This window comes from Indicator indicator, chromosome 34, assembly GCF_027791375.1.
Source record: "Indicator indicator isolate 239-I01 chromosome 34, UM_Iind_1.1, whole genome shotgun sequence".
In the NCBI taxonomy this organism is placed as follows: Eukaryota; Metazoa; Chordata; class Aves; order Piciformes; family Indicatoridae; genus Indicator; species Indicator indicator.
The window spans coordinates 4585412-4646875 of NC_072043.1; the positions used below are offsets into that span (position 1 = coordinate 4585412).

At 46.9% G+C, this 61464-nt stretch overlaps 2 protein-coding genes across 4 annotated transcripts; both read left to right on the forward strand.

Annotated features, from left to right (window-relative positions):
- The first annotated feature begins 4732 nt into the window (after nucleotides 1–4732).
- Nucleotides 4733–36629, forward strand: PRDM10 (PR/SET domain 10). Of its 2 annotated transcripts, XM_054395533.1 has the most exons (23): nucleotides 4733–4825; nucleotides 6929–7093; nucleotides 8636–8695; nucleotides 11573–11692; nucleotides 12686–12893; nucleotides 13303–13544; nucleotides 14974–15177; nucleotides 16560–16632; nucleotides 17242–17359; nucleotides 18372–18501; nucleotides 20842–21078; nucleotides 23808–23819; nucleotides 25929–26276; nucleotides 27950–28105; nucleotides 29074–29253; nucleotides 29997–30107; nucleotides 31159–31359; nucleotides 32277–32420; nucleotides 32588–32758; nucleotides 33737–33877; nucleotides 34919–35087; nucleotides 35421–35533; nucleotides 36393–36629. In XM_054395533.1, the coding sequence occupies exons 1-23, from the start codon at nucleotides 4733–4735 to the stop codon at nucleotides 36627–36629; spliced, it is 3633 nt and encodes a 1210-aa protein (XP_054251508.1). The 2 variants fall into 2 exon arrangements, with proteins under 2 accessions (XP_054251508.1, XP_054251507.1); XM_054395532.1 differs by lacking the exon at nucleotides 23808–23819.
- A 5167-nt stretch (nucleotides 36630–41796) lies between these two features.
- NFRKB (nuclear factor related to kappaB binding protein) lies at nucleotides 41797–59927 on the forward strand. 2 transcript variants are annotated; one of them, XM_054395536.1, is made up of 25 exons: nucleotides 41797–41928; nucleotides 42807–43008; nucleotides 43100–43227; nucleotides 44475–44649; nucleotides 44806–44937; nucleotides 45534–45607; nucleotides 45990–46074; nucleotides 46211–46391; nucleotides 46584–46692; nucleotides 47477–47603; nucleotides 48482–48547; nucleotides 48856–48935; nucleotides 49026–49069; nucleotides 49965–50025; nucleotides 50936–51110; nucleotides 51895–52001; nucleotides 52896–53019; nucleotides 53135–53214; nucleotides 54021–54241; nucleotides 54650–54929; nucleotides 55175–55393; nucleotides 56065–56850; nucleotides 57616–57722; nucleotides 58392–58527; nucleotides 58805–59927. In XM_054395536.1, exons 1-25 carry the CDS (start codon nucleotides 41797–41799, stop codon nucleotides 58928–58930), a joined length of 3957 nt encoding a protein of 1318 aa, XP_054251511.1. In that variant the 3' UTR covers nucleotides 58931–59927. The 2 variants fall into 2 exon arrangements, with proteins under 2 accessions (XP_054251511.1, XP_054251512.1); XM_054395537.1 differs by having other exon boundaries at nucleotides 44836–44937.
- Nucleotides 59928–61464: the final 1537 nt, after the last annotated feature.

A 61464-nucleotide genomic window follows, 5' to 3' on the forward strand; every position in this document is an offset into this window, starting at 1 on the left:
TGGTGTTGGGAGCTTGCTCTTAAAGCACTGTTCTCTGCCATTGCAGAGCTGTTAGGGCTCATGGGTGCACCCATGAGGTGACACAGCATGGGTGCTGTGATGGCTGAAGGTGGGGTGTCTTCTGTTGAGGACAACAAGGCTGGTGGGAACATAGCTGTTGAGCCCTGAGCAGTGTGTTCTCATCTTCCAGAGCTGAATGCAGTGACTGGGGGAAGCTGCTGGTTTAATAACACAGCTTTGGAGAAAACAGCATGCTGCAGGAGCAGGAGAGAGGGGTGTAACAGGAGTATCGTGGTGGGCAGCAGGATTTTTGAAGTGAGACTTCAAAAAGGATGAAGAACTGTTTGCAAAGTGACACAGAGGTGCTTTCCAAGCATTGGGAGCTGCAGAGGAGAAGCTTCAGTGTTCATGATTTTTTTTGTTGTTTGTTTGGATGGAAAAAGCAAGAACTGAAGAGCATGGGCAGAGGTCTCAGAAGGTAAATGGGAATGGTGTCACAGTCTCAAGCTGCGCCAGGGGAGGTTTAGGCTGGAGGTGAGGAGAAAGTTCTTCACAGAGAGAGTGGTTGGCCATTGGAATGGGCTGCCCAGGGAGGTGGTGGAGTCACCATCCCTGGAGGTGTTCAAGGGGGGTTTGGACGTGGCACTTGGGGACATGGTTTAGATAGTCATGAGGTGTAGGGTGGCAGGTTGGACTCGATGATCTTTGAGGTCTCTTCCAGCCTTCTTGATTCTATGATTCTATGAAAGCAATCTGTTGTGTCTTGAAGAGGTGGTGGATTTACTTGCACTTACCTGAAGAGGCAGACAGTTGGCTATTATGAGTGGAAGTTGGCTATGTCCAAGGTAACAGCAGTGTTGGGTTTGGATCTGCCTTTCCCTGAAACTAGTTGGGGTTTTGTGGGTCCTTGATTCACATTCTATCCTGATGCACGTTGGACATGACACTGCATCCTGCCACTGACGTGCTGGAGTGGTGCTGGGCTCTGTTTATACCTACTAGCATTTCAGCATGGACCAGATGAGGCATGCCAGCTGTATTGGGGAAGAAAATGCTGTCTTCACAGCTTCTGTAGATGGTTTAGCATCTCACACGTTGGCATTGCTTCCTGCCCATGTGCATGACAGCAGCTTGTCCATGAGCACTGGGGTGGTGACAGAGTTGCAGTTGATATGGTGGGTGACAGGGCTCATAATGTCCCCCTTGGACACTGCAGAACTTGCCAGTATTTTCTCTGCTTATATCTCCCAAACTGGTACTGCTTACAGGCTTAGCCTGGAGGCCTCATGGTGATTCTTCTGCAGCTGATCTGATTAACATATTGTGGCTATGTGCTGAGCTGGACATCTGCTGCTGCTTCTTGCTGGTGCAGTGAGACCTCTCTGCAGAGGGAAGGCCACGGGGAAATCTTTACCACCTCGAGGCACTGTGACTGTCAGTGTCACAGCTCTCATGGATATTGACAGGGGGATTTGAAGAAGAAAATAAGATCGTGGAGGATTTACGAGGGAGAGCATCCTATGGAGGGATAGTGGGCAAAGTTACTTTGGTCTTTTCTGCCTCCAGTGTTAGAAAACTTGCTCAGGTGATTGCTTTTCCTGGTGGTTTTGTGGGCAGTGACTTTGGACCAGATCTTGCTTCTCAGCTGCTGACCTTAACTGCAGGACTTGTTTCACTTTGTTGGCTTTGCTACCAGCTAAATTGCAGTGCTTGCTCCTGCCTCCTGCCCTCTTTATTTGGTACTAATGAGATTGCCTGGCCTTTGGGACCTCTCTGGGGTGTCTGCTGCCTGATTTCTCACTCAGCATATCCAAGTTTCCAGGGAAACCTGCTTCTCTGGGTGTTTTGGTGGTGATAGAAGCAATGAGAATTCCCTGAGATCCATACCAGAGGGGCAGATCCTAGCATGTATTTTTGAAGTGCTGAAGTTGAAAGCATCAGCAAATCCTCCAGCTCCCAATGCTGTCTGATTGTTATTGCTACACAATTGGCTGGGCTGAGCAATATATACTTTTTTTTTTTTTTTCATTTCTGTGAGAAAACTGTACCAATTATAGAAACTGCATCACTGAGCCACTCAATTTGGCTCAACTTCACATTTTTCCCTGAGTTTTCAGCTTACTGCTAACCTTTAGAGCCACAAAATGTTCTTGAGATGACTGTTTTCTGCTTTCTTTCCCAACTTTTTGGTACAGTCCTTTTGCAGATATGAATCTTAATGCCTTGCTTTGCCTATTAAAGACCTGTCTGAACCCCTCAGTCTCCTTTCCACTCAAGATGTAAATTGTTTGTGCCAAAATGAGTCTGCAGGAGTGAGTCAGCATCTTCCTTCAGACCTTCAGTATCTGTTTGTGGGGAAGGTCAGCCAAAAATTCTGCTACTTGTTGTACCATGTGGAATTAGCCAGAACTGTGCCTTTCTCTTAATGCAATTAAATTAACCAGTGATTGAATTATTACTAGCAGGATAATTGTATTTAAAAGAAACCCCCCAGACTCCAAACCTCCAGCATTTATTTGTATTGTTCTGAGCCATTTGCTGTCTGGTAATGGATTCAACTCCTGGATATTGTCAGTGCCATTACTTGAATTGGCTCGTGGTTAATAATGACAGTGAAGGAAAAAAGCTGTTGGTGTTAAATCAGCCAAAGAAAATGGCCAGGATAAGGGTTTGATTTTACACAAAATTTGTTGTTGAAGTTATGTTAGTGGCATAAAAGCTGCTGTGCTTCACACAGGCTGTCCTAGACCACTTGATTATCCTCTGCCTGATAAAATGAGTGGTGAAATTTGGTGGAAGTGGTAGGAGTAGGTATGAGAAAATGTGAATTAATCCTTAATAACGTGGGAAGGAGCTCTGGGGAGACCTTACTTTAGCCTTCCTGTACTTAAAGAGGCCTGACAGAAAGATAAGGACAGACTTTTTAGCTGGACAGAACAAGGTCTAATGGTTTGAAACTAAGGGGACATTTAGACCAGATGGAAAGAAGAAATTTTGGATGCTGAGGATGGTTAGACTCTGGCCCAGGTTGCCCAGAGAGGTGGTAGAAGCCCCATCCCTGGGGTGTGTTTGGGAGCTCTGAGCTCTAGTTGAAGGTGTCCAGGAGGGCTGGGCTGGATGAACTTCAAAGGTTCAAACCATTCTATGAGTCTATGAACTTCCAGTGAGCTGGATGAAAGGCACTAGGTAGGAATTGGGTGATGGATCAGGGCTCGTGTGTGCTGTAATGTGTAAATCAATATTATTTCCTTGTTAGTGGAAATAGGAGTCCTGCTCCTTTGTCCCAGAACTGAGGGCTGTGTGGTTCTAACAGGAAGTGAGAACTGCTCCTCGGTGTCTGCTTGTGTGGGGGACCATGTGTCACACGTGTGTTGCTCTGCATGAGGCAGCTCCAGTCACCAATGGAGGTATCACTTACTGTCTAGCAATGCCCAGAAATAGCTCTCCCACAGTTTTTCTTTGCATGTGTGCAAGTCATATGATTTTTATGACTGCTTTTTTTTTTTTGTTCCCCACCATGCAGTTCATTGGTGTTCTCTACTGAGTTAGACACCCTGGCCAGGACCAGAGGTACACTCAGTGCTGGGGTCTGCAGAGCTGTGTCCTCACTGGCAAAATTAGCAGAAGGTGCCTGCTGCTTTTTATTCCCTTCTTATCTTTTTTTAGTTTGTCAGTGACAAGCCAACTGCTAGCTTTTATGGGAATAAATTATGACTAAAATAATTTGCATTTAAAATGCAAATGCGTGGAAGCATCAGCAAGGAGCCTTCTGCTTTCTTCGCAGAGCAGGGGCTGGTGTTGGATCAGCCCACTGAGACTCTGGGTATAAAATTCAGTTAATTGGACTCGCTGAAAAATGAAATGGGTTCAGCCTCGTGCTAATTCCTGGGCTGGTGATTTAATGTGGCATCGGAGACGAAGGACTGGGAAGGTGATGAACCACTGACTAAACCAGTCACTGGGGCTGTAAATTACACTTCTGAGATTCCCAGTGGCAGATTGAGAGGCCCCAATAAAACTGCAAGAGGTGAATAAAACCTAGCTGGGAAGCAATTTGTCAGGATCTCTAGGCTCGTCTGAATTAGCGTTTAAGTTTCCTTGTTCTTTATTCTCAAAGTTATCTCTTGTAACACCGCTTGAATACCAACAGGGACTGCAGCTTGGCACAAGGTGAAAGCTGCCTGTAGTTGGTTCTCAAGCAAAACCTCTTGCAGATGAACCAAGAAACTGGTGATGTGTCTCTCAATGAAACATTTCCCAGTTGGAAGCTTCAGGTCAATTTTCTGCACCCTTCATTGACTTCTGGGCCTGTCCTAGAAGGACAAAGTGAAGAATATTTTGTGGACTGCCTGTGGCCAAGGAGAGAAGTGCAGGAGGAATTCAGTCTCATCTTTCAGTGCAGAAGGCATCCAATATAATCTTTCAGTGTAATTGGAGCAATGGTTGACTTGTTTCCTTTTTAAATAGGACATGGAAAGCATTATACAGCAGAACTTGAGCATGGAAAATGAGACTGCGCTGTCTGTAAAGCCAACTCTGGCAGTGTGCTCTTGTAGGGCAGTAGCTGATAATACCTCATACCTCCCTTCTGTGTGTCGCAGTTGGTTTGATATCTCCATCTCTTTTGTTTTTTTATAGCCATGTTCAAGATCACCTTGTCTTCTGGAAGCAGACCCACAGTGAACAGATGAATCTATTCAGCCAGACATTCCTCCATTAGATCTCTCTCCTCATGGAGCACCACGGTGGGGAGGAGATGGACTCCAAAGAGGAAAGTCCTCAGGTGTGGACTGACTCTGCTGAGCAGGAACAGAATACTGCTCAGGTGATTAGTGCCTTCCAGAGTGCTTTGTTTCAGGCTGAACTGGGCTTGGTGGGGTGGCTGGGCAAGCAGAATTTCACATGCAACCCTTCCTTAGAGCCCAGAAACTCAACTTCCATTTATGAACACAAACGTGTCTGTGATGGTTTGGGGTTAAAGCTTCAGCAAACCACAGCAGTGAATGCACAGCCACCTGAAAGGAGCTAAGCAAAACCAGCCAGGGGCTATGGGAAGTTTCAGTGTCCAAAAATGTGCATAACCATGTGGGAAAGTGAAAGGGTATTCAGATTAATGAATATTAACCAGATCTGTGCTCTGTGGCAGCCCTTTTTGATGGCATCAATTGTATCAGTTGGAACTGTGGGCGGACCTGGGGGAAAGTAAGATGAATAATTTTTTCCAGTCAGGCATCTGGGTAGTGGGGAAAGGAGAAATGTTAACAGTGAGTGACTAATACAGCCCAGTTCTGATGTGTGCAGCTAGTCCCTGAGATAATGCAGCCAAGGATTTCTAGAAGGCTGTAGATTGTGTATTCTTTTGAAGATGTGATGTGCTGCACATCGTTTGACCCACAAGCTGAGAAATTTGGACTCTCTGGGTAATTTCCAGCTTTGAAATTCACAAAGGCAGGCAGTTTTCAGTGGCCTGGTTACCCACACAAGGGGAGAACCATACTGTTGTTTGCACAAGCCAGTTAGAAGGCTTAACTAGCTGCTGTGAAGTGTTTTCTGAAACCAAAGCACTGCACTCACCCTCACTGGAGTGTTTGCATGAGGATTTCTTGTATGGAATCAGCACTTAGCTTCCCCAAGGTGTCTCCTGAAGCAGAAGCTAAAAGGGGGAAGCAGAGTAAATAAAATATTTAACTGATGTGGCATCATTTTATGTGCATTTGATGTGAATATGGACACTAAAATGAGGTTTTCTGCTAAGTGGCTTATTTTTCCTGTGTGCTGAAAGTGGGTTTTAGTGTGTAAAGGGTGTCAAAAGATAAACATGATCCTGCTGCCACTGGGATTAACTATTCTAGCTTGATCACCATTTATGATCATGATGCTCTGTCAAAATCAGCTGCCCTAGCCATGACTTGTGCCAGTAGTCCTTGGAATCATTGCTTAATGCTTTCACTTCTCTGTTCCTCTGGTTAAATAGTTGAATTTTCTACTGGTGCTGTGTGTACACACTCCAGAGAAGCAATCTAACATACACCGTTGCTTCCCCCTGATAGGTGCAATACTCTTCCTTGGAGCAGTATCAAAGTTAATAGACTCTGTTAGGTGTTCATCAGGCAGGAAAAATTGCCTCCAACTACAGAAGTAGCTGAATGAAGTAATTACCATAAATCCAGACAGCACTATGGGAATGGAGGGAAACAATACACCCATAAATCCCAGAGATACACTAGTTCATATCTTTCCTTCCTGAGCTAGTTGATAAGCTGTCATGAGCTTGCCTTCTGTTATGGATTTTCAAAGGATGATCTAAGAACTAAGTTTTGGAAGGTGCCCTTTGTAGGCAGGTAGGTCTTGAGTTAAACTGCAGAGTAAAACCAGGATGCTGGGGTTTATGTACAGATTCCTGTGTTGCTAGCATAATGCAGAGGAGATTTTAAATGTGTCTTATCACAAGCATTGGTTGGGTAGCTGGGACTCAAGGTGCTCTCTGCTTTCAGAGAATCACAGAAGCATTTTGGTTGGAAAAGGCTTTGAAGGTCATCAAGTCCAACCATTCTTTAACTCCGCCAGGGCTGGTGCTAAATCCTGCCCCTCAGAATCACATCTCTGCCTCTTTGAAACACCTCCAGGGGATGGGGATTCAGCCACCTCCCTGGGGAGCCTGGAACCTCTCAAATACTGGTTCCAGTTTTTGAGAACCTTTCCAGTGAAGAAATTTCTTCTGTTGTCCAACCTAAACTTCCCCTGGTGCAACTCGAGGCTATTTCCTCTCATCCTATCATTTGTTACTGGGGAGAAGAGACCAACCCCCTCTCTCCAACTCCTTTCCATGCAGTTTCCAAGGCATCTCTGCAAGCAGTGAGGTCTGTGGTGTTTCCCACAGGCATACAACAGCAGAAGTTTCACTCCAGGGCCTGTTTTTCTCTTCCAGGTGCACTTTGTGCCCGAGGGGGGCACGGTGGCACAGATCGTGTACAGCGATGAGCAGGACCGGCCCTCGCAGCAGGTGGTCTACACGGCCGATGGCACCTCCTACACCTCTGTGGACACCTCAGAGCACACCCTGGTTTACATCCATCCTGTGGAAGCTACCCAGGCATGTGTGGTTCTGGGCCCACCCCGTTTTGGCACTTAGGAAACAAACAAACCAATCTTGCTTGAGATGAAAGCCAGTCCCCAGCCAAGCGACACAACTGGAAAATAGCAGGCAGTTGCTCTTAGCACTTTTATCTGCCTGTTGCTGAGCAGGGGCTTCATGCTGTTCCTTTGTCTGATGTGCAAATGTGGTAATCAAAGGATGGCAGGGCTATGAATTATGAAATACTGGTTATTTCACTGAAGGTGGACCAGATGATAATTAAATCAAAGTTGTTTTTCAAAACATGGATAATCTCTCCAGAAATTCTGCCTCTGAATTCAGTAAAATGCTGAGAGTGATTGATGTGCCTTCTGGAAGAGTCCTTGTTTTGTGTAGTACTGTTCTTATAATTGATAGTTACAACAAGTCCTGTCTTTCTGCAGAGGATCTTGGTGTATTCAACTGATTTTGTAGTTTTTCTGCAAAGAAGTTGATTTTTATAGACCTAGGTTCTTTTTTCTTCTTCACAATGATATCAAATAGCCTTTACTCTCTGACATGTGTTTACAGGGGGTTAATATAGCCTGCATCTGTATTCCTGTGCAGACAGATAAAACAAGAGGGACAATCACTCTTTGTCAAGAATGTTTTATGAAGTCTTTGCTGACAGGACAGATTAGCAGTTCTACAAAGTGCTTGTACTTGACACCAGCAGCACTGGTGTGGTCTCTCCCTTGTGCAGTTCTTGGCTGTTACATAAAAGCAATTCCTACCTGGTGGAATGTTCTGAGAGGATATTTTGAGGGGAAGTTACTGACCAAATGACTCCCCAACTCTGAATACTGGCATTTTGTCAGCAGAGGTGTAGTGTTAAGGCACTCGAATGCAATTGAGGTGATCAGAGGGCTGGAGCACTTCCCCTGTGGGGACAGGCTGAGGGAGTTGGGGTTGTTCAGCTGGGGAAAGAGAAGGTTCCAGGAAGAGCTTAGAGCAGCCTTCTAGTATCCAAAGGGGGCTACAAGAAAGCTGGAGAGGGACTTTTTACGAAGACTTGTAATTACAGGACAAGGGGCCATGGCTTTGAGCTGGAAAAGGGGAGAGTTAGACTGGAGGTCCCTTCCAACACAAACCATTCTATGAAATTATCAAAGCATTAGTGGAATTTGGATGATGCCATGCTTTATTTTCTTGGAGCCAGACTGCTACAAGCTGAGATATTTCAAGTTTTGGCCAAGTAAGCAAGGCTGACCTCAGTCAATACTTCGTTTTCATCTGAACCTTGCATTTCCTAGGAGGAAGCCCCCCCCTCTTTAAATACATAGATGAAAAATGCCACATACCTATGAAATCCTCTTATTATGGAGCACTCCCTAATTTGAGCCCAATCTCTGTGCATGTAGATTCACATGGGTAAGTGAATGAAGGGAGTGTGGCAATAGCATGCTCCAAGTTAGCAGAAGATCAGCTGTGGCTCACTTGTGGGCAGCAGGGTGATGTTTGTGTGAGCTGGGAGCACACAAGCCCAAGGCCGCTTTGATAAACCTTTTTCACTTTGTCTAGACTCTGTTTACAGATCCGTCCCAAGTGGCTTACGTCCAACAGGATGCCACCACCCAGCAGGTAAGAAGGAGACACTGTTGTCTGTCTTTGGGCTTGAAACTGTTCCTGAAGGTTAAGACACATTGTTGTGGTGCTAGAGTGTAATAAGCTATCCCTGGATTTGTCATCCCAGGGATCAAGGGCAGAAAGCTTACAGGAAGAAGCCACTGCTAGCTTGACCAACTTGTGCATGAATGACAGCAAACCTGCAGAGAGTTTGAGTTTATTGATGAACAAAAATACTAATTTACTGCCCCAGATGTAATGAGAAGTCTTTCATTCTTGTCCCTTTAATCACCAAACGGATGTGGTTGACTCGGTTTTAATAAAGTCATTCTGGAAAGGCTGGGTTTGCAGTTGTCCTTCTACAGATTAGCATCCCAATGCCTTTAAGTCCATAAAAGGCTCTCAAGGGATAGAAAGTTTGGATCAGATTCTAATTCTGCTAGAAACTTTAAAGGGAATTAGTTGTAAAATCTCAAAAAGTTCCATTACTTTCTCTTTTACCTTACCAGGGCATCCCAGGTGTGCTCACCAGTGTGAAGTGGGCCAGCAACAGAATCAAATCCATAAATATTACAAAATTTTGATGCTTTCTCTTTTTTTATCTGTCATGGATGGGGAGAATGTCCCTGCCAATGCCAGGGGGGTTGGAGCTAGATGATTTTTAAGCTCCCTTTCAACCCAAACCGTTCTGTAAATCCATGAAAGCTTTTGTTGTTAACTTTATTTGGTATCTTTGGGGGCTGCAGGGGTGGCAAAGAGGTGTAGGTGCTTTCAGCTCTCAATCTCTAGTTCAAATTCTCTGCTCCTCATGGAGACTTAAAATCATTACTGCTTGGTGAGCCTTTAAAGGCAGCTGTAAGTGGATGTGTGAGATCTGAATAATTTTTAATGCCATTACTAAAATGTGTATTTCTTGACAGGCTTGGGGCAGAGAGAAGGGTTGGGTCTGCACTGAAAAGCAATTTTCTTCTTGCTGAAAGAAACTGTTGAGGGATAGGCAGGAAACAATGACTGGCACAGTAAAGGTGTTACCTGCTTCCTTCCTGTTCTCTCATTGGGAGTGTCACTCTGGAATTTTTTGCCACATCAATTTCCTTGCTTTAAAAAGCCCCCAAAATCCTGTTCAATTATCTCAAAGCTCATTAAACAAATAAATACCTGATGTAATTAAAAGCAGAGCTGATGTGCAGTGCAAATGACACTCTGACAGCAGAGGTTGAGTGCTGTTGAGCAGCAAGGACATGAGCACTTGTCTGTGTGTCCTCAGCTCCATCTGATGGCAGTCCCAGCAGAGGTGTTCCTTAGCTGGTGAAGGGCAGCTCCTGCCTTTGTAGGTGTTTTTACATCAGCAGCTCACGTGGGACATGCCCAAACTGTTCAAGTAGTAACTGAAGCTCCTTGTGTCCTTCAAAAGAAATGGAAAGTTTTTTCTAAATCATGCCTTTATGCCTCACAGTGTCAGGCATGGAAAGGAAAGCAAGGCTATGTTTGAAGTGTGATTAGTAGCAGGAAGTGCTAATAGGAGGTACAAACAGACACAAACTTGCATGAACCTCTCACTGCTGGCAGACCTGGAGGTGTGCCATCCAATAATGATTCCTTTTCTGTTGCCACTTGGCATCAGGGATGTCAATACCAGACAGCCTGCTTCAGCTGTCATCTTGGCAGGTTCCTGCTCCCTGAAGTCTTGTTTTGTTTTGTTTTTTTTTTCTCCCCTGTAGTTTCTAAGCAGTTTCATAATTTGCTCCTAGCACCTCTTTAAGCAAAACAACTGGATTTGAAGGTTTAAGACCCTCTGCTTATACTATGGATTTTTCTGGTCTGCTCCTTCACTCTTGGCACAATTTGCTGTTCTCAGATTTATCTGATATTTATTCAGCATTCTGTAGAGGGGCTTTAATTTAGCATAAAAGCTGCTTAACAGTCAGAGGCACAAACGAGAAGCCACATGATGTCAGCTGTAGAAGAGGGATGAAAAATCACGAGGGATAACAGTGCAAATTCCTGTAGAGATAAGCAGGGAAGGGAAGACAGGAAAGGTGATTTCCTAGGATCTTAATTCTGCTTTATTTTCTTACTGAGTGGATGATGGGAGCATTAATTTTGCATCAGTGCATTCCTTTTCTTGTTAGTACACCAAAAAAAAAATAGTATGAAAACAATCACAAATATAAGTGTGAGCAAATAATGTCAAGAAAATAGAATTATTGGAATCCTTTTATTTGAGGGCTTGATCCTCCAAGGGGATCAAAGAAATGGGTAGATTCAGACTGGTTGTTAGGAGGAAATTCTTCACCCTGAGAGTGGTGAGACACTGGAACAGGTTGCCCAGGTAGGTGGTAGAAGCCTCATCCCTGGAGGTTTTTGCAGCCAGGCTGGATGTGGCTGTGAGCAACCTGATCTGGTGTGAGGTGTCCCTGCCCATGGCAGGGGAGTGGAACTGAATGATCCTTGAGGTCCCTTCCAACCCTGATAATTCTGTGATTCTATGAATTTTGGTTTGCTTGAGGAAAAGATAAAGAAAAAGAGGATATAAATAGATTTTTTTTATTTATTTAATTGTATTGATATATATAAAATGCCTATCACCCTATCAATAAAACATTTTGGAACCACTCTGAGGTTTCCTTCTTTACACTTTCCCTTAAAACCAACTGTAAATTTGGGGATAGAAGAGAAAACAGCCCCCAGATCACTGTTGTGTACCAAGAGCTGAAGTGCTCCAAGTCCATCATTCCTACCTAAAAAGAAAAAAAAAATAACAAGATCATTGAACTGCTGCAGATTTTGACCCAGGGTAGGCCTGGAGGGAGCTTTGCATGCAGGGCACTGCCCATGTGGAAGTGAGTGGTGGAAATGACGCAGTGCTAAAATGAGTGCCTATAATTTTAGGTCACTGTGCTCTTGCCTGCTGCTGCTCAGAGCATGAATCCCACCAACCTCTCCGTGCTCGGCAACGTTGCCGAATCCCCCCAGCAAATGGCTCTGGAGCAGGGTCCACAAGCAGATAGAGTAAGTTGCCAGGCACCCTTTCCTTTTGCTTTCATTGCTCCATTGTCTCGGGTGATGAAACGTGTCTGAGGGATCCAGGAGGAGAGGAGGCAGAGCTGTAGCACAGATTGGTGCTGTCTTTCATAGTCTCACCATGGAATGTGTGGGGTTGGGTGGTTGTTTTTTTTATTTAGGAGACATCGTGTATTTAATGTACAGAGAACCCTGTTGTCCAGATTGTTCTGTCTTGAGCATCCACCTTAAAATCCTCTCCTAGGACTCAAAAAGCAGAGTTAACAGAAGGTGTAACGCTGACTGTCACACAGGAACAACATGCAGAGGGTCTCTGCCAGACAGCTTGACTGTGTGTTGTGTGTCTTGTTGCCCACCTGAGAAACCTGTGTGGGTGAGGGAATGTTCTCTGCAGTGCACCTCAGTTTGTTGGGGTTTTTTGGTGTTTTTTTGCAGGGAAAGGGATAAACTTTAGTGAAAGAATGCAATGCTCTCAACTGTCCTCCGTGTCCCACAGTCTGTGTTTAGTCCTTGTGTTATCTCATTCCTTATTGATCCCCATGTGTGTGCTCTGGGGATTGTTTGTTTGATGGTGTGGTAGGAGAGACAAGATACTGTGCCAAAGTGCAGGATTCTCTCACTTGTACAGGAGTTAAAATACAGCCTCAGGCTCTAGATAGTTTCCACAGAGCCTGGACATTACAGACCTTCTGTGAAGGTCCAGAACTTCTCTGATAGCATTTTCTTCTCTCATCAAGTCAGCCCTTGACAGGGTAGAGGAAGGTAGTGACATAGAGCTGTCCTGAGTGAGGCTGGCAGCAGCAGCAGCTATGCAAAACATCCCTCAGCAATCATTTATCATGTCACTTCACTTTCACTTGTCCTTTTTTTCATTAGCAAAGGAAGTGGGAAGGGTAGGCTAGCAAGAACCTTTGTTGCATGTCTTTCTCAGAGTGTTTTTCTCCATGGTCAATGCTGACTGTTTGTGACTTCTCTCCTCAGGCATCATTACCGGTGCATAACCAGGTGTTACCTCCTATGGAGGCAGTGGATGGCTCTGACCCTTTAGCACCCCTGCAGAATCAAATGGGAAGAATGGAAGCAAAAGAGGAAGATGATGATGATGATGATGAGGATGAAGAAGGGGAAGACACTGACATGGATGAATGGGATCCAGATCCACCTCGACCTTTCGATCCCAATGATTTATGTAAGCATATGAAGAAGCATGTAGTGTATGGACTTGATCTCTAAGATCTCTTCCAACCTTGATAGTTCAGTGATTCTATGATGAGCTGCTTTTTCTTTCCCCTCCACCAGCCCTCTTGTAAAAAGAGCTGGAATCCATTCAGATTGTAGTAGTAATACGTAAACCCCAGGAAAATGGGCTCATATTGAGATGCCTTCCTGGAAAGACAAGGTTCTGGTTTAGGTGGAGTCTCTGAGCTGCTTTGTTCTTCATTTTGCCCTCTCTACAATTTGACAATGCAGACAGACTATTGGGATAAACGTTCCCACAGCTGTGCCAGAGGTGTTTAGAGAGAGAGAAGGCTGTGTGCCCTGAGCTGCTACGGGAGCGCCTGCCTGACAGTCATGTCCTCTCTGACTTTGTCTTGTAGGGTGTGAAGAGTGCAATAATGCCCATCCCTCCGTGTGTCCCAAGCATGGGCCTCTGCATCCCATACCCAATCGGCCTGTGCTGACCAGGGCCAGGGCCAGCCTGCCCTTGGTGCTCTACATAGACAGGTTTTTGGGAGGTGTCTTCTCCAAGAGGCGGATCCCGAAGCGCACACAGTTTGGACCGGTGGAGGGCCCCCTGGTGAGACAGACTGAGCTCAAAGACTGTTACATCCACTTGAAGGTAAGGGGGTGCATGGGAGAGGGGGGATCAGTTTGTGCTTAAGCTTTTCATATTCATGAGGTTGTCACAGGTTGCACTGGGTTGGAAGGGACCCTCAAAGATCATCTTGTCCAACCCCCCTACAGTCAGCAGGGACACCTCCTGCAGGCAGCCCAGGGCCACATCAAGGCTGATCTTGAATGTGTCCACAGCCTCCACCACATCCCTGGGCAACCCGTTCCAGGATTTCATCACTGTCATTGTGAAGACCTTCCTCCTGATGTCCAACCTAAATCTCCCCTGCTCCAGTTTCAAACCATTGCCCCTCATCCTTTCACTCCAAGCCCTTCTAAACAGCCCCTTCTGTAGCCCCCTTCCTGTAGCACCCTTCAGATACTGAAATGCTGCTCTAAGGTCTTCCTAGAGCCTTCTCTTTTCCAGGCTGAACAGCCTAAATTCTTTAAGCCTGACTTTGTGGGAGAGGTTCTCCAGCCCTTTGATCATGTTTGTGCCCTTCCTCTGGGCCTGCTCTAGCAGGTCTGTGCTCCTCTTGTATGAGGGTCCCATAGACACAGTACTGCAGGTGAAGTGTCACCAGAGCAGACTTGAGGGGCAGAGTCACCTCTCCTCATCTGCTGCCATGCTGCTTTTGATGTATCCCAGGATGCCACTGGCATTTGTGGAGATGTTACTTCCATCTCTGAGTCACTCTCACATGGGCTTGAAGCAGCATCTGGACATCAAAATAGCCCCATGTGAGGATGTTTGGCAACTATTGTTTTGTGTAACTTAAGCTAAAAGTATTTTTCTTCCCCTTTACCTCCTCTCCCCCACAAGATGTAGGGTAGAGGAAAGAGATTTCTCCCCTTCCTCATGCCAAGTCAGCATGAGGTGTGTGGATTTGGCTGAACTTACCCATTTATGTACTGGTTTAATTATAGGAATTGGTCCTTTCTTTGCTGGAGATAGGTCCAGTCTTGAGAGTTCTGTTCTCTGATGGCCAGTCTCTGGCAGGGAAGTTGTAACACAGGCAGATTCAGTCACCCAACAGAAGTTCAGCTAAAGAAGTTGCTTCCAGCTTGAGGCTGTGTCATGAATCAGGAAGTGAAAAGAGAAGTGGCTCTGTCAGTTAGAACATCTGATGCTGCATAGCCACAGCTTCTGGTGCCTCACTTAGAGCCACACATCAAGTACCAGCCCTTTCAATGAATGCTTCTTGCCCTTGAAAGCCATGGAAGGGTCCCTAGTTAAATCTCTACCTGTTTTTAAATGCTTTTCCTCAGTGCTGCCTGTTTCTGGATCCCTGTTAGCAAAGAGAGACAGCTGGCTAAGCCTGCATTGCCTTCCTGATGTCAAAGCTGCATGGACACAGTTGGTTTTTTAGCAACTCAAAGTCATTTGAACCTTCTGCCAGGCAGTTACAGTCACATGTAATTGGCTTTTGCTACAGGTTTCTCTTGATAAGGGTGACAGAAAAGAGAGAGATTTGCAAGAGGACCTATGGTTTGAGCTTTCTAGCGAGGCTCTTTGTAACTGGATGATGTTTGTGCGTCCAGCTCAGAACCATTTGGAGCAGAACCTGGTCGCCTATCAGTATGGCCACCACATTTATTACACCACCATTAAAAACGTGGAGCCCAAGCAGGAACTCAAGGTATGGCATTGCTCATGTTTTGGGACTCTTTTTTTCCTACTGCTGAAATCATATCTTAGAGTTGCTGCTCTATAAGTGCATCTCCAGGTGCCAGAAATGATTGTTCTAAATAGTTTTAGGGTGTTTTTTCCCCTCTGCTGAAGCAGATGATGGCCTGAATCGAATATCACTGAAGTCAGTAAGTTGTTAGCCACCAATTTTATATAAGCTTTGGCTCAGGTATAAAATGAGAACGTTGAAGAGTATGTAAATGATTTGTCTGTCACTGTCATGCCTTACACTGCCTATATTTTGCTGATGGTTTTTGATCTTGGATGCCCTTTCCAGTTAGTTCTGTGCACCCTTGACTTGTTTTATAGAATCATAGATTGGTTTGGGTTGGAAGAGACCTCCAAAGGTCATGTAGTCCAGGTCCCCTGCAGTCAGTAGGGACGTCCTCCATGAGATCAGGTTGCCCAGAGCCTTGTCAAGCCTGACCTTGAATAGCTCCAAGGATGGGGGTTCAGCTACCTCCCTGAGCAACCTGTTGCAGTGTTCCACTACCTTCCTGGTGCAGAACTCGTTTCTAACATCCAGTCTAGCTGCCACTCACCACTGCTGTGAAAATGCCTGCAGCCCACTACAAGTTTAAACTTGCCCAGATTTTCCATGCTGAAAACCTGTTCATGCCTCTTTTAAGAAATCTCTTCTAAAACCAAACTTTTTTAATCAAACAGCAAGAGAAAATGAGAACTGATGCAAGAAGTCCCAGCTAACTGTGAGCATCTGATTTCAGGCTCTAATCAGCTTTGTCTTTTCTGCCTCCTGTGGTGGTCTGTGCTGAAGGCTTCCTGAATTTGTGTAAGGAAAGCAAGTCCATCCTGCTGCAGCCTGGCAGGTGTTTGTTTTGGGAAGCAGGACAGTGTTGCTCCTATCCTTCAGAACGTTTGGAAACATTTTAAATGAGTCTCTGTGGCCTTATTGTCTTTGTAAAGAGAGCAGGAAAGAAAAGGGAAATCCCCAAGCTAACAACTTTTCCATTGCTGTTGGTACAACAAGTAGCAGCACTCTGCTGACCTCCATCCTTTACAGTCACGCAGTCAGGTCTGAAGAGATGGATGTTACTTCCTTGAGAGCCACTGGTAGCCATGTGTGAGATTAAAATTCATATTAGGAGGCTATACCTTAAAATTAAATGGATATGGTTTCTGGGCAAAGCTCTTTCATTCCTCAGTGGGGGCATATTGATCTCAACAGGGTTTATTATTGAGGATGAAAGGAGTGATAAGAGTTAGTGGCAGAGGCAGGTGAAGCCAATGGATTGCTTAAAAACCATTTTCAAATGAATTCCCTCCAGTGCTGGCTTCAGCTCAGTGTTCTGTTCCCTTCTGTTGCTGCTGCAGGTGTGGTATGCTGCCTCTTACGCAGAGTTTGTGAACCAGAAGATCCATGACATATCTGAGGAGGAAAGGAAGGGTAACTTGGGCTCTTCTGCTCTCTGCTTTTGCTAGATGGTGGCTGAGTCTTGTAATTCTTACTTGCATGTATATGGCCTGTGCAGTGGTCCCAAATCTCTGCTAGGTTAAGAAAAGCTGAACCAGATCTAGATTAGGGCTTGGTTCTACTAACTCTTCTCCTGCCAAAATTGCACTACTTGAACCTCAGGCTCTGGGAAGCATTAGGCTGCTGCTGCTGCAAGGGGTTTGTTTGTGCACTTCAAGTCTAACCTTGAGTCTGTGTCATAGACCAATGTTTATGCTTTAGATCGAGAGATTTCTCTTGACCTCCCCTAATTTATGCCACAGAGGTGCTTAGAAGGGTAAATTTCCAAATCTCCCAGAATTTTAAGCAGTTTATAGTGCACGTGAATTGTCCCCAGTGACCTCTGATGAGCCACAGCGCAGAGAGGATAAACGAAAAGCTAAATGAAGCAGTGCTGGGTGTTCTGCAGCCTGTCTAACGTTCAGGGGAGAACGATGGCCTAGAGAGGACAAAAAGCCTTGAGGGGGTGGGGGGTAAATAAAACAAGAGGTTTTTAATTGCGGTGACTGAAATGCTGTTCTTGCCATTTCCAATTGCATGTAGTTCTCAGAGAGCAGGAGAAGAACTGGCCCTGTTACGAGTGCAACCGTCGCTTCATGAGCTCAGAGCAGCTCCAGCAGCACCTCAACTCCCATGATGAGAAGCTGGACTTCTTCAGCAGGTACTGAAAGCCTTAGCTTTGTGTGTTATCACTATGGTGCTTCCCCATACCTGCAGAAAGGAGGGCCTCTGCCCTACAGATCTTACTGACCGCTTTTGGTACCCAGGAGAGAACAGCTTGGCACCAGGAGGTAAGAATATGGCACCAGGAAGCTGGCTGGTGTAAGTGACTTTGTGGAAAAGTAGCTTGAGGGAAATAAATACTCCTTTGGAGGGAAATAAATATTCCTTTTGATGGAAATAAGTACTCCTATTGAGGGAAATAAATATCCTGTTGAGGGAAATAAATATCCTGTTGAAACCAGTGAGATTTTTTTTTGTTTTGGTTCTTCATCAACGACCTAAAAGCTGCAAGATTTCAGTAGCAGAGTATTGGAATACTGATCCTTCTCAGGTGGATGCAGATACAAAGCCTGGAGAAGAAGCCTTCTTACAGAGATGGTAAAATAGTTCTTGACCCATTAAAAGCTGAACCTACAAACCTCATCAGAGAGCAGAAGACATTGCTGCCTTTTTTTTCAGGCAGCTTAGCAAATGGCTGCATTTTGTTTGGATTTTTTTGACAGAGAAAATTGTTCCCTTCAGTTTACTGCCTGACATCAATGGCCAAGTGCCTTTTTGGGGAGGGATTTTACAGCTTCAGGTTTTAAATTGGTTTCCTTCTGTGCTTGTTGCATCTAGCTGAAAATGCTTGTACAGTGAGGTGTTGGAAGAAAGAGTTGCCATGGCAGAGGACTTGCTGGAAGCCAGTAGTCCTCTCAGTCCCATGATTACTAAAATAAATTTTAATGTGTTTGTGGATTTAGATTTTTCAGAGCACACAATAAAGAGATATCAGCGAACACTCTGGGGTTTTGCTGCCAGAATTTCCTTAGGTTTTCTTGTTTACTGCAGGCCATATTTCCTGAGGTGATTTGGGTGAATAGTGATGCTGAAAAAGAATTCCTAAAATCAGTGGAGATTCCAAATCCATCCTTTTCTGTCTCTAACCTGAAGCACTGTGTATTCTGCAGAGCCAGAGGGCGAGGCCGTGGGCGAGGAAAGAGGAGGTTTGGACCAGGCAGGCGCCCAGGACGCCCTCCCAAATTCATGCGTATGGAAGTCACCAGTGAAAATGGGGAAAAGTGTGAAGAAGGGACACAGGTATATTTTGGGGGGGGGTGGAGAGGAGTGGAAAAAGAAATCATACTTGGTGGTTGTAAGCTCTTGGCCAAAAGAATTTGGGACATAAATACAAGCTGAAGGTGCACTTTGGACTTAGACCCACGTCATTCTTGGGTTTCTTGCTGGGATTCTCTGCCAAGGGAAGGAAAATGCTGCTTCCCATCTATAAAACCTGTAAAATCACTTGCATTTCCCCAGCAACGTTCATCCCACACCACTTAGTAGTGGAGAGAGGTTATTGCAGCAGTTTAGCAGCATCTCAAAAGTAATTTAGACACTAAAACTGTAATGGGAATTTAGGTTCATATCTGTCCTTTCTGGTACACGAGGTCAGAGCCTGCTCTTAAAACTGTTCCTGGTAGAATTAAATCAGTTTGAGTTATGATTCTTTATGCTGCTTCAATATTAACAAAAGGGCCTCCTGTGGGCATACACACTGCAAAATGTTCTTTTGCTTGTGGGCTGTTGCTTGTGTTCTGCAGGGACCTGATCTGATGCATTTAAGTAAAGTGCTACATTCTCTCTGCTGCTGACCACGCTTAGGCTACCACCGAGGCCCTTCATGGGAGGTGTCATAAAGGATCAGTGGCTCTATTTTATAGCTTAGCTGGAAGGTGCTGTCTGGAGTGGTGGTAATTCTCCTCTGGCGTCTTGCTGGGTCACAGTTCAGTGCTGACTCAGAGGGAGGAATGTGTAGGTTGCCTCTGACTGCCTGGTGCTCGTTCTCTGAGCATGCAGGGTTGCACTAAACGTTGCATTAAGCACAGACAGTTAAGAGATCATCCTCAGCAAGCTGACATGACACAAACCAGCTCCATTTAGACAAGTAAGCATAATTCTGCTCCCAAACTCCACAGAGACAGAGCTTATTGGGTGCAGCCCCATGCTAATGTCTGAGTGGCCTCTAGGCTGGAGGTGGCTTCTGTCCTGCCAGCTTGGAGCATGGCCCAGAGCTAGCTCGTGTGTGTGCACAGCTGAGCAGAGCCATGGTTATGTCCCATGCCTTTGGAGGGCTGCCCACCTCACTAACGAATAAGCACATGAGGACCTCTGCCAGCAATCTTGAGACTCAGGATGCTGTGAGCACACTTCAGTGTCAACAAGTGTGGAACCTGGCCACCTAGACCAGGACTGGATGTTTAGCTGCTGTATTGCTTAACTAAGTGTCTCTCTCTGGTAAGCATTCGTGGCTTCTAACAACTGCACTCCTTTTTTTCTTCTCCTACACCTGCTTTTGTGCTTTGACAGTACTGTTTTGTTTTGGTTGTTCTGTCTTCTAGCTTATGCTTTTAAGTTTCCTGAGTTGCAGTATGTGATGTCAAGGCAGAATCTATGTTTTTTTTTTCTTGTAATATGAGAGGATTTCATCCCAGAGGAGTTATTGGCAATTAAACAGAAAGAATTAGATTTGTTTGGGTTTTTTGGCAAGTGTTTCCTGCTCCCTTTTCTTTTATGCTAATGCAAGAAAGGAAGAGAACAGCTTTGTATGATAAATGTAAGTGATGTATGCAGCTGGGTAGATGCAGAGCTTGGAAACTGAGTAGCAAAACACATCCTGCACAATATAATCACCTTCTTTGTCATTCTCCAGTTCAGCACTCCAGATAGTTTGTTAGCAAGGAGAAGACACTGCATAACAACGGATAATAATGCTTCCAAGTGACAATGATTTCAACAAGATAGAAATTCTCTGCTTTCTCCTGGTCTGTGCTACTTGCTTTGGTCGTAAAATTTCTCACAGATGAATCTAGAGCATCTGTGGTTAAAGCAGGAGCTGCCATGAAGGTAGAAGAACTTGGTTTTGATACTGAATTAGGTCATTTTGTCTGTCTGTGTCTGATCAGACAACATGATTCACAGATTCATAGAATGGTTTGGGTTGGAAGGGACCTCAAAGATCATCCAGTTCCAACCTCCCTGCCATGGGCAGGGACACCTTGCATTAGCCCAGGTTGTTCAAGGCCTCATCCAGCCTGGCCTTGAACACCTCCAGGGAGCCCCTGCAACCTTCCTGGGCAACCTGTTCCAGTGTCTCCCCACCTTCACTGTAAAGCATTTCTTCCTAATCTGCAGTCTAAGTCTGCCCTCCTCAAGCTTTATGATGGCCAAGAGAGTCTCCCACCTGCAGCTCCTCATGCTTGGCAGTCTGAATGTTGTAGCTGGAGGTGGAATTGGCCTGCTGAAAGCATCAGTGGAAGGCAGCAGGAGGGTGTTTATAGCTGGTGGTCATGTAGAAGTTTTGTTGTCTGCTGAGTCTGATCAAAGCCCCTTTCAGTGGGTGGGGGGAATAATCACTGGCTGTATGATTTGCGATTTCAGGACTTGCTGCATTTTTCCAGCAAGGGGCAGTTTGATGAGGCCGGACAAGCCACACTGAATGGGTTGGAGCAGCAGGAGCAAACTCCAGTGCCATCAGAGCCACAGTCAGCACTGGAGCAGCAGCAGCAGCAGCCAGAAAACCACCCACTGCAAATCCAGCCGCAGCAGGAAGAGAGCGCGGTGCCCACACAGAGCACCATGACAGCAGATGACATGAGGCGAGCAAAGCGTATCAGGGTAAGCACAGAGGATGTCTTCTCTCACCCTCTCCATTAGCTTGGACCTGCCTGCCAGGACCAGCTGGACTCCTTCTCTCCCTGTCCTATCCGTTTCCAAATCTTCAGTAAAGCATCTCATTCCTAGCAATTCTGTTTGGGCTGAGAGGAAGACAATTTGCATGTAGGAAACTAGGATCTCATGAGAGATGCTAGTGAGAATTGGTCACCAGTTGGAGGGGATTCAATTCCAGCACAGTAATTCTTTCACAGAAACAGTCCAGCCAAGCTGGCAAGCAGGAGTGCTTCAAACAGCCAGCTGAATCATGGTGCTGTGGCACAGACTAATGACTTGTTCACAGCACCATCTGTGTCTCTCTGAACTCTTTTCTTGCAAAGACTTGCCAAAAAGGAACCATGACCTCGGTTTAGATCCACTTACTTGACGATATTTAGTGATAAAATCCTTTCTTGGGGGTAGCAAAACCTGCCTGTCTTTGTGAGATTAAAACCTGTGCTGAGAGCTTTGTGTACCAACAGCAAACACTTTGAGCCTGAGCTTTGTGTCAGCTGGGTGAGCTGTTTTTTTCTCTTTTTTTTTGGTGTTTTTTTTTTTCTCTACTCTGTGTGGGAGGGAAATGATTCAAGCAAATAATCCTTCAAGCTGTGTAACTGTGAGATTGGTTTATTTAGCTTAAAATCTTTTCCTTCCGTGTGTAAAATTTTGATTACAGAAAGGAACAGCTGCAGTAGGGGTAAGGCTTCATTTTTAGGTGATGAGAAAGGGTTAGAAAAGGGTGGAGTAACTGCTGAAGGTGTTGGGCCATGTTTTGCTCTCTGTTTATAGATTCTTAGAATTGTTTTGGTTGGATAAGACCTTTAAGATCATCAAGTCCAACCATAATAGCAATATATACATGAGAGCAGTGGTGGTTGTGTCGCCCCAGAAATGCAGCAGCTTATCTTGAAGGAAGGATTTGGCTGAGGCACAATAAGACTCCAGAATTTTTGACCATGTCTAATAAATGTTTGTGTTCTCTGAATGCCAAGTTTCTACCAACAGTTTGATGGTCATGTCAAAAGCTTGGGGGATTTTACTGCATGTGTTGAAGGCTGGGTAGCAAAGCACAGACTGCTGAGCTTTTGACAGTGAAGTGAGCGAGTATTTATTGTTATGATACCCACAACTTCCTCAGTAGAAAGTTGAGGCATGGATGTGATGGAAAGAGAAAGTGTTGCTTGCTTCCCAGAACTTTTCAACCCAAGATGTGAGCTTAAAGGTCTTCTTAAACAGTAAATGTGGGAAGAAAGAATTGGAAACTCTGAAGTTGCTTTGTCTTGTGACTTAGCTTTTGTTCCCTGGAAATTCATCACAAATGGATGACAGCTGAGTGGGGAGTGCAGTGGTGGTTTCATTTTTGGTGGCGTGTTTGTACCTCCAGATCTCCCTAACTTCCCATACATCTGGCAGCTTGTGTCCAACAGAGTCCTGGAGATGTTGCAAGGCAGGGGCACTGGCAGAATGGCAGATGGATGGTTGCACAGCACCTTTTCACATTGACTGTGAGCTATCAAGAATTGAGGGAAGAGGAAACTAGCAGCATTCATTTTTAAGCACTGAAGAACCACAGCAAACTCTAGCACCCTGTGAGCACTCAATCCAACTCTTTACACCACTTCCTGACAATGACATGCACTTAACAGAAGTAAATATTTGGGTTTAAGATGTGGTACATCGTTCCCTTCCAAAGAACAGGTAGAAAATCTTGACTCCTGATTATGATCTGGAGAGCTGGGTAGCTCTAGTTCTTCCTTATTACTCATGCAGGATTTCATTTTCAAACCCAGTAATTCTTTAAATTGCGTCAACTAGTCCAAGGTTTCAGGCAGTGACGCTCTGAGTGCTGTCATTCTAGCTGGAAGCACTGATCTCTGGTGCCCCAAGGCTCAGCTCCTGATAGGATCAGTTAATTTTTCAGCCTCTGCTTTAGAGTTTCCTTGGAGATCAGACTTTAAGTATGGCAGTCATGTCCTTAGTGTTGCATAGACCCACCCTTCAAGCTATTCTTGTAACAAATTAGAGGGACCTTGTGGTCTGCAGCCAAAATGAATATTGGGTTTATTTTTTGGGCTGAAACATCTGCATTTCCAAACTGTGCTTTTTTTTTTTTTTCTTTTAACATACAGACCTGATCCTAAAATGTTGTCTGCGTAGGTGAGTGCTTTACTCAGAGGAAAGATCTGGCAAGGAACAGGGATGGGATTTGGAAAGCACAGTCACTTCCTTCACACTGAAAGAAATGCAACTGGTTGTATAACAATGAGTACAGGCAGTAAGAGGAGGTTGAAAAGTCCTTTCTCCTTCACTTTTTCACTCTTCTAATCCTTGCCCTGTTGTCATCCTGTCCTAATTATTCCGTTCTGCTGAAAGCATTTCATTCTCAGGGTGGCTCTGCAGTGTGCATTACATCACTATTAATCAACTCTGAGAAAACAGGAAAGGTCACAGAACACCTTCCAGATTATCTGTGGGTTTTATCTTTGTCCTTTAACTCCCCTTGGGCAGTTATTAACTACAGGGCAAACCCTGAAGAGCTGCTTGATGTTTCCTGAGGCAAACACCTCCTCGAGTAAAAAGTAAACTAGCTAGAAGAGCTGGCCCTCCTAACGACCTGCAGAAGTCAAGGCTTCTGTTTTAAAGTCCATTGCATAACAAAAGTATTTTTCTCTCCCTCTATGCTGCCTGCTCAGCTGGAGCTGCAGGTAGGTTTGGGTCGGGTGTTTTGTTTGGTTGGGTTTTTGCTGTATCTAATCCAATGGTACGTAACAACCTCACCCTCCATGTTGTTTTGTCCAACTTCTGTTTGCTGTCTCCTGACTGACCCTGCATCATAAATTGTCACATTTGTTCTTGAAGCAACCACAATTCAGAACTAAGGCTTATCTGAACGACAACTTGCATTCTTCTAGTGCTTTTCAAATCAATTAATTGCCAGTTTTAGGTGGATATTACAGGAGTAAGCTGCTTGGATGAGATGCTGAAATATCCATCTTAAAGCCTTGGAGGATTTCTTTGCGCTGTGTTACCAGTTAATGAGACAGCACCAAGGTCTCTTTTTTGTTTTGATAGTTGGTGGCTTATCTGACCACAGAGCAGTAAACCATTTCACCCTTCTCTAGCCTTTAACTGTAGTGATTTGCATGGCACAGAAGTCTGGCCTGCTCTCTAACCACTGGTGAGACAGTAGTGATCAAACTGCAAAGTGCAGTAATAGTGGAGTTAAGAACCTGAAGTGCATCTCTTTGGGTTTATCAGCATATCCCCATAGTTAAGGGGAAAATTCTACCCTCTGGCACCAGCCAACACATGAATTTTGACACAGCACATGTCTAGTTTTCCAGCTCACCTTGTGTCTTGTGGCAGATCTGTGTATTTCCCTTTGCCTCCACTTGTAAAAGGGAGAAAGAAAATGACAGCAATTCATGGGAGGGCTGATTTTGAGCCTCCTGTATTAAATTGTAGCTGTTTTTTATAGCAAAACAGTCCCTCTCACGTTCCTCCTTCTGGAATGAATGTCTAGGTTTCCCTCTGCAGTTCAGATGGTGAACAGGATCACCAATTCAGGTTCACCAATTTAATCTCTAGCACAGCATTTGACAGTATTTCCAAGCTGCTTCCAGCAGAAGAGCTCCTAACTTTGCTTTCTCAGTGCCAGCTGTTGGCACACACTTAAGGGACACAGCAAATGTCAGTACAGACATTCCCACAGGAAAAGGAGAGAGGAAAGCAGAGAAATCTGTTTGCAGGAGTCTTGAACATAGCTCATGGAGGAGCATGTAGCACTGAAGGTGTGAAAGCAGAGGTGCCAGCAATGTCCTAGTGCTATTTCTCCAGCTATCACGATGTAAGATCTGAAAAGAGGTGAAATGTTCTTCATTATTTAGTCCTGCTCTGTTTGTCTTCCATCTTTCTTCTTCATTCTCAGGCTCTTGCACATGAGATGTGCTAAATGGCAAAGACAGGCCAATTGCTCACAAGTTCTTACCTGTTGCTTGCAAATCTGCCATTCTGCCCCTGCTGTAATGTTGTGGAGCTCTGTTATTAGCAAAAAGAATAAGCTTTAGGTCATTAGCTTTTCAATGCGTGTTCCACCAGAAGCTTTCCAGGCAATGCTAAACCACTGCTGCACATCTCTGTGGTGATCTTTGGTGCAGAAGCTGAGTTTGTAAAGGGCTGGGGAATTTCCTAAGCCCTGCCTCTGTGTGAAAGAACAGAGTTTCCTTTGCATGGTGGTTGAGTTTGTGATCTTGTCCCCCGAAGTTAGCTGGAATTGCAGCTCTTCTCAGGCTCAGGCCTGTACTTTGGAGAGGGCTTGGTTATAATTTAAAGAAGAATGCTGTGCTAAAGACAGAAGTTAGCTAGATGAGCAGAAAACAGGGGCTGGAAAGGAAGCTCCTGCACTGTGTTCTCCTAACTGTGAGTAGCTGCAGGTGTATCCCATAAATCATAGATTCATGGAACGGGTTGGGTTGGAAGGGACCTTGAAGGATCAGTTGGTTCCAACCCCCTTGCCATGGGCAGGGACACTTCCCACTAGACCAGGCTGCTCAAGGCTCTGTCCCAGCTGGCCTTGAACAGCTCCAGGGAGGAGGCATCCACTACCTCCCTGGGCAACCTGTTCCAGTGTCTCACCACTAATTCTGCCCATTGCAGCTTCCCCTTCTGGAAACTGGAGCCAGCATGGGTAATACAGAAGCATTATTTGAAGTTGGGGTTTACTGATCACCTGGTGTATTTGATCTTGAGACTGTTTGGTTGTGGATTCAGTACCTAGCAATGCAAGCTGAAGGTCTCTTGGCTGTTTCTTTCAGAATGCAGCTCTTCAGCACCTGTTCATCCGGAAATCCTTCCGCCCCTTCAAATGCCTGCAGTGTGGGAAGGCCTTCCGGGAGAAAGACAAACTGGACCAGCACCTGAGGTTTCATGGGCGAGAAGGGAACTGCCCTCTGACCTGTGACATCTGCAACAAGGGCTTCATCAACAGCGGTGCCCTCGAGAGCCACATGAAGTTCCACATGGACCAGAAAACTTATTCCTGCATCTTCTGTCCTGAGTCCTTTGACCGCTTGGATCTGCTGAAGGACCACGTGGCCATCCACGTCAACGATGGCTACTTCACCTGCCCCACCTGCAAAAAACGCTTCCCAGACTTCATCCAGGTGAGCTCTGAAGCACTCTCTTCCATCTCTCTCTCTCTCTGTATGTATTTCTCTGTACTCTTCTTGTGTAACCACAGAATCACAGAATGGTAGGGGTTGGAAGGAACCTCTGGAGATCAAGTACATAAAGGGTGGCTACTAGGAGGATGGAGACTTCCTTTGTACAAACCTGTCCTTTGGCATTAAAACTGAACCAAAACCAAAATGCTAGTTTCACATCTTTAATCCCTTGACTCTTTATGTCAAGGTAATTCATGTGAGCACATTGCAGAGATGCCAGAACAGATCAGGATACTTTGCTTCCTCACTTCCCTCTGGCTGGGGCTTCAGCTGGGGACTTTCTTCTTCTCCGCAGACTGCTTAGGAGCAGTTGCACTGGAGTAATAGTGAGGAATGTAAGCACTCTGTGCAGAGCCACTGCAGAAGAGGGTTAATAGAATTTAAAGATGCCATTTCCATCTGCAGAAGGAGAAGCTGAAGCGTGCTGTGCACATATTCATTATCCATCATAGGCACAAAGAAGCTGATCATCTTGCTGTGCTGTCTGACTTCAATTGAAATGTAGGAATCCAGTTTAAGTCGAGTAATAGGAACTGATTGACTGTCCAATGGTCTAAAGAGGGAAGGAGGGGGGAAAATGATTTACTAATATCACTGCATTCCAGCAAAATCCTGTGTTCATGACATTGGAGTGAGTCCAGAGGAGGCCACATAGATGATCCAAGGGCTGGAGCACCTCTGCTATGAGGATAGGCTGAGGGAGGTGGAGAGGAGAAGACTCTAGGGGGACCTTAGATCTGCCTTCCAAGAGCTGAACCTACAGGAGGGCTGGAGAAGGACTTTTCTTAAGGGTGTCCAGAGACAGGACAGTCAGTTTTAAGCTGAGGGAGAGCATGTTTAGACTGAAGATTAGGAAGAAGTTCTTCAGTACGAGGGTGGTGAGACTCTGGAACAGGTTGCACAAGGAGGTTGTGGATGTCCCCTCCCTGGAGGTGTTCAAGACCAGGTTGGATGAGGCCTTGAGCAGTCTGGGCTGGTGGGATGTGTCCCTGCCCATGGCAGGGGCATTGGGACTGGAAGATCTTCAAGGTCCTTTGCAAACCAAACCATTCTATGAATCTATGTGTTCAGAGGTCCATTTTGTGTGAAGGGCTTGGATTTCAAATGTCGAACTTCATTAGGTACTTGATTGAGAGAAAAAGCCTCACTAGATGCTTGAGGAGGTCAAGAATAGTCCCAAAGTAATTGTGATTGAGGAATGGTGTGCAAATGCTTTTCTGTCTTTAGGGTTTTTTTCCATTTCTAATTGCAAGCTCATTGTCTCTGATTGAAGAAAATTAGTCCCTACATTTAGAAACTGATAAATGATCAAGGTGTGAACTTAAGGATGATTCAATAAAGCTGGTATGTCATGGATTTTTTGCTACCCATTAAGTGCTCAACTGTGCAATAGCTGATGCCTTCAAGAATCACTCTTGAGGAAATCAAACTGGCCATCCAGGTGCATAATGAAGTTGTTGAAGAACTTCTTGCCAAGATATCAGCCCTTCTGATAAAACACTCTTTAAACCAAAGCAGATTAGAGAATTCTGGAGCCCTTCTTCCTCTTTGCTAAGAGTTTCCTAGGCTGTTTACTACAGGCTCCTCTCTGTTTCTGTGCTCTGCACCCCTAGGTCAAGAAGCATGTCCGGAGCTTCCACTCAGAGAAGATTTACCAGTGCACGGAGTGTGACAAGGCCTTCTGCAGGCCTGACAAGCTGCGCCTCCACATGCTGCGGCACTCCGACCGCAAGGACTTCCTCTGCTCCACCTGTGGCAAGCAGTTCAAGGTGAGGTGGTGGCTCCTGACTGGATCGTTCCTGATGCAGGTGGAGAACATACAATGCACCAGGCTCGGGGCAGAGTAGCTGGAAAGAGCCCACCAGAGAAAGACCTAGAGATGTTAGTCAACAGCCAGTTGAAGATGAGCCGGTGTGTGCCCAGGTGGCCAAGAAGGCCACCAGCATCCTGGCTTGGATCAGCAACAGTGTGAGCAGCAGGCCCAAGGCAGTGATTGTCCACCTGTACCCAGCACTGGTGAGGCCACACTTTGAGTACTGGGTTCAGTTTAGGGGCCCTCACTGCAAAAAGAACATTGAGATGCTGGAGTGGGAGCAGGACTGGTGAAGGGTCTGGAGAACAGGTCTGGTGAGGAGCAGCTGAGGGAAGTGGGGTTGTTTAACCTGGAGAATAGGAGACTGAGTGGAGACCTTTTGACTCTCTACTAGTTCCTGAAACGAGGGCAATACCGTCATAGGACGTGAGGTCCTCACAGAGTCACATCTGATTTGGCTTGGAAGGGACCTTTCAAGGTCATCCACTCCAAGCCCCCTGCAATCAGCAGGGACATCTGCAACTAGAGCAGGTTGCTCAGAGCCCCAGACAACCTGACCTGGAATGGTTCCAGGGATGGGCATCCTGGGCCAGAGTCTCACTTCTGTAAAGAGCTTCTCGACGCAAGATGAGGATGCAAGTTTCTAACCATGTAAAGTTGAACACTAATATTTTAGATCAATTTAAGGAAAAGCCAGAGTGAAAGGGGGGTTGTCCTCATAGGGGTTGTCAAATTAGTGTTAGTTTGACTCCTACTTCTGTGGCTGAGCAACCTCAGCTTGGCTTAAGGAAAAACCTAAGGCCAAAGGGTTCTTGCTGAGCTGTCCAACACTGAGCATTGCAGCTGGAGGGGAAAAGGCAAAGAGAGATCTCTGAACATCTTTGTGATGGCTGATGGTTCTGCCCCTGGTTGCTCTTTCCCTAGAGGAAGGACAAGCTGCGAGAGCACATGCAGAGGATGCACAACCCAGAGAGGGAAGCCAAGAAAGCCGACCGGATCAGCCGCTCCAAGACCTTCAAGCCCCGGATAGCCTCCAGCGACTATGAGAGCTTCATGTTCAAGTGTCGGCTCTGCATGATGGGCTTCCGCCGCAGGGGCATGCTGGTGAGACTCCCTCTGCTCCAGCTCCTGCACTCACTCTTGATGACTAATTAAGGAACAAAGATGGAATTCCGGTGGTGGGAACACAAGGATGCTGTGAAAGTAGGAGAATGTCATAGCTGAGTTGAGATGACCTCTTGTTGTTTTGAACCTGTGTCTCTCATCTCCTCAGCAGACAGATTTCATTGCCTGTATTGTGTGTCTGGATGTCACCAAGTAATGCTGATTGATGTCCTCTCTTTAACAGAACATGAGATCAATAGAATGTCTAGCTCAGCCCTGCTGCCTCTGTTTTCCTGGCTGTCTTTCCTATTTTTTGTTTTCTCCCTTCTTGAGGGGCCTCTCCTGGCTGTGCCCTGGAACTGCTGCTTCGTAATGGCTGTTTTGCAGCCAGAGATCTCACATGCAAATATTTCATGAGGGATGTGAGGCTAGCAAAAGCCTCCCTGAGCAGAGGTCCTTTACATTACCTCTCCGTCAGCTCCAAGAGAGCTCTGGCAAGCTATTTTACCCCTTCCTATCTTATTGTGATTAAAGAAACTATCAACGAGATTGAGCAAGACCTTGTTACCTTCAGCAGTTGACTACGAACACACAACAACCCTTGCAGCAGCAAATGCTTCCAGTGCGGCTGGCTGGCATCATGAGACTTTTACTCTGGCTGTTAGCCATGTCTAGGAGAAGAAGCAATTCCTGTCTTCCAGCTGTAATATGTTCTCTTGCTCTCTCTGTTTCTTCCTCCTAAGGTGAATCATTTATCAAAGAGACATCCAGACATGAAAATAGAAGAGGTGCCAGAGCTCACGTTACCCATCATCAAACCCAACAGAGATTACTTCTGTCAGTACTGTGATAAGGTATGTAAGGAAGTCACTCCTCAGAGGGTTAGCTCAGTCCTACACCTGTATGCAGCCAATTTGTCTCTGCATAGAAACATCTGGCAGGATTTGTAGGGGTTTTTTGAGGTGCTTGCCAGCAACATTCCTTTAGTGTTGTCCAAGAATATTTAAGATGAAATGCACTTAGGCCAAGGCAGACGAAATTGAAAACTGCAGTTCTGTGCTGTCTTTGGAGCTGGGAAACTTAGTGTGATCCAGCAAACAGTCACTCACCCCTAGTCTTGTATCACTTCCTGCAAGCTAGGACTGAGTGTCCTGTCTGTCTGTAATTCCTGAACACTCATTTTCTCTTGGCTTCTGTATCACTGCTGGAAGTTAGTCACTAACCTCTTGTAAGCTGCTTTCTTAGTCACATGCCAGTAATTCCCAGCGTTCAGTGGAGCCTGAAGCTTCTTCTACACCACCTTTGGGTTCCTGGTCTTAGTCCCTGGCCTCTGTTTTTTATGCATGTGTGCCTTTATTTACCAAGGAGTGTGGTTTAACTGTCCTCATCCTCAGTACATTCATCCCTAATACTCCCTTTTGCTTAAAGGGAAACAACCTGGGTAGTGTCAAATAATATTACAGAATAGTGATAGTCACAGAATCATTTTGGTTGGAAAAGACCTTCAGGATTCATAGATTCACAGATTGACAGATGACATAGGGTTGGAAGGGACCCTCAAAGGTCATCTTGTCCAGCCCCACTGCAGTCAGCAGGGACACCTCCAACTAGATCAGGCTGCCCAGGGCCACATCAAGGCTGATCTTGAATGTCTCCAGGGATGGGGCCTGATCACAGAGTCCAACCATTATGTAACTCTGCCAGCTCTGGTGCTATACCATGGACCATTCATTTGTTGATGTGCCTTAAAATCAGTTAAACAGCAAGTTTGATGTGTTGCGTGAGAGTGGAGGCATCAGCCCTCGTGACAAACAAATGCCAGGCAAATTACAACTTGAGTGGTCAGTTGAGTGGTCGGTGATATTTGACCCTCCGCCACTTTCATTCCCAATCTTTCCCCTGCAGGTGTACAAGAGTGCCAGCAAACGCAAAGCACACATCCTGAAGAACCATCCTGGTGCTGAGCTACCTCCAAGCATCCGGAAACTGCGTCCTGCAGGCCCCGGAGAGCCGGATCCCATGCTGAGCACCCACACCCAGCTGACAGGCACCATAGCCACCCCTCCAGTCTGCTGTCCTCACTGTTCCAAGCAGTACAGCAGTAAGGTATGAACTTGTCTCAGAAGAAAGCCTCTCCCTGGTGATGCTTTTTCACCACAGCCTCTGTCAGAGAGCAGAGCTCTTTTATTCTGAGTCAGAGTGCTGGTGGCATGCTGTGTGCTGACAGTACAGGTGGAGTCTGCTTGGTTTAGGCTGAAAAGGTTCCCTGAATAGAGGGCTGAAGCTTGAAAGAAGAAATGAAGTGTTAACAATGTGATTACAAAGGGAAAACAGTGAGAAGGGAGAGGAATAGGGGAAGAAAGCACAGGAAACAGCTGTCGAAAAAGCCCCCAAAATATTTGGCTGTGCTGGGGTAAAAAGCTGGCAGGTTATGGTGTTTGGGGTAATATTTCATTGTCAGTTAGCTCTAATCAGCAGATGCTTTGTGATCCTTGTTTTTTTTTCTTGCTGAGCAGAGCATCTGTGAATCTTCACGGAATCATAGAGTGGTTTGGGCTGGAAGTAACCTTAAAGATCATTCAGTTCCCACCATCCTGCCATGAACAGGGACACCTCCTACCAAGCCAGCTTGCTCAAGGCCCCATCCAACCTGGCTTTGAATACTTCCAAGGTTGGAGCCTTGACAAGTTCTCTGGCTAACCTGTTCCAGTGTCTCACTACCCTGATGGGGAAGAATTTATTCCTGATGTCTAATCTAAATCCACCTTCTTCTGGTTTGGAGCCATTACCCCTGGTCCTGTCATTGCATAGCTGTAAAAAGTCCCTCCCCAGCTCTGCTGTAGAGCCCCCTGGAAGTACTGGAAGGCTGTTCTAAGGTCTCCCTGGAGCCTTCTCTTCTCCAGGCTGAACAACCCCAACTCTCTGGATGCTGCCTTACTGAGGGAGACCTAAAAGCTGCAGTCTGCTGGTCCAGAGTGGAGTCCCTGACCACGTTTCTAATGCTCTTTTTCCTCTCTCTGCAGACAAAGATGGTCCAACACATTCGCAAGAAGCACCCAGAGTTCGCTCAGCTCCCTAACACAATCCATGCTCCACTGGCAACAGCTGTCATCAGCTCCACTCCTGCTGTCCTCACCACTGACAGCACGACTGGAGAGACTGTTGTGGTAAGGACTTGAGACACTTTAGACCAGGACAGTGGAGGGCAGCAAACAGAAGCATTTTTTTTTGAAGCGTGAGGACATTGTTTGAGATCACCTTGAGATCATTGTTGAGATCAGTGTGATGCAAGTATGTGCTGATGATCTGTATCTCTCTCTCTCTACCTGCTCAGACAACAGATCTCCTGACACAGGCAATGACAGAGATATCCCAGACCCTGACAACAGACTATCGAACCCCCCAGGGAGATTACCAGCGAATCCAGTACATCCCTGTGTCTCAGTCCACAACTGGCTTGCAGCAGCCCCAGCACATACAGCTGCAGGTTGTTCAAGTGGCCCAGGTGAGTAACCTGCTGTGTTTTACATCCCCCTTAAGCCTCTGCTCTCTTGGGGCTCTAATGCAGGTTGGAGTGAGGTGGGGGTTGGCCTCTTCTCCCTAGTATCAGGTGATAGAAAGAGAAGAAATGGCTTGAAATTGTGCCAGGGGAGGTTTAGGGCAGACATTAGGAAAGGTTCTTTGCTGCAAGAGTGGGCAGGGATTGGAACAGGCTGCCCAGGGAGGTGGTGGAGTCCCCATCCCTTGAGGTCTTCAAGAAACGTGTGGACATGGCACTGTGGGACATAGTTTAGTGGCCACAGTGGTGTTGGTTTGAAGCCTGGACTTGATGATCTTGGAGGTCTCTTCCAACCAAAATAATTGTAGGATTCTATGCAAGTTTAAAGAGCAGTTACGAAGAGTGGTGCAGGCTGGATTTGTACACTTAAACTGATTGATAATGCATGAGGGTTGCCATTGTAAGCATCATATCCTGGGCATAAATAATCCTGCCAGTCTTGGTCAGCTGGCTGGAGATACATAAACACAGCCTTAATTTCATTCTACCCATCTGGGCACCTCAAGTCTGCTTGAGGAAGGTTTTCCAGCAGCTAGGAAAGTGGGTCAGTGGGTGACCCATTTTTGCAGTTGAAAACCAATTTGTACTTCCTTCATCTCAGCGAGGCAGAGCCAAAATCTGGAGGTGCAGAAAGTGTCTGCTTTTTCCTTTCATATCATCTATTAGAATATTCATTGTCTGTGATGATGCTCCACAGCCTCCTGAAAATAAAACCAAGGCATAATTGGAGTAACTGAGCTGAAGGAAATACCTCTGGTAGCTGTAAGAAAATGCTGTAGCCTTCAAATCTGTTACCTGCTGGGTAAGGCTGAAACTGATGCTCTGACCTTGTTGTTCCACACCTTTTATCACAGGACAAGTTTGCATGGCTGCTTCTGCAAAGGACTAGAAGTAGAAACCTCTGTTTGGATTCTTTTTTTGCAGGCTACCTCACCTCACCAGTCCCAGCACTCCACAGTGGATGTTGGGCAGCTTCATGACCCCCAGACCTACACCCAGCATGCTATCCAGGTGCAGCACATCCAGGTCGCAGAGCCATCCCCAGCAACTCAGCCATCATCACAGGTACTGCACTCTTCTCTTGCAGGAAAGATTTTCCCTACCAGCCTGCTTAGCTGATGTCCTGCCTGTGCTGATGGAGGACACAGTCTCCTCTATGGCGTTTAGAGGACCACAGATGAACATCTTACATGAACAAACATGCTAGGGGACTGGAATATCTCTCTTATGAGGAAAGACTGAGAGAATTTGCTCTTTTCCAGACTAAAAAGACCCAACTGAGGGGGGGATCTCATCAATGCTCATCAATACTGAAAGGGTGGATATCAGGAGGATGGGACCAGGCTTTGTTCAGTGGTGCCCAGTGACAGCACAAGGGGTAATGGACACAAAGTTGAACCTAAGAAGTTCTGCCTAAACATGAGGAGCAACTTCTGTAATTGAAGGATAATGGAGCCCTGGAACAGGCTCTCCAGAGAGGTGGTGGAGTCTCCCTCTCTGGAGACATTCCAGCCCCACCTGGACATGTTTCTGTGTGACCTGCCCTAGGTGACCCTGCCTTGGCAGGGGGTTTGGACTCAATCTCTAGAGGTCACTCCAACCCCTACCATTCTGTGATTCTGTGATCTCCAAGATCATCAGTGATGTTCCTAGGGTGTATTTAGGTGTTTCGTGGTTTTCTTCTGTTGTTGTGTGTGGTGCTTTTGGGTGGGGGTTGGTATTTGTGTTTTTATCCTAACAGCATTTACAAGGCAGAGATGAATGTCTGGGATTGGACAAACCTGCAGCTTAAATAAAGTTAGCCACTTGAGAAATGGGAAAGGAAACTGGCATTCCTCAAATGTTTGAGGAATCTTCATGCTGTTGGGTAGCATTTAACCTCTAATCTCAGTTCTCTGCCACAGGCTCACTATGTAACCTTTGGCAAGTAACTTCTCCATGATCTCTGCTTGCTAAACATAGACTGCAGCAAGCTGGATGAGAGGGAGGAGATCTTTGTGGGTTTGTGCTCAGTGTGCTGTAGAACCTGTCCCTGGTTTCCTTTAAGCTTGTACCAGAACAATCCTTACTCCACTGAGAACACTTATACCTCTTTTTCACTCCTAGGTTGGGGGTCAGTCTCTGAGCCCCTCCTCACAACCACCTCAGCAGGAACTCAGCCCCTCCCAGATGCAGACAGCCACAACAGCCCCAAGCCAAGCCCTCCAGCAGCAGCAAGGCTCTTCAGTGCAGCACACCTATCTTCCCAGCACGTGGAACTCATTTCGGAGCTACTGTAAGTGTCAGCAGGAGCTCTCTCTGGGAGCCTGCTTAGTGTGGGGCACTGTTCTGTGCTCCATTTCTCCAGCTACCAAATGGAATGATATTTCCAGAGCTCATTAAGCTTTGTCATTCATATTCATAGAGATCTAAGAAGACAAAGAGTTTCAGAGAAATTGAAATGCTTGCACTCTTCTGTCTGTAGTGATCTGATACATGATTTGGGCAGGTAGACTGGGCTCCTTTAGTCTTTCCAGCTGCTGTTTCAGGCTTGAAATCTTACTGACTGCTTTCAAGGTGGTCTTTGAGTTTGACTGAGGGTCTTGATTCTCCAATTTCTGTTCTTTAGCCTCTGAGATCCAGATGATGACCATTCCCCAAGGTCAGTACGTGATCACAGAGACTGCTGTAGGTACACCGGTCACCACTGTCAACACTGGGCAAGTGAAAGCAGTTACTCAGGTAAGGAAAGCATTGGCCCATTTTCCCTTCATCCAGAATAAGATATCAGGCTTAAAGCATTGAGTTTGAAGGCTACAGGAATCATCGAATGGCTTAAGGCAGAAGGGATCTCAGAGATCATCTACTCCAACCTCCCTGCCATGGGCAGGGATGCCTCTCAACTAGACTCAGCTGCTCAAGGCCTCATCCAGCCTGGCCTTGAACACCTCCAGGGAGGGGACATCCACAGCCTCCCTGGGCAGCCCAGTCCAGAGTCCCAGCACCATCATACTGAAGAACTTCTTCTTGAGATCCAGTCTAAACCCACTCTCCCTCAGCTTCAAACCATTCCCTCTTGTTCTATCACCCAAATGATGACTGGGGTGCAGAGATTTAGCATTTATTAGTCTTAGAACCAAATTCCAGAAGTTTCTGGAGATACTTTGATAGTTTTCTGTTACCTCTGTAGGATGACAAAATAAGAATTTCTGCTACTTGAACCAATCCTGCATAAGAGGATGTACTGTGTTGATACTGGGCACTGGAATTGCAACTCCTGCTAGAACACATGGAAAATGGAAAGCACTTTCAGAATAGTTGTATTAAAAAGTCACTGATTTAATTTGTTGTGATGGGTTCATTGTGTCATTAATTTAACCTTTTGTAAGCTAACCAAATGCAGAGTAGTCCAGTGTGCTTCAAAACAAAGGACAAGGGTTTTGTTGCTCTGAAATTGATTTAAATGAAACACAACCCCTTAATTTCATCAGTTTGTACCAAAACATCTTCCAGCACAGCCCCAGGGAAGTTGCAGACCATTAGAACAGAGAAGGCAGAGAAGATGCAAGGATTATTACTCACTTTTTATATCCCCATGCAGACTCACTACGTGATCTCTGAAGGTCAGCCTGATCTGGATGTCAAACAAAACTCTTCCCTCTCCAGTGAGGTGCCGGTCGGCGTTTCCCAGCCGCCAGCCCACACGGATCCCCTGGAATCCCAAACGAGCAGCCAGCAGCAAACCACCCAATACATCATCACCACCAGCACCAATGGGAGCGGTGGCAGTGAAGTGCACATCACCAAACCAAGAACTTTCCCAGCAGAGCATGAATGAAGGAGCCTTGTGGTGTCACTTGTTCTTGTCACCTCCCTGCAAGCCCGGTGAGCTGGGTGTCCTGGGGCTCAAGATGTTTTAAATCGTATGCTCACTTTTCAAGTCAAATCATGGAGCTCTTGGTAATGCATTAAAGAAGGTTTAAGTCCCCAGCAACCATGAAGAAGTACCCTCAAAGTCCTTCTGGGATGCTGTTTTGTGCAGGTTTTAACAAAAAGGACAGGAGGAGAAGTGAAACCTCTGCTTGCTCTGGACTGTATTTGTGGCATGTCTGCTGACCCTTATTTTCCCTTTTTGGAAGTGTCTCCAGTAAACAACCCTTCATTTCAGTGGGAAGAAGCTTGCCTGCCTGAAGGCTAACTGGCAAATTATGTTGTACGTTTGAACAAAAAGGTACCACACATAGTGCCAGAGTATGGCAGAACTGCTTCCTGTGTCTCTGTGTCAGCAGCCAAGGTCAAAGGGAATAAAGCAGCTCACCGTAGGCAGACTGGAGAAGAGCAGCAGCAGAGCAGAGCAGTGGCCCTGCCTGGCTGGGTGTGCAGTGAAGCTGTGAAGATGTGCTGAGGCAGTCCCTTAGGTTACTCTCTTTCCAGCCCTCCAGAACTGTTTACATGCTCCTTGCCCTGTCTCACCAAGCTATTCCAGAAGGAAGGACAAGTGCAGTCTTAAACCCTGAGTGATGTTACAGCCACACATCAGGGTAGTGTGGAGCCACTCTTCTCTCTTTCCTCCTCCAGTATTTGCAGGGAAAGTTGCCTTTTTGCCTGTAAATGACAAAAAAAGGCTTAGCAGCTTCTGTTGTGGCCTAAAGACACTTGTGCCAGAAGATGAGGGGACAGGAGCACACCTCTGAAGAAGCAGCATTGTCATCTCTGTTGCCTCCTCAGTGGATATTTTTCCCCTTGAAGACTGGACAGAGAGTTGGTCATGTTGGGTTTCCACCCAGCCTTGTTACCAATGCACTGTAATTCCTTTGGGTAGCTCCAGGGAGTGACAAGCCCTGGACTCAGGAAACACCCAAGACACATGCTAGTGGACCACTATTGATGGGACACAGAAAGCCATCTAGGAGGGTTACCTGCTCTTGGTAGACCTGGTCTGTGTACTGAACTCATGTTTAGGGACCAGGAGAAAGGAAAAGAGAAGGATTTGTCTTTGAAGGCAGTGAATTTCTTTTCTTTTACATAATTCTCCTTCACAGGTGTCATGTTGGTTGGTTATTTAATGCATTCTGGTAGCTGCAAGAACTCCACTGCCCCCCTGATGGGATATACTGTGTATGTCTAAACCTCCATTCAAACTCATCCCAGAATGTCTGTGTGAAATAGGATGCATTTATTTTTAAAACAAAAGCCAAGAAGGATGTTTTGTCTTAACAGCCCTTAGGACTGAAGAACTTTTTCTCTTGTGCTGCACAGAGTGTGGATTTGGGACTCTTGAGCATAACTACTCCCACAGATTGAGGTGAGGATCACCCATCTGGATGTTTACAGTTTGTGGTGTCATTATTAATTCCATTATTACAGGGTTAAAACTCTTAGGTGTGAGAGAACTCCACACTCAGACTGGGCAAAAGGAAGTCTCCCCTTTTGGGCAAAGCCTTGTGGCAGGTATTGCTTTGGTAATTAACGTATCTGTTAATATGGCATGGAAATAGTGACTGTGCTTGAGGAGGTAAACTGGATTGCAAACTCTGGCAAGCTCAGAACTGTTTTGAGGTAGCTTTCAAGTGACTTGCCAAAAAGTTAATTACTCTGTGCCTGGGTTTTTGCTTCTCTTGCTGCAGCACCATAATGAGATGGGTAAAGTTAACGAGGACCAAAGTTGCCCTTTGGTCAAGTGCACTGCTGAGTGTCTTGAAATGCAGTGGATTTGGAAGCCCATCAGCTTCAGCAGCATGGCCAAGGGAGTGCAGTTCCCATTGGAGTTGTGTTCCTGAGGGCTTCTGAATTAGGACTTTGGGCCTTGAGATGTTGTTGGTGTGGGAGAAGGGAGAATTGGTTTGGGCTTTCTTCAGGCTGCTAGATGAATTCATCATGAGTCCAAAATGGTGAGAAGTAGGAAGATAGGAGACTTGGAAATGGGATGTTCCAAGTGGATACTGCCCTCCAGGAGCAATTTTGAAGTCTTAAAAGCTCTACAGTCATTATAGATCTTATGGATGAACACCAAACTTGTTCCCTTAACGACATTGCCGATGTGGGGCTTGAAAAAGCACTTTGCTCTCTTTAGCTTTGGAAAGGATCACAGAGTGAGGAGAATTGTAGCAATTATTTAAAGCTGAAAACTACGAGGTGTTCCAGAAAATGATTTTATAACAGCCTCTCTGAGGTCAAATCTTCCTTATCAAATTTTCTCTTCGGTCCCACAGCAACAGCAGTGTACTTGGTACCCACACTACCTGTTTCATGGTGTCCCAAGTTAAATAAATTCCTCATTGCAAAGGAAGCTTCCCTGGAAATGGAAGTGTCATGGATTTTGAATCCTAAGAACCTGACTGCACCATAGATGGAAGGGGCCTGCTTTTGGAAAGACAAGACAACAATTTGCATGGATTCTTTTATTTCCAATTTCTGCAGTGCAGAAGATAGAGGATTAATTGTTGTTCTTTTTAAACCAGAGCAACCCAAAGATCTGTCTCTTAGGTTATGTCCCACAGGAGCTTTACTCCAGAGTCCTCTTGGTTGCCTGCAGGGGTGATGTTTTGCTCAAAGATAGGCATTGCTGCAGGCTCTGTGGAGGCCTAACACTATTCCTTGTAGGTGTTTTGGGTCTGATTCTGTATTTTCCTGGAGAGAAAAAAAAAAAAAGAAAAACCCAAACAACTAAACAACCAACACACCCAAGCACCCTGAATTTGCACCTCTCGGACTGCTCGGGCTGTTCTGCTCTGCCCCTTATTTAATTGTGTATGTTTGTTGTACATTCAGTGACTGTTCTTGTGTTCATAGTCTTGTGCAACCTGGCAGGTGTAAAAAACAAACAAACAAAAAAAAACAAACCCTGAAATTAATAAATCTTTTTCTGTCTTTTTTTTTTTTCTTCCCTTTTTTTTGTAGAAAAGCAAACTGTGTGTCTGTTCCCTCGGGGCATTGGGGGTGGTGGTGAGTGAAGCAGCACAGGTTTTGCTGAGTATCTTTATCTGTGATCTGCATGATGGGTTTGAGTGCTCTCAGCGATGACACCGAGTTGGGCAGGAGTGTTGATCTGCTGGAGGGTAGGAAGGATTTGCAGAGGGATCTGGAGAGACTGAATCCGTGGGCTGAGGTCAGTTGTGTGAAGTTCAACAAGTGAGTCACACGCTTGGATTACAAACCCATGAATGCTCCAGGCTTGGGGCAGAGTGGCTGGAAACTGCCTGGTGGAAAAGGAGCTGGGTCTCTGTTGACCTACAGCAGGGTAAAGATGAGCCAGGGAGTGCCCAGGCAGGCAAGAAGTCCACCAGCTTGCCTTGGAATCAGCAAGGGTGTGACCAGCAGGACCAGGGAAGTGATTGTCACCTGCACTGTGCAGTGCACACGGGGAGTGGTAACACCTTGAGTAGCGAGTTGGTTTGGGACTGTCACTCCAAGAACAACACTGAGCTGGTGATGGGTCTGGAGAAGAGGGCTGGTGAGGAGCAACCCAACAGCCTGGAGAAAAGGAGGCTGAGGGGAGACCTTACTGCTCTCTACACCTGCCTGAAAGGAAGTTGGAGTGAAGTGGGAGTTGGTCTCTTCAAGTGTTAAGTGATAGAAAGAAAGGAATTGGCCTGAAATTGTGCCAGGGGATGGTGAGGGTGGAGATCAGGAACAATTTCTTTGCTGCAGGAGCGGTCAGGCATCGAACAGGCTGCTCAGGGAGGCGGTGGAGTCACCGTCGCTGGAGAAACGTATGGCTCTGGCAGATGGGGACGCGGTTCAGTGACCATGGGGGTGTGGGGTTGGTGGTTCTGCTCGCGCATCTTAGAAGGCTTTTCCAGCCTGCTGATGCTCAGACATCTGATCCGACGTCCGCCGCCGCTCGTCTCCCGGGCCCGGTCGCACCAAGGACAAGACCCAGCGGCGCCGCCTCCCCAGCCCACAGCTGAGCGGCGGCGCAGGCGCGGAGCGCGGCAGGGCCCTGGCGCAGGCGCGGGTAGCAGCGCCGCCGCCTTCCGCCTTCCGCTGCGGGCCGCATGCGGGGGCCGCCCGCCCCCCGCCCGGCACAACGCTCGCCGCGGGGCTGCGGCCGGCAGGAGGAGGGGGCCTGGGCCGCGGAGCTGTGCCGTGCTTCCCGGGTCGGACCTCCGCCCTCAGAGGGGTGGAAATCGGGGGCGACCCGGCCCGGGGTGGAGGGGTCTTAGGGTGCCGTCACCAGACGCCGGTGTCACGTCCAGAGCCAGCCTAGCGGGTATGAAATGCGCTTTGTTTTCTCTGATTGCTTACTCTCCGGTTCGGTTTTAAGGGCGTATTTGGTTATTTATTAATAAATCTTTACTTACTGTTCTTTATTCCGCGTGGTTCATGCGTTTTCCTTCAAGCACAGCTCTTCCAAATTGTGCTTGAGGGGGCACAGGGCTCTTGGCAACTTGAACCTTAGGCAAGCCCTGCTTTAGACCTGAGGTTGAGTTTTGCACCCTAAGACCACTTCAAGCATTTAGATGCAGTGCTTCATGGTGGTTCCCACAGCTAATGTCACCATCCTTGGATTTAAAAGACATATAGACGTGATGCTTAGTGATAGGGTGTCGTGGTGACCTGGCAGTGCTGGGTTCAGGGTTGGACTCGATGAAGCTAAAAGCCTTTTCCAACCTCAACGGTTGTGTTTTCCTGTGATTTACCTCTATGGACAACAGCTCCTGCGGGTGGGATGTGAAGTGCAATGGGTCACCTCTACTTTCCAGTCTCCCTCTCTGTTGGCATGACCCGTGCTGCAGTTCACTAAAGCAGCACTGTAGTCGTCATAGATCCATAGGTTGGTTTGGGTTGGAGGGGACCTTGAAGTTCATCTAGTTCCAATCCCCCAGCATTGGCAGGAACAGCCTCCGTATTCTAACATCGTGTACATCTCATGGACTGATCCTATAGCTTGCTTTTCAACCACCACTTCTCAGTCCTGCTTCAGCTGGGGGTGTCCCCTCTGTTGGGATTTTGGGTTGTTGAGGGGTTTGCTGCTCTTGTTCAGGAGAAGGAGAGGGTAAAAGATGGACTCTCTGGACCATATGCTGACGGACCCCCTGCTGGGACCCTGTGGGGAAGGAAATGGCACACGGATCATGGAGGACTGCATGCTGGGTACCACCAGGGTTAGTCTGCCTGAGGACCTTCTGGAGGATGTGAGTAGTGCCGAGATGCTTTACCTTTTCAGAACCTGAGTTAACTCCCTTTGTGGTGCTCACAGAGCAAACTGTAGAGGGGAAATAGATTCATAGAATGGTTTGGGTTGGAAGGGACCTTCCAGATAATCTAGTTCCAACCCCTCTGCTATGGGCAGAGTCACGTCCCGCTAGCCAAGGTTGCTCAGGGCCTCATCCAAGCTGCCCTTGAACACCTCTAGGGAAAGGGCATGCACAACCTCCCTGAGCAACCTCTTCCAGTGTCTGCCCACTGTCACTCAAGAATTTCTTCCTACTCTCCAGTTTCAATCTCCCCTCTTCCAGCTCAAACCCATTGCCCCTCATCATCACTACAAACCCTTGTCAAAAGTCCTTCCCCAGCTCTCCCGTAGCCCCTTCAGGTACTGGAAGGCTGCTCTAAGGTCTCCCCAGAGCCTTTTCCAGGCCAAACAGCCCCAACTCTCTCAGCCTATCCCCATAGACAAGATTCTTCAACTCTCTGATCATCTTTATGGCCCCCTCTGGACCCACTCCAGCAGCTGCATGTCTTCTTTTGTTGGGGGCACCAGAACTGGGTAGTGCTCCAGGTGGGGTCTCACGAGAGCAGAGTAGAAAAGAGGAAAACCACCTCCCTGGTCCTGCTGGTCACAGCAGCCCAGGATGCTTCAGCTTCTCCGAGAAAAGCTGTCCAAAAATGCTTTGATTAGTCTCAGGAGCTTGAAAATGATCCTGTTCTGTTCTTCTTCTAGCCTCCCTCACAGCTTTCTGATGTTGGTGAGACAGTGTCTGGCGACTTGTGTTATTTAACCACAGAAAAGCCTTTAGGGCTGGAAAGCTGTCAAGAAGGAGGCTGCATTTCTGTTGTTTGCTTTCTTTAGCCTGAGATCTTCTTCGACGTCGTCAGCTTGTCTACCTGGCAGGAGGTGCTGACAGATGCCCAGCAAGACCACCTGAAGAAATTCCTGCCTCACTTTCCTGAAAACAACCGTGAGCACCAGAACAAACTCATCTTGGCCTTGTTCAGCGGTGAAAACTTCCGCTTCGGAAACCCTCTGCACATCGCCCAGAAACTCTTCCGGGGTCAGTCAGCCCAAGAAGCCTGTGGGTATTCTCAGGGTTAAGTTCTCAAGTAGCAGCTGAGGACAGCTGAAGTGTTTTTGACCTCTTGCAGATGGACACTTCAACCCTGAGGTGGTGAAGTACCGGCAGCTGTGCTTGAAGTCGCAGTACAAACGCTACCTGAGCTCCCAGCAGCAGTACTTCTACCGCCTGCTCAAGCAGATCCTCGCTTCCCGCAACGTGAGTGCCAGTACTTGATTCTGCCCTGGCATCTCTTGTCTTTACAGCAAAGCATCTTGAGGTTTAGATGGTCACAGTTCTTGGAGGTCTCGGAGGTCTTTAATTAATGCTGTGTTTTTCCAGGGGCCCTTATGAGGACACTAGAAAGGTTCTTTTGTTTGTGCGTTTCAGATATGAAGCTCTCACAGCTCTTACCTTCCACGCCAGCCTTGTCCCCTGCTTCCTGCATTTCTCTCTTCACATCTTCCTGTCCCATTAACAAGTCATTCTGCCTTAAAATATTGTTGTATGAATTTCCAGCTTCGTTAGGGACTGGTATAGAATAGAATCATAGGATTGCTTTGTTTGGAAAAAAAAACTCTAAAATCATCCAGTCCAACCTTCAGCCTAACGCCACCGTGGCCATTAAACCATGTCCCAAAGTGCCATGGCCACAGGTTTCTTGCACACCTCCAGGGATGGTGACTCCACCACCACCCTGGGCAGCTATGCCAATGGCTGACCACTCTTGCGGGGAAGAAATTGTTCCTAATCTCCAACCTGACCCTCCCCTGGCACAATTTCAGGCCATTTCCTCTCCTATCACCTGACAGCAGGGAGAAGAAACCAACCCCCACCTCACTCCAACCTCCTTCCATGGAGTTGTAGAGAGCAATGAGGTCTCCCCTCAGCCTCCTCCTCTTGATTCTGTGTGTTCCTAATGAAGTCTTCCTTTGTGGATACTGTTGCCAGCTATTTGCTGCCATCTAAAATGTATTTGTTGTAAACACTTGCTCACTCCATTACTTTTCAAATGCATGAGACATGTGGGTGAAGATGAAAATCTATCTATAAAACCTCTCACAGTGAAAGAATGCAGCAGTGTGTAGGAAGTTATTTTCTTTGTAGTCATAAGAGGTAAAATGTTTGCTTCCAAAAGGACAGTATTCCATGTCTGTGATGTGTGTTTGACATGGAAACTGCACAAGAGGATCTCAGACCAGTGGTTAGGTTTTTCTCAACAGTCCACAGCTAAGGACAGGCAGATAAGGTTTTCCCTTCCTTTAAGTGATACTCTGAAATACTGGGTCAAAAATCCTGTGTGTTACAGACCCTGGTGCTTTGTCAGAGTTTTGTAAAGAGCTGGGCTGCTCACTGCACCATCTCCACGTCTTAAACTTGCTCAAAGTACCTGAGTGGAGCTGCTCTCTTCTAGCTTACAGCACCACAGGTGAGCTAGCTAATGTCACACGTGTCTCATCTTCCAGCACTTGCTGGATTTAGCTAGGAAAGGAGGCCCTGATATGACCCTGAGGAGAAGGCACTTCCCACCCACGTATGACACAGAAGAACGAGACAGACGGACGCATCGGCGCTACCTGAAGATTCTGAGGGAAGTCAAAGAGGAGTGTGGAGATACCACTTTGTCTTCTGATGAAGAAGGTAATGCCCTGGACTGGACTAAAGACTTGAGGTGTGACTGGAGAAAGAAATTTTTGATGTGGGGACAGCATGTTTGATAGAGGGATGGAAATTGGACTCCAGTGGTCTGCTGAACACAGGGTAGTGGAAGTGTGGAGGTTGATGCTAGGTCTTGAGGAAGTACATTTATTGCTCTGTCTGTTTTAGATCTAAGCTCCTGGCCTCCTAGTTCTCCATCACGTTGTCCAAGTCCACCAGTTCCCCTGAGAGTGATCCCCACATTGTCAACCACAGACATGAAAACAGCAGGTGAGTACCAAACTATAACTTAATATGGGCTTAGAGGGAATGGAATGAAGCTTGAGGAGGGGAGATGTAGATTGGAGATTAGGAAGGAATTCTTTCCGGTGAGGGTGGTAAGACACTGGAACAGGTTGCCCAGGGAGGCTGTGGATGCCCCCTCCCTGGAGGTGTTGAAGGCCAGGTTGCATGAGGCCTTGAGCAACCTGGGCTGGTGGAAGGTGTCCCTGCCCATGGCAGGAGGTTGGAACTGGATATCTTGAAGGACACACTTCTGAAAAGTCCCTTTTTAGCCTTCCTGTAGGATCTCTTCAGGTACTGGAGGGAATCCCTCCTAAGATTGGTGCAATCAAGTCTGCAGACCTTTTCTGCAGCACAGCTGTTTCTCACTTCCATAGTTGCATCAGCAATGAAGCCTGATAACCCAGGCAAATAAGTGTTGAAATAAATGGGTGCAATACAAGTCTGGAATCCCAATGAGGAAAATACACTGAAATGTGGAGATGATGGAAAGTGTCAGCAGGTAGGAAATTGCATTCTAAGAAGTCTGTGAAGCAACAAAAATGGAAAACTGCAAATAATCTCTGGTATTTTTGTTGTTGCAGACAGGATAGAGCTTGGAGAAAGTGATTTAAAGATGATGTTGAGGAAGCACCACGAGAAACGAAAGCGCCAGCCTGTAAGCTGTCTAGAAGCCTGGGGGACAGGACTGTATTTTATCTGTTATAAAGTTCAGGGTGCTTCTGGGTGACAACTCATTGCTACTTCTGTTGTGTCCAACCACCCTCCAGCCCTTCAGTGTAGCCTGTATTTAATTATCAGCTTCCCTGCAACTTCTGGTTATCCTTAATTGCATAGAAGGATTTTGTCCTGTTGGTGATGTGTTTTGCAGAGGCAAAACTTTGGACTTCAGGGTTAGAAGACTTCCCAACTTGCAGTAAATAACTTTGTAAGCTGATCCTGGTTAAGTTTGGGGTATTTTAGTCTTGCATTATCTTCTGCACCCCTGCTGCTGTCTCAACACTTTGTCCTTTTAATTCCTGTCGCTTTATCCTGTCTAGGACCACCCAGATCTAGTGACAACAGATGTGACTCTTGAGGACATTATGACTCGAGTCAATGCTGGCAGGAAAGGTTCTTTAGCAGGTCAGTGGCTAGGATGTGAAACTCGTGCCCTGCATGAATTTAAGGTGTCTGAATATATCTTTAAACCTCTAGACTCTCACTCAACTCTTGCAAGAAGCTCCCTAAATATTCTTCTTACCTTTTGTCATATCTAAAGCTTTGTTTGACCTTGCAACCGTTAAGAAAAAGGTGAAGGAAAAGGAAGATAAGAAGAAAAAAAAGCTGAAGATGATTAAATCTGAGGTGGAAGATTTGGCTGACGCTCTTGGCAATGCAGATGGAATCCCACCACTATCTCAGGATCCTTCCCCCATCCCTCTGTCATCTGTCAAAGAGGAGTAAGTGCTTCAGAGGGCCCTGAAGGCCTTGCATGGAGGGAGGAAGCAACAGATGTTGCAGCTCAGAGTTTTGTGGGGCTTTATTTTGGTGCAGCTTGGGATGTGTGAAATGTGTGGTGTTCATCTGTGGATGATGGAAGTTTACTCAGGGAACTTGGCTTCCTTTCTATTTGTCTTCTCTTTCACTTGAAGACCTCTCGAAGAGATGAAGCCATGCCTTGGAATAAATGAAATATCTTCCAGCTTCTTTTTCCTTCTTTTGGAGATACTGTTTCTGGAAGGACCTGCTACTCTCTCTGTGGTAAGGAACCAAAATCAGGGGGTAAGAGGGGTTTATAGCCAGACTTGTCCTGCTCTGAAGTATAGCAAGATGTAAATTCCATGTTAAAGAACTGAACCCCCTGGGGAGTGCACACCACATTCTTGGTTTAACATATTTCACAGAGTTTGACAGTTGAATCATAGAATGCTTTGGGTTGGAAGGGATCTCCAAAGGTCATCCAGTCCAACCCCCCTGCAGTCAGCAGGGACATCCTCCATCAGAGCAGGTTGCTGAGAGCCTGGTTAAGCCTGAGCTTGAATATCTCCAGGAATGGAGCCTCAACCACCTCCCTGGGCAACCTGTTGCAGTGTTCCACCACCCTGATGGGGCAGAATTTGTTCCTCACATCCAATCTAAATCTCCTAATTTCAAACCAGTGCCCCTCATCCCATCACTGAAAACTTTGGAAACACTCTCTGCAGCCTTCTTGTAGCTCCCTTCAGATACCAGAAGGCTGCTCTAAGGTCTCCCTGGAGCCTTCTCTCTCAAAGCTGAAGACCCCCAGCTCCCTCAGCCGGTCCTCATAGCAGAGTTGCTTCAGCCCTCTGATCATTTTTGTGGTCCTCTTCTGGACCTGCTCCGTCAGGTCCGTGTCTGTTACCTGAAATACCATCACAAGGTTACTTGCAGAAGCCAAGTCATTCTTTTTATGTATATAAAACCTTTCTGCCCCCTGCATTTATTGGGTGTTTTGGTTTCTTCATTAAAGCAGGCCCAGTTTAAAGCACAAGACCTTTAACAAGATGCTGTTTTCCCTTTTCAGCTTGAAGATAAAGTTCTAGATTGGCAATCTTCTCCTGCCAGTGCACTGAACACCTGGTTCTCCTTTGCCCCTAACTGGTCTGAACTGGTTTTACCTGCCCTGCAGTACTTGACAGGTGACAGTAGAGGTAAGAATGATGCTAGTATCTCAGTTCTAATCAGTACTTCTTTGTGTTACAGCTCCAATCAGCTTTTAATCCATTGCTACAGTAAATCATTGTATTGCTGACAGCATTTCCATGAGAGGCTTCATGGCCCACATTCCTTGCTTGTGGTAGATTTGTTTTGTGAGGGGGTAATTAATAAGACCCAGCTTGATTCCTTACTACATAAAAACATGTAGGAAATGGCCTGTAGACAGGCAGAAACTGCCTCTAGATCCTGTTCAGATCATGGACTTCAGGCAGGGTGTTTGAAGTAGGAAGAAATGAGTCTCTTTGTGGTGCAAAGACATTGTGGTTGTCTTCAGAGATAAGAAAAAAATAAACTAGATGATGCCCTGAGTGTTCCACAGGCAACATGGAGTTGGCCCAGCTTTGATCTGGGGCTTGGACCAGCTAAGCTTCAGACATTCCTTTCAAACTGGGTTGTTCTGTGGTTCTTACCTGCTTAGTGGGAAGTTTTAAAGGGAGAGCCAGTGTGGACTGTAGTGCCCTACTTCATGTTCTCCATACTGTTGGTGAGCACTGTAAACCCTGAGCTGGCTTCCCATGAGCCCAGGAGTAGCTACTGTACCAATTCTTGCTGCCTCACAGCATGAACAGGATCTCATCTGACAGCCTGTGGATGAAAGATTTGTTATCCTGTTCTGCTGTGGTGCTTGCAGTGCTGCTTTGAGATCCTTACCTTCCCTGTGGGCAGGTATAAACTTAGAGGTGCACTTAAGTGAGCACTTAAAATGTTTTATCTGTCACCATGAGTCCACCTCGACAGCTTGTGTTACATCAATAGGGTTTTGGGGGTTGGATGACTATGATGGCTCTGACAAGCACAATTTTCCTTGTAGATGTCCCCTCCAGCTTCTCACCTTTTGTTGAATTCAAGGAAAAAACTCAGCAGTGGAAATTGCTTGGTGAGTATCTTGTGCTTTTCTGTTTCTGCTATAGTTAAGGTTGGCTGTTTGCTCCAGGACTTGACTTTCCAGCTTGCTGCAGCCCAGGGAGAAAGAAGCAGAGCTGTTAGGATTCATTGGTGGGGCCTCTTTTTTTCAGCTGAGTGAAGGTGTGTTTTGGACCCAAGGTTTTCACAAGTATTGGAGCATTGGTGAAGTGTGGAAGAGATGTAGAGAAGGGAGAAGGGAGTGGGAAGTGACTTTGAAGTACAAGCTTTGTAACAAATAAAGGACTTCTGTTTCCCGTTTTTCTTGACTTCTTGACCTAGGTTCTTGCCAAGATCATGAGAAGGAATTGGCAGCACTGTTTCAGCTCTGGTTGGAGACCAAAGACCTGACTTTTTTCAAAGTGAGTGACTTTTCAGAAAACAAGCACTTCTGGCAGCACAAAACCTGGCTGAGTTTTATCCAACATGGGCATTTCTCTTTTTTCTGATAGGAAAATGAAGACAGCTCAGATGCCACAACACCAGTTCCCAGAGTGTGAGTATCTAACACTGCTTGAAAGCTTATTCATAGAATGGTTTGGGTTGGAAGGGACCTTAAAGATCATCCAGTTCCAACTCCCCTGCCATGGGCAGGGACACCTCTCAACTGGACTTGGCTGACCAAGGCTTCATCCAGGCTGGCCTTGCACACCTCCAGGGCAACCTATTTCAGAGGCTCACCAGCCTTGTAATGAAAGACTCCTAAGATCCAGTCTAACCCTACTCCCTCAGCTTCAAACCATTCCCCCTTGTCCTGTCTCTAGACACCCTCATGAAGAGTTCCTCTGCAGCCTTCCTGTGGGATCCCTTCAGCTATTGGAAGGCAGTTCTAATGTCCCCCCAGAGTCTCCTCTTCTCCAAGCTGAACACCCCCAGCTCCCTCAGCCTGTCCTCATAGCAGAGGTGCTCCAGCCCTGGGATCATCTTTGTGGCCTCCTCTGGACTGAACCCAACAGCTCTGTCCTTCTGATGGTGGGGACACCAGAACTGGATGCAGCATTGGAGATGGGGTCTCAGCAGAGTAAAGGGGGAGAATCCCTTCTCTTGACCTGCTGGCCACACTCCTCTGGATGCAGCCTAGTTGGTAGCCTGATTTTCTAGCTGCAGTAACCAGACTTCAGAAAATGAACTCATGTTTTCCAAGGTCACATCTGCTACCAGAGCAAACCTCTAAGCTCTGTGCTGATCACAAGATCTGTCACAGTGCTTGCTTCACCTTCAGGTCGTGTGTAGGGCATAGATTAAGATCTCTGCAGTTTATGTTCTGAAATGCTTTCAGAATGAATTCAGATGAATTTACAGGAAGGAGGAGGTGACTAATCCTTTGGGATGTTCTTTGGGGCTGTGGTGGGTTTGTTGTTGCTCAGAACTGGTGGTGCTCTTTGTTTCAGAAGGACTGACTACGTAGTACGACCTAGCACTGGAGAGGAGAAACGTGTGTTTCAGGAGCAGGTAAGATCAGCTTTTAAACACACATGGCCACTAAACCAGGCAGTTTCAGGCTCTACACAGACCTGAAGGTAAAGAATTTATGCTGCTTCTGCCTTGAAGTAGATCTCTTAGCCTTACGGAAAGCTTCCTAACTGTGTAGCCTGTCTGCTTTCTACCAAACCACCTCTATTCCCAAAGAGTGTTGGCCAAAATTAACTGAAATTAGTAGTGCCAGCCTTTCTAGCCTCTCTGCCATCCCTCAGCCTGTGAGGATGACTTGTCTCTCCAATTCTGGAACATGGATGAGTACAAGAAGAAAAGTGCACCCATACACTCAAGTTATCTTGTCTGTAGTGGCTGCAAGTGTCTGGTGTAAACACATGATGACTGTTCTTCACCCTGATTGTTCTGTCTGTGGTTAAATTTGGAAATGCCTCTTTTGCCACATCAGAGGGGGAAGAAAGGGCTTGTTTCTGCTGGGCAAAAGGGTGCTTGCTGGGCAGAAGGTGCATCTCTGGCACCTCTCTGGTGTGTGCAGGTGCTTAACCATGAACCTAACCTACCTGCAGTACATGAAAGTTGTGGATGCCACCACTCTGGAGGTGTTCAAGGCCAAACTGGACAAGGCCTTGAGCAACCTGATTTAGTGAAAGGTGTCCCTGCTCATGGCAGGGGGGTTGGAACTCAATGGTCTTTAAGGTCCCTTCCAACCCAAACCATTCTATGGCTCTATGAACACCACTTTAAGTGCTGCTTTACAATTCTGCTTGTCTTGACCCAGACAAGTCTATGCAACGCTATTTGAGCCTTTGATTTCGAAACCCCCTTTCTCTGGAGAATGATAAGAATGTAACACCAAAGTAGCACAAGCTTCAAGGCTTTGCACTGTGTGTTCCCTGCTGAATCCAGTCCTCTTTGTGTCCAAACTCAGGAACGGTACCGTTACAGCCAGCCCCACAAAGCCTTCACCTTCCGGATGCACGGCTTCGAGTCGGTCGTTGGCCCTGTGAAGGGAGTGTTTGACAAGGAAACCTCACTCAACAAAGCCCGAGAGCATTCTCTGCTGCGCTCAGACAGACCAGCTTATGTCACCATCTTGTCTCTTGGTAAGCTGGTGGCCTACAGAACCTTTTATTTACAAGAAGAAGGCTCCCCTGAACACCCCAAAATGACTTTAGGAGGCGGCGTTATAAAGGGAAGAGGTGGGCAGGCTGGGATGGTGTAAGCAGAGAATAAACAAATTATGTGACTGTACTCAGCACTGGTCAGGCCACACCTTGAGTATTGTGTCCAGTTCTGCGCCCCTCAATTCAAGAGAGATGTTGAGGGACTGAAATGTGTCCAGAGAAGGGCAACGAAGCTGAGGAAGGGCCTGGAACACAGGCCCTATGAGGAGAGGCTGAGGGAGCTGGGGGTGTTCAGCCTGGAGAAGAGGAGGCTCAGGGGAGACTTCATTGCTGTCTACAACTACCTGAGGGGAGGCTGTAGCCAGGTGGGGGTTGGTCTCTTCTCCCAGGCAACCAGCAGCAGAGCGGGGGGACACAGTCTCGAGTTGTGCCAGAGGAGGTATAGGATGGATGTTAGGAGGAAGTTCTTCACAGAGAGAGAGATTTGCCTCCCCAGGGAGGAGGTGGAGTCACCGTCCCTGGAGATGTTCAAGAAAAGCCTGGATGAGGCACTTAGTGCCATGGTCTAGTTGATTGGATAGGGTTGGGTGATAGGTTGAACTGGATGATCTTGGAGGTCTCTTCCAACCTGGTTGATTCTATGATTCTATGAAAATGTGATCAGATGCTGAGGGGGTAAGAGAACACCCCCAAAACGTGTCTGCTGAAGAACAGAGTTAACCTAGTTAGGGCTGAAAGTTGAAGCTCTGGTTTGATCTTTCAGTTCGTGATGCTGCTGCTCGCCTTCCCAATGGAGAAGGGACTCGTGCTGAGATCTGTGAGCTGCTTAAAGATTCCCAGTTCCTAGCTCCTGATGTCACAAGTGCTCAGGTGAGTTGGAGCTCATGGCCGATTTCAAACAGATTCTCCTAAAAATACACTGATGAGACCCAGACAAAATCCAGTGGCTGAGGCACAATGATTTTTATGGATTAGCAAGTAAAAGTTCTATTCCACCCTGGTGAGTTGCTGCAAATCCACACCAAGCTGTGGATGAGGAAAAAGGGCTAGGAAAGCCCCAGCATTAACTGTCAGGTAGCTGCTCACATTTTAGATCCAGAAACAGTGTCATAGATGCATAGAATGGTTTGGGTTGGAAGGGACCTTAAAGATGATCTGGTTCCAACTCCCCTGTTGTGGGCAGGGACACCTTCCACCAGCACAGGTTGCTCAAGGCCTCATTCAGCTTGGCCTTGAACACTTTCAGGGAGGGGGCATCCAGGACCTCCCTGGACAATTCATTCCAGTGTCTCACCACCCTCACTATCAAGAATTTCTTCCTAATCTCCAGTCTAAATCTCCTCTCCTCAAGCTTCAGTTCATTGCCCCTCACCCTATTACTCCAAGCCCTTGTAAAAAGTCCCTCCTCAGCTTTCCTGTAGCCCACTTCAGTTACTGGAAGGCCACCATAAGGTGTCCCCAGAACCTTCTCTTCTCCAGGCTGAACAGCCCCAACTCTCCAAGCCTGTCCCCATAGGGAAGGTGCTGCAGCCCTCTGCTCATCTTCATGGCCTCCTCTTCCAGAGCTTTCAGCTTTGGTGGAAGCTCCATTTGATCCAGGGCAGCAAAGAGCATTGTGTGCTGCAACATCTCAGTTGGTCCTTAGCCAGATGAAGGATGCTAGGAGCTCGCTCAGGTTTTGTGCCAAGCAGGATTACTTCTCTGTGACTTCTGGCTAGCCCAAGGAGGGACATGTTGTGATTGCATGAGTTGTGGACTTTGCAGGTGAACACTGTTGTCAGTGGTGCTCTGGATCGGTTACACTATGAGAAGGATCCCTGTGTGAAGTACGACATCGGACGCAAGCTGTGGATCTACCTGCACCGGGACAGGAGCGAGGAAGAGTTTGGTGAGCCTGGCTTGCTGATACCTTGATTTCTTCTCTGAAGATGAACTTACAGTTCTTCATTAGTTCTTAAGTCAGTTAGCTCGTATTTAGCAGCTCTAACAATTTGTATTTGCAGAACGGATTCACCAGGCTCAAGCTGCTGCGGCAAAGGCCAAGAAAGCTCTTCAGCAGAAGCCAAAACCTCCAGCCAAAGTGGTACACTTCTTTGCACTGGGTTGCATAGATGCTTTGGGGGTTGGAGAGGAGACGTGGGCTTAAGTTAATCCATAAATCCTGCATCCATAATGGCTGATGAAAATTTGATACACAGGTTGCCCAGGGAAGTAGTTCAGACCCCATCCCTTCAGATGTTCTAGGTCAGGCTCAACAAGCCTCTGAGCAACCTGCAGAGGGGTTGGACTAGATGACCTTTGCAGATTCTTCCAACCCAAACCTTTCTGAGATTCTACAATGAACATATTTAATATCCCTAATGAACATATTTATCAGTTCACTGTGGATAGGAATGTTGGTGCTGGTCTAGCTCAAAATGAAGAGGTCTTCTACAAAATGAAGTGCTCTCCTTGATGATCTCAGCAGGAAGAGTAATGGATTATCTCTGCTCCCCATCCTAGGAATGGTCTTTTGGATCTAGCTTTGAGGTTTATCTCTAGCAGAGTTTGTGGAACATATCTCCTGCTTTCCCCATGGCTGTGCTGAAGCTGTCAGGGTTTGGATGTTTTGGGGTTTTTTTAGTTATTGGTACCAAATATCTGTAAAGTTGTTGCCATTGGCAAATGAATTGAGGTGGAAATCTGCACATTCTGAGTGTTTGTCACAGCTGGGAGGGGCAGCCAAATGCACTTGTGGCTGCACTGAGGAAGGCAGATAGTCAGTCATCTGTGATTTTAGGATTTAGCACCAGGACAAACAGAACTCAAAAGTCCTCAGCCCTCTCTAGAACACAGCAGTCAAACCCACTTTGTGTGAAGACCTTCATGCTTGACCTGGTTTCTTTGCAGAAGTCCAGCAGCAAGGAGAGTGCTGTCAAAGCTCTCCCCAGCAGCACGTCAGAGCCCAGTCAGCTGAGCCTTAGTGACTCCAGCATGCCACCAACACCTGTGACTCCTGTGACACCAACTGCACCAGCCTTACCAGCAACTCCTATTTCACCCCCACCAGTGTCTGTGGTTAGCAAGAGTGTATCCAGTGCTGCAGCAGAGCCAGCAAAACCCAGCCAGAGGTAGTTCTTCTGTCTCACACCACTCATAGGTGGTACTGCTGCTTTCTCAATTATTTCCTATACCCTACATTCCTTCCAATACTTAAAGGAGGCTTATCAAAAATCTGGGGCAGACCTTTTAACAGGGCCTGTTGTGACAGGAGAAGGGGTGATGGTTTGAGCTAAAAGAGGGAAGAAGCCATTTTTTATGTGGAGGGTGGTGAGACACTGATGCAACCTGGCCAGAGAGGTGGAAGATGCTCTGGAACCATTCCAGGTCAGGCTGGGGATCCGAGCAACCTGCTCTAGTTGAAGATGTCCCCACTGTCTGCAGTGGGGTTGGACTGGATGACCTTGAAAGGTCCCTTCCAACCCAAACCAGTCTGTGATTCTATAATGTGCGCTGACCTGGCTTTATCTTTTCTGTAGTGTTCTTCTGGTGTCATCTCCTACCATGCCACAGCTGGGGACATTGCTCTCCACAGCCCAGAGCTCACAGACACAGCCAGGGCAGCAGCCAGCTCCCACCAGGGTGGTAAGTCACACCACCTCCTCAGGGCTGCCACAGGTCCGAGTGGTCACTGCCCAGTCCAGCCTGCCAGCTGTGTCCCAGCAAGCCCCAGTGGTAACCCAGCAGCAGCAGCAACCTACATCAGTGCCTCAAATCCGTGTCCCAGCGACAGCCACCCAAAGCAAAGTGCTCCCTCAGGTGAGTTGGGCTGCATGGGAATGCTGGAGTAGCTCTGTTGTCTTGATCTGACTTCTCATGGTGTACAGAAACGTGCAGTAACTGCAGAGCAGGGGCAGGGGAGCAGATGTGCTTTAGTACTGCTCAGTGCTGCCTGTTTGTGTGGCACCTTCACATGGTGCTTTACAGTAGAACATCCATAGCTATAAAACAGAAGACAAAAAGACAAAAAGTCTTGCTCACAGGCTGCTTCTGTCACTCTGTAGGCTGTGATGACCCTGCCAGTGAAAGCTCAAACCAGCCCAGTGCAGGTGCAAAGACCAGGAAGCTCCGTGACAGGCCAGACAGGCATCACTGTGACAGGGCTGTCTGCAGCTCCCAGTCCTGCTGTGAAACCAGTGACCAGCTCTCCAGGCAGTTCTGCTCCAAGCTCCTCCTCTACCACTGTCATCCAGAATGTGGCTGGCCAGAACATCATCAAGCAGGTGAGAGAGAGGGAGAGACAAGGAACTGGGCTCCACTACCCAGTTGTTTCCTGTTTCTTCTTATATGCAGATCTGAAAAGAGAGTGGAAACTGTAGTGAGCTGTAATGCTGTGTGAGTTACTGACCATAAAGATCTGACCAGTTGCTGGTTTGGTCAGTTTGAACCCCGTTTTCACAGCCCAAGGTTAACCATCTTCAGATGTTGACCGTGTTTTGAAATCACAGAATGGTTTGGGTTGGAAGAGACCTTAAAGATCATCTAGCTCCAATCCCACTGTCATGGGCAGGGACACCTCCCACTAGACCTGGTTGCTCAAGGCATAAGGGTGTCTAGAGACAGGACAGGGGGGAATGGTTTGAAGCTGAGGGAGAGTAGGGTTAGACTGGAGCTGAGGAAGAAGTTCTTCAGTACAGTGGTGGTGAGACACTGGAATGGGTTGCCCAGAGAGGTGGATGATCACTTCCCTGGAGGTATTCAAGGCCAGGTAGGATGAGGCCTTGAGCAAGCTGGTCTAGTGGAAGGTGTCCCTGCCCATGACAGGGAGGTTGGAGTAGATGATCTCTGAGGTCCCTTCCAACCTCTAAGCCATTCTATGATTCTGTAAAGGTCCTGTTGGGAAGTTCAGTGTTGTGTCCAGCTTTGACACAGCCCTTTCTCTGCTCTCTTCCAGGTGGCTATTACAGGACAGCTTGGCATGAAGACCCAGCCTGGGAGCAGCATCCCACTGACAGCCACCAATTTTCGGATCCAAGGCAAGGATGTGCTGCGCCTGCCGCCCTCCTCCATCACCACCGACGCCAAGGGACAGACAGTGCTGAGGATCACCCCGGACATGATGGCCACGCTGGCCAAGTCTCAAGTCACTACTGTCAAACTGACCCAGGACCTCTTTACAGCAGCTGCAGGAAGCAGTGGTAGTGGGAAAGGCATCTCTGCCACTTTGCACGTGACGTCCAACCCCGTCCAGGCTGCAGATTCTCCGGCCAAGACCAGCGCGGCCACCTCTGCTTCTTCCAGCCCAGCTGGCAGCACAGTGGTGAAAGTGACTCCTGACTTAAAGACAGCAGAGCCAACAAGCTCTGCCTTTCGACTGATGCCTGCTCTGGGCATGACAGTGGCAGATCAGAAGAGCAAGGCCATAACTACAGTGGCATCCACTGAGGCCAAGCCAGCTGCTACTATAAGAATCGTGCAGGGGCTGGGGGTGATGCCACCCAAAGCCGGGCAGACCATTACGGTAGCGACTCATGCCAAGCAAGTGCCCTCTTCCTCAGCAGTGAGTGTGCCTGGCACGGGCCACACCTCAGCTGTCTCCTTACCGACTGTCAGTGCCACAGTGTCCAAGGCAGTGGCTGTGGCCTCGGGGGCTGCAGGGACTCCCATCAGCATAGGAACAGGGGCCGCCGCTGTGCGGCAGGTGCCCGTCAGCACCACCGTGGTGTCCACGTCCCAGGCAGTGAGTAACACAGGCCTTTACCTGGAGCTGGGGCTGCTGGGATGGATGCTCCAGTGGTTTATGGGGTCAGAGAATCCTTTGGGATGGGAAAGACTAATACGATGGAGTCCAACCATTATCTAGCTGGCTCAAGGCCTTGTCCAACCTGGCCTCAAAACCTCCAGGAAGGAGGCATCCACCACCTCCCTGGGCAACCTGTTCCAGTGTCCCACCACCCTCACTGGAAAGAATTTCTTCCTACTCTTGATTCTAAATCTCTCGTCCTCCAGCTTCAGTCCATTGCCTCTCATCCTATCACTACAAGCCCTTGAAAATGTCCCTGCCCAGGTCTCCTGTAGCCCCCTTCAGGTACTGGAAGGCTGCTTTAAGGTCTCCCCAGAGCCTTGACTCCTCCAGGCTAAACAGCTGGAGATGTTGGGGTGTCGGGAGTGAGGCAGCTGTGGAGTGAGTGAGATGCAGGGGAATTCAAAATGATCTTCAAGATGATGGTGGGGTGTCGGGGGTGAGGCAGCTGTGGAGTGAGTGAGATGCAGGGGAATTTAAAATGATCTTCAAGATGATGGTGGGGTGTCGGGGGTGAGGCAGCTGTGGAGTGAGTGAGATGCAGGGGAATTTAAAATGATCTTCAACTGGAGTTTGGATTCCATCAGCAAAGCTGCTGTTGCTCTCTGCTCCCAGGACTCCTAACAAGCAAGCGAAGAGGTAATTGCATGTTGTGAAACAGTTTCTGTGCTTAACTCCTCCTGTGTTCTCCAACTTCTCCAGGGGAAACTCCCAGCAAGAATAACAGTGCCTCTGTCAGTGATCAGCCAGCCAGTGAAAGGCAAGAGCGTGGTGACTGCCCCCATCATCAAGGGCAACCTCGGGGCCAAGTGAGTACCTTGCATCTGCTTTAGGAGGGCCTGTGGTCAGAAGGCTGGAAGAGCCTTGCAGGTCCTTTAGCTGCAGGAACTGACTTAATGTGGTGCATAGGCTTTGTTTAGGTGCCCTGAGATTCTAGGTTTTGCAACTACCCTGAAGAAAAAACATTCTTTGCCTTGAAACCAGCTATGAGATGAGCTCTGTGTGTCTGAACATGATTTAACCTGGTGACACCTCAAGAAATGTAATCTGAGGCCACCTCTCCTTAAAGGAAGAAGGGAAGTGTTAGCTGCCTCAGTACAAATTCCTCTGGCATTCAGCTCTTCCATTTTTTTTTTTGTTTATTATTCCATGAATTCTGGTGGCATCTCCCTCAGTGAATAATTCAAGGCAGAACACTTTGTGCTTGGCTGTTTTCTGTGAGAAGGTCTCAGGTCTGATCAGACTAACCCAGTGATGTTCACAGCCAGACATAGAGAGTTTAATTTATGTGATAAATTCATTTTATGGTAGAGATTAATGTTGCCATAAACTTGTCACTTGCCAATTGTGTGGGGAAAAACCCTCACTGCTTAAAATCATGAGTAAATTAAATCAATAACTTTCATCTTGTAGCAACTGGAGGACAGTTTGTGACTCTCAAACTGGTTACTAACCTATCAATGATTCTCTTCCCATAGCATCAGTGGCTTAGGTAGGAACATCATCCTGACTACCATGCCAGCAGGGACAAAACTGATTGCTGGGAACAAGCCAGTGAGCTTCCTGACTGCACAGCAACTGCAGCAGCTGCAGCAGCAAGGCCAGGCCACGCAGGTAACAACATCTTAGAACCATTTTATTAGTTCTTTTGGCTTTGTTTTCGGTTGGGTTTTGGGTGTGGTTTTTTTCTTTTTTCCTTTTTTTTTTTTTTTTTTTTTTTTTTTTTTTTTTTTTTTGCCTTTTTTACCTCTCCATGAGGACTTTGATATGTGGGGTTCCATAAAAAGCACAGCTACACAGCCTGGCTGTAGCACCTGCATTAAGCACATCGACTCCTTTGCCTCACCAGGCTGTTCTTGACCCAAGTTGTTCTTCTTTCCACCTCAAACAGGTGCGAATTCAGACAGTACCAGCCTCCCACCTCCAGCAGGGAACTGTGTCTGGCTCTACCAAAGCAGTTTCCACTGTGGTTGTGACAACAGCTCCATCTCCAAAACAGACTCAAGATCAGCTATGAACACCGGCTGGAAAATTGATTATGTTCCAAGAACTTCCCTGAGTCCGTGGTCGTCCTCCACCCAACACCAGCTAACCACAGGCATGGCTAGGGATTGGCCTGGGTTCTGTCCCATTGCTTGTCTGGAGGCAGTGTTGTGATGTCTAAGTAGAAATTCCACAGCAAACCAAAATGTTTTCAGTCCAGATGTGTAAAGGCCAAGTTCTGTGGTATTGGCCACTTAAACGTCTTCCTTCTCTTTGTTCTTTTCTCATCCAGAGGGTGTTTTGCCAATGTTTCTGTGCATTTTGGGTTAGAGGCAAAGCAGTTGATCTTGAGTCTTCCTTAACCAGAGAAACTTGCTTGGAAGGGATAATTCAGACTTCTCAAAGTGCTGAAGAAGACTCTTTTTGCTGCATCTCGCTGTCACTGCTTAGCGTGGTGGCTTGGACACCAGAGTTTGTCCTGTAGTCTTGGAAATAGAGTCCTGACACATTCAGTGTACTGTTTGTATAGAGTTTTTAAATCCCTCTCCCCACCTCTGAGCTCAGACTCCTTTTGAACAGATCCTGCTTCCATCTCAAGGTTCTGTCAGAGGCAGGATGAGAGTCAAGACGGTTTTTGCTGTAAAGAAGCGAGTAACCACGGGGAGGAGAAGAGGAGGAGGCACAGAGTCAGTGTGTGAGCAAGTCTGTCAGCAAATGGGACATACTGGAAAGGAAAATGTTCACCAGAAGGATCCTCCTATAGTTTTCCTCAACAAATAAACCTTTTTATCAGATTGTAACTTGTTTTAAAAGCTTGGAATGTGGTTTCAAATGCAACCAAGCCGTAGCATCATGGACGGAGCAGAAATATTTTATCCACGGTCCTGGCCTCTAGGTTGGTTTTTACCTTTGCAATTTTATCCCTCTGTGTAAATTTGTTTGAATTTTGGACATGAATTCATGGCTGTTCTGACCTTGAAGCTTTCTCGGAACGAGATCAGCAGACCTGTTGGACCAGGAGAAGAATAAAAGTGCAGAAAGCCTCCCAGATCTCTCTGCCATCTCCTTTTGGTTTTGTGCAGCTTGTTGTTTTGTGTACCCTGATTGCCTGGCTTGCCAAGAGCTAATAGATTGTCTGTCTTCCTCAGAAGATGCTTCTTTCTAATCTTCTTTTTCTCATAGTCTTCATTCAAAGGCATAGTTTACTCCTAGTTATGTCTTAGTGGCTATCAGCTATGTGAAGAGCTCAGTGCTCTCCTGAGCTGGCTGAGCTGTGTGAGGCTGTGGTGGTCATTCTGCACAACCACTAGCCAGTTTCAGGGCTGGGTTGGAGGCAAACACAGAATCACAGAGTATTAGGAGTTGGAAGGGACTTTGGATGATCTTAAAGTTCCAATTCCCTGCCATGGGCAGGGACACCTCCCACTAGCCCAGGTTGCTCAAAGCCTCATCCAGCCTGGCCTTGAACACCTCCAGGGAGGAGGCTTTGCTGCTTCACTTAGGCCAGTTCTCTGCTTCTAAAGTCTGATGCTTTTTCTGCAAAGCTCCAAGTCACCACATGGGCTGCTTCTTTGGAGGTGCTACATGCTGGGTTAGGTACTGCATGTTTACTCCCAGCTGCCAGGAGCAAAGTGCAGTCTGTTCCATGGTTCAACTGCCACCAAGTTGCTTCCACTCTGATTGAAAAATAACCCCTAGCCTACTGCCCTTAATAAGTAACCTTTAATTTCTCTGCAGTAGGCTGAAGGGCAGAGAAGGGCTGAAGGTAGTTTTTTGGTGGCTGAGGGTGGTGGTGGCTCCCATGTGCTCGGGAAACTGAAAGCTGTTCCAGGGTGAGAGCTCCACGGGGGAGCACTCCTGCAGAGGAAAGGAGACACTGTCCAGCATCCATCTCTTGTCTTGCCTAAAGCACTCTGCTGCATCTTTTCTAATACCTTTTTCCACTCAAAAAGGAATACAGCCTGCTCTTGTCACAGGGAGATCCTCCCTAATTAGCCAAGAGCCTTGATGACCCATGGATTGGGTTTGTTTGCAGCAAGACAGTATCAGGTAATCATTGCTTACAACAGCTGAGCCTGCTGCACACAAACTGTCCCAGCCCATTTAAAGCCTTTCTAACCTTTCTTTAAACAACTGCTCTCTTTTAGTTAAATCAGGAGGGAAATCTCCATTTATAAACCTCAGCAGGATGCCCTCATAACCCAGTGACCCTAGGGTCACTTCAGGTCTTCCTTTTCAGAAGCAATGGTTGGACACTGGGTTGCATATTTTCAGCAGTTGCTCTTCCTTTCCCAAATGCCCTGCAGCCACTGGCACATTATTTAGGTACCTGGAAAAAAAATTAACTTGTTTTTCATCTTGCAAACCACAGGAGTTGGGGCTGTTCAACCTGGAGAAGAGAAGGTTCTGGGGAGACTTCAGAACAGCCTTCCAGTACCTGAAAGGGGCTGCAAGAAAGCTGGGGAGGGACTTTTGACAAGGGCTTGGTAGTGACAGGGTGAGAGGGAATAGATTGAAGCTTGAGGAGGGCAGATTTAGACTGGAGGTTTGGATGAAATTCTTTCCAGT

Bases quoted from the DNA above. Each gene is read 5' to 3' on its own strand.
- PRDM10 (XM_054395533.1), top strand. From the start codon at position 4,733: ATGGAGCACCACGGTGGGGAGGAGATGGACTCCAAAGAGGAAAGTCCT. The intron at 16,633-17,241 runs GTAACTTGGGCT...AATTGCATGTAG, and splicing joins ATCTGAGGAGGAAAGGAAGG to TTCTCAGAGAGCAGGAGAAG. The intron at 32,421-32,587 runs GTAAGGACTTGA...CTACCTGCTCAG, and splicing joins CGACTGGAGAGACTGTTGTG to ACAACAGATCTCCTGACACA.
- NFRKB (XM_054395536.1), top strand. From the start codon at position 41,797: ATGGACTCTCTGGACCATATGCTGACGGACCCCCTGCTGGGACCCTGT. The intron at 50,026-50,935 runs GTAAGATCAGCT...GTCCAAACTCAG, and splicing joins AACGTGTGTTTCAGGAGCAG to GAACGGTACCGTTACAGCCA. The intron at 53,020-53,134 runs GTGAGCCTGGCT...TTGTATTTGCAG, and splicing joins CAGGAGCGAGGAAGAGTTTG to AACGGATTCACCAGGCTCAA.